This window comes from Eptatretus burgeri, chromosome 14 (assembly GCF_056783735.1).
Source record: "Eptatretus burgeri isolate ZD-2024b chromosome 14, Ebu_testis_v1, whole genome shotgun sequence".
Classification (NCBI taxonomy): Eukaryota; Metazoa; Chordata; class Myxini; order Myxiniformes; family Myxinidae; genus Eptatretus; species Eptatretus burgeri.
Window position 1 is genome coordinate 13,075,187 of NC_140974.1, and position 72,089 is coordinate 13,147,275.

Below are 72,089 nucleotides of genomic sequence, written 5' to 3' on the forward strand. Positions count from 1 at the left end.
GGGGACGCCCGGCGCAGCGGGGAGCAGCGAGGGGACGCCCGGCGCAGCGGGGAGCAGCGAGGGGACGCCCGGCGCAGCGGGGAGCAGCGAGGGGACGCCCGACGCAGCGGGGAGCAGCGAGGGGACGCCCGGCACCGCGGGGAGCGAGGGGACGCCCGGCATCGCGGGGAGCGAGGGGACGCCCGGCACCGCAGGGAGCGAGGGGACGCCCGGCACCGCGGGGAGCGAGGGGACGCCCGGCACCGCGGGGAGCGAGGGGATGCCCGGCACAGCGGGGAGCAAAGGTTAAGCTGGAACCATCCAGGGAACTGGGAAGCAAAAGCACAGTCTGCCTTGCAACTTTATTACATGAAATAGAAAACTATCTCAGCGTGGGGAAGGCATTGTAATGGGGGGGGAGGGGTGGTAAGGGAAGGCATCGTGTAGGGGGCAAGGGAAGGCAGCGTGGGGGACAAGCGAAGGCAGCGTGAGGGGGCAAGCAAAGGCAGCGTGAGGGGGCAAGCAAAGGCAGCGTGAGGGGGGCAAGCAAAGGCAGCGTGAGGGGGGCAAGGGAAGGCAGCGTGAGGGGGGCAAGGGAAGGCAGCGTGAGGGGGGCAAGGGAAGGCAGCGTGAGGGGGCAAGGGAAGGCAGCGTGAGGGGGCAAGGGAAGGCAGCGTGAGGGGGCAAGGGAAGGCAGCGTGAGGGGGGCAAGGGAAGGCAGCGTGAGGGGGGCAAGGGAAGGCAGCGTGAGGGGGCAGGGGAAGGCAGCGTGAGGGGGGCAGGGGAAGGCAGCGTGAGGGGGCAGGGGAAGGCAGCGTGAGGGGGGCAGGGGAAGGCAGCGTGAGGGGGGCAGGGGAAGGCAGCGTGAGGCAGGCAGGGGAAGGCAGCGTGAGAGGCGCAGGGGAAGGCAGCGTGAGGGGGGCAGGGGAAGGCACCGTGAGGGGGGCAGCGGAAGGCAGCGTGAGGGGGGCAGGGGAAGGCAGCATGAGGGGGGCAAGGGAAGGCAGCGTGAGGGGAGGGTCCGTCCGAACATAACCATCTGGAAACATCCAGAGATAACAACTGTCCGGACACGAGAGAGAGGAGAGAGATATGGGAAGTGGGGGAGGATTCCAGGAGATGTGACGTCAAGTTTAACGGCACGCACACTGATGAATCACCCTGCCCGTGAAACACTGGGACAACAGTTTATCGCTGGGTCAGGTTTAGAATCCAGGCTACACAGCTTAGAGCGAGCATGCATGCCTCTCGGCTTCCCTGCCTTGATGTGAACGAAATGTTTCCTTTTTTTTTTTGCATTTATCTATGCCGAAGTGACAAGTCGAAGTAATGAAAGAATACATCACAATCAGGGGAAATTGCACATTTTCAACGAGCCAGCCATCGCCCGACAAGCCGCAGAACAACGCATGCGAGTGGCTCCTGAATATTTTAAAAATCATTCAATATGCAGTATTCAGTGACAGTGTGAAAATTGTCGAGCGCTCGTGAAGGGACTTAAGCACTCCAACAAAATGGTTGAGGAACGGCCGGCTTGGCAAGTGATTTGCAATCGTTGACCCGTCATTTTAAACACACACCTCTTGGAGACAACCAAAATATCAAACTATATCCGAATTAGACAAATGAACACTTTTTTTTTTAGCAGACGGAACTGCTGCCAAGTTCGATTCCAGAGCTTACATTTTGTAATTTGGCTTAGTTTCAGAGATTCTCGAGGTTATGGCATGTGCGGAAATGAAATAAAGCCACGAACGCTGGCATCTACGAGTGTTTATAAACATTGCAATATACCTAGCAATTCGTAGCTATGATGAACAGGCATTTGATAATATGTGAGGAAAGTGAAAAAAAAAAAAATGATCGTTAAGAAATCGTTGCCACCTGTCCCAAGTAATGGCATGGCTGAGCAGCCCCCCCCCCCCAAAAAAATATATATTGCGAATGAAGACCACAGCGAGGTAACAGTTAATGCGCTTCCAGGGAGAGCGAGGTGGCCGAGGATGCGCTTGACAAAGGAAATAATTAAATAAAGCCGTTATTCATCTTCAAAAGGGGTTTTTAATTAACCCAAACACCCAATTTTCACTCACACACTCCCTTGGAGTTACCTTAGTGTGTGCATGCAAAGTTTCAGTCCGCTTGGTTTCATGGTTTTGGAGTTATGGACATGCGCACGCACGCACGCACACACACACACACACACACACACACACACACACACACACACACACACGAACAAGATACAAGAAGATGGGTGGTTTAAATTCACCAGAGCACAGAGGGGGCAACGGCTCTTTGTTTCTCCATAATTTGCATGGTGTCGCATGTAGGCCACAATCTAACGGTCATCCTGTTTAATGCCCAAAGGATTCCAATCGCAAGAACAAGCAAATTGGTGTTGATTAGATGGGTCTCAGGTATGAAGGTGTCCTGTTACCTTTGCACGGAAATAGAACGTTTTTTTATTTTAATCTTGCAAATGTGATCACGTGCAGAAATGATGCAACCAAGGAACTTCAACAAAGGAGGCCATCCAACCCATCCAGTCAGTCAGTCCAATGGTTGCCAACCTTTGATAGTTTGTCCGTCCTCGATAGTTTTTAAATCCTGAGTCAAGCAAGGAGGCAGCATGCTCCATTTTAAGTCTTTAGATGACGTGGACAGGGTTCGAACCACTGACCTCACAGAATGGGAGTGGACAGGAGATGCTCTACATCACAGTCTGGCAAGCCTGGTGTTGGTTTAACCGTTTAACGGTGGAGGTGGCTGGCTTAATATCTTAGAGTCTTGAGTTTGAGTCCCTGTCGTTGCGTTGAATTAGCACCAGGTGGGCTGACACAGCCTGTCATCCTTCTGAGGTCGGCAATATTTGTACCAGCCTACTGGTAATAGGAGCACTGTATCAGCAGCACATCCACGCTTCCAGAAAATGATGCAACCAGCAGCCACAGGCTACATACATATCAACGGTGTCTGGTCTAGTTGAGTCTTGTTGATTAAATGAGATGACAAAGCCAAGGGGATATAAAGGTGCTGCCCAACACCTCATGGTATCTCCCATTTCACTACGGATTGTCACGACACCTGCTGAGAACCCTGTTCTGACATTTCTCATGCAAGTCCTTTCCTGGGTATCCATTTGTTATCCCACGAGTGTCTTCTCTCTGCCCACTGCTCTTCTCTTCCATGAACATCAATGATCCTAACAGAGCAGCAGTGCTGCCAAAGCAGTTTCTTCGCACGAGTAATGCCGGTTGGTTGGCCAGTAACTTCACAGCAGTCTTTCAGAGTAAGAATTTTCAATGTGTTCAGGATGCCGGCGAGAATTCACTGACTCTCCATGAAGGACACCGGTGGATCTTTAAAGTCCACCAACTAATGCCAGCAGATGGGACACCGAAAATCACATCCGTCCAAGGGACAAGGGCATTGATGTCTCATCTTGTCTGAAAAACACCAGGCTCGCTGTGTTGGGATTCAAACTCATGCAAGACAGCACGTAAGTTTGTGTGAATACCATTAGGGTCAAAACTATCCCACCAGCACACCACATAACTTAAGAGGTTTAAATCAAACAAACCCTCAACTCCACCAACCATACATTTTGAGGAACAGAAAAGACTGGAATCAGAATCAGCTTGAGGGAGAAACATCCAGCACATTCATCTGATTTTGTTTACAGGATTATGGATTCAAACTACTTCCAGGCAACATTTAGTTCTTAACCCAAGTTACCCGATGATGTCAAGTCGTTGGATGTAGAAAAGATTTTGCATTGAACAACATTACGTTTGAGCTGAGATGTTAATCACAGTTACAAATGGAGGATTCCTCAGTACCATGTTCACAGTTGTTTACATTTTAATCAATGGTTCCAACACCATAAATCTGCACGAAATGAGAATTCTGTTCATTAAGGTTTGAGAGTCTGTAATGATGACACAACAGTGGGTTCGGTGAGAGGTAAACCTCACCATTTGGATCCAGACTATGCTGACCAGTCCGTTACCCCGAAGATGGTTTTCTAGCCTGGACGGCCGAGCTTTAACAGTCATCTGGGAGGTAAACGATGTTTTCCATTGCCTCTCCTCTTCCATCAATTCGTATTAAGTACGTGTGGACAGATCTCGCCTTCAGAGTGCATTCCATATTCGAGCAATATCTTAGGGGAGCCTGGCGTGGCAGGTTTCTGGAAAACCCATCACCATTTGCAATGAAAGTTTGTTTTTTATATTAACCTCCACCACCCAGAGTGGGGGAGGTTATGTTTTCACCCGTCTGTTAACAGTGCATCTCAAAGTTGTGGACTGATTCGGACGAAACTTGGTGGACAGGTTGGGGTTTTGACGAGGACAAATTCATTCGATTTTGGTGAAGATCCCAATCCGGATCTGAGAATTTTCAGTGATTCTTCACCATTGAGAGATGGGGCCAAAAACAATATTGTTACGGCTGTGGAAATTAGCAGAGCACCATATGGGTACTTAGATCGGTTATGCCGATAAGTCCGTGTTCAGATAGATTTCCCCACCATTTTCTCATGGGTTTTATTCGTGTCACCCGGGCTGTGATCTTTGAGTTAGCCGTTTTTCTTTTGCTATCGTTATTTGGACCAACCACCATGGCAACCACCGACCACCTTCTCCACCATGCCAACCACCAACCACCTTCACCACAACGCCACCCACCAACCACCTTCTCCACCACGCCAACCACCTTCACCACCACGCCAACCACCAACCACCTTCTCCACCACCCCAACCACCTTCTCCACAACGACATCTCACCATCTCCCAAACCGCATCTCCCCCGATACCCAACAACACGAACAACATCGCCTCACCTTCATCTCCGAAACGACGCCATCTTGGCGCCAGCCACGGCGAGTCCGCATCGAACGGCATCGCTGCAAACAAACGCGGTGGTTTCAGCGTTGGTGATTTCTACCACGTCTGCTCGCTCCAAGCTTCGCCTTAGAATTCGGATCGAAAGGTCGAAAGGGGTGAAGCCAGTGGAGGTCGAAAGTCGGAGAGCGGAGGTCAGAATCTCGCCTCACGGACCTGATATAAGGGCGAGCGGAACGCCAAGCGCAGTCTGGAGTCGGTGGAGTCAATCGGTGGAGTGTCAGTCTGGAGAGGTCGAGGAGCCGCGTGGAAGTCTGAAGCCTGCAGTAGCTGGAGAAACTGAGAATGGAGGAGGCGCGAACGGGGAGCGCGGCTAAGCCTGCTGCGCCGCGTGGAGCTGCATGTTCGTGTGCGAGCCGGAGAGAACTCGCCAACCAGCTCCGAACAGTCTGAGGTGATCGGGCTTCGGAACGGTCCGAGCATCGCTGAGGGATGAACGGGTTCGTGAGAGAGCATCAACTCAAAAACAGCGAAGACCCGTTCGTTCCTCTCAGGCGTTGCCGGCCAGGGCCCGAATCACCAGGCCGTGGCCGAGGTCACGCTAGCTGCCGTGGGGAAGGAGCGTCGTGGGTCGCCCCAGCGAGGAAGGTAACCTGTGCGGCCTCACGGAGCCTCTGCGGTCTGCACGGCTCCGTGCAATAAAGACCCAAAGAGGTCCATTCTGCCCCTCGTCTGTCCTGGGCCTTTTCTTTGCTTTCGAATGAATGTTGTGGCGCCATGTCCGCAAGTCGAACTGTATAAGTGACTGTACATAAGAGACAGTATTAGCTCTTTCCTTTGCATTGTGTTTGGCTGTATAATTGCATGTGTGTGTTTTGTATTGATTCCATACCTGCATGACTGTATACGTGTGGGAAATAATAAATGTGCTTGTTTGAATGTGAACCTGTTCGTCGTGTCATTTTCCCCATTGAAACGCCGTATTGCATTTCGGAATGGTAGCGGGCTTTTTGATAGCCGATAAAAGAATCGGGTCTCGCGATAATACCCTGCTCGGTTATCCCAGAACGGAACGAACCGCTTAAGCGGTTCGTGTCCAAGCAGACCTCACTAAGGTACGGTCTCTCGGTAGGCTGCCCACGCGAATAATTAGGTAATTCGGCGATTGACCCTGTCGCGCGCAGGTAGAATATTGACTCGGCCGTGATGTGCGCTTGGAGCACACCCTTGACTGGTTTTCGGCGTTGTTCCGGAAAGTCGCGACTGAATTGTCTGTCCGGTGGGCGTACGGGCGCGATTCGGCTTGATTTCTTGATTGTGGAAAAGATTAGCAATCCCGGTCTGCACTGCTTTATGATGCACTTGTTTGGATGCAATGAGTTGTAATGTGTGTTGCAAAGCATGTGTGGATGTGCTGCAAAGGTGCGAAGACAGGGTGAGAGGAGAGAGGGAGAGAAAGGGCGAGGGCGAGATATATATATATATATATATATATATATATATATATATATATATATATATACATATATATATATATACATATACATATATATATATATACATATATATATATATATATATATATATATATATATATATATATATATATATATATATATATATATATATATACATATATATATATATATATATATATATATATATATATATATATATATATATATATATATATATATATACATATATATATATACATATATATATACACATATATATACACATATACAAATATATATACATATATATATATACATATACAAATATATATACATATATATATATACATATACAAATATATATATACATATATATATACATAGAGAGAGTGAAAAGCAAAGAGCGAGATGAAAAGAGGGGGATTAAGAAAGAAGAATTACAAAAGGTAGTTTGAATCTGCTACACATGCCTGGTGTTGATGCAGTGGTTAGGGCAGCGGCTTGGGATCCAAAAGGTCCTGAGTTCAAGCCCCATTGGGCCACTGAATTAATACACCAGGGGGTTGACTCAGCCTGTCATCCTTCCGAGGTCGGCGAAATGAGTACCAGTGTACTGAGCCGGTGTATACCCCGGTTAAAATAGGTGTACCATATCCCTGTGTCGTAAGAAGCGACCAGGGTTGCGTCAGGAAGGGCATCCTGCATAAAACATGTGCCAAATCACTATGCGGATCATACGGATGATCCGCTGTGGCGACTCCGAACGGGAGCAGCCGAAAGAAGAAGAAGAAGAAGAAGCAGAAGAAGAGGAAGAAGAAGTTTGAATCTGCGACACAAACACGAGTTTCCTTTTCCACTGATACGAGGGGAGGTTAATTTAACGAAAGAAAATTACGACAGATGCAACTGCACGATGGAACCGTTATGTGGTGGATGTGGCTCCCCGGGATCTCCGAATACTAACAATACAAATAAACTCAAGAGTGACCCATTTAACAACATGCCATTGGAGTTGAGGGAAGGCCATTTTTGGATAAAGCACGACTTGAGGATCATGGAGGGAGGGAGATAAATGACAGGATAAAATACTGTATTTTGGAGAAACAAAACAACTACCTTCAGGATTTATAAACAGATTAATGAGAACAGAAATGATCACAGGTTGAGGTTTTACCATTTGTTGTTCTCGTCATAAATGGAAAAGAGAAGAAACTAAATTACATAAGCAGTGGAAGTGAGGAGGGCAAATGAAAACATGTATGTACAGGTACATAACCAACTAAAAATTAAAACTAGAAAGAATCTGAAAACACAAAGCCCATAAACATCCGCTTTATATTCAGACTTCTTCCGTGTGCTAAACATGATGAAAACAGCGGAAAAAAGAACTTTTTTTGACGATTTTAGATGACCTTGACCTTTGGAACTCAAAAGCAAAATGTTCCAGTGACCCAATATGCAAACCCTGCTCAAATTTCAAGTCAATCAGATGGAAATTGACGATTTTATGAGAAGTTGACCTTTTGACCAAATTATCAATTTTACTTGCCCATATTCTCACAATAAAGCTTTGTTGAAAATTTGATGACAAAAGCTCAAATGGTAAAAAGTTATGGCAGACAGACAGACAGAAGTGATTGCAAAGCCCCGTCTCCCCGTTGCGCGGGGGACAGGCTGGAGCAAGTCAATCCGATGAAATTGAGGATTACTTTCCCTTGACCTTTTCACCTCAAAAAACAATAGTTTCAATGACCCGACGTACGTACAAACCCTCTTTAAATTTCAAGTCAATTAGATAAAAATTGAGAATTTTACAACCTTGACCTTTGACACCGAGCACAATATTTAATGAGAAAGAGCAGAGATTGTAGACCCTCACAATAACTTGTTTAGTGTGGTTACATCATATGTACTTTATGGACCTCAAATTCCAATTGTACATGTTTTGTCGAGTTACTCAGGAAAATATATATATATATATATATATATATATATATATATATATATATATATATATATATATATATATATATATATATATCTTCTTCTTCTTTCGGCTGCTCCCGTTAAGGGTCGCCACAGCGGATCATCCGTATGATCCGCATAGTGATTTGGCACATGTTTTACGCCGGATGCCCTTCCTGACGCAACCCTGGTCGCCTCTTACGACACAGGGATATGGTACACCTATTTTTAACCGGGGTATACACCGGCCCAGTATACTGGTACTCATTTTGCCGACCTCGGAAGGATGACAGGCTGAGTCAACCCCCTGGTGTATTAATTCAATGGCCCAATGGGGCTTGAACTCAGGACCTTTTGGATCCCAAGCCGCTGCCCTAACCACGGCGCCAACACCAGGCTACATATATATATATATATATATATATATATATATATATATATATATATATATATATATATATATATATATATATATTTTTTTTTTTTCGTGCAAGACTGGCTACCACCGGGTGCCGATTGTGGCCAACATGAGCAAATTATGTGGACAGACAGAAAAACAAACTAGAAATCACTCAGAGCAACATTTGGCGAAACAGAATGAACTACAGTAGAACAGCACTCAGTAGAGCGCATACCTCTGCCAGGCTGAAGTTTACGTGTAGTATCCCACTGATGGGCTGGATCTGGATCCCGACCTGAACCAAAATCTAATCGGCTTGTTTTAGTCACCGAACCAACTCATCCATCTGGTTGTCATAACTCGTCCACATCTTTTTGAGATATCATGGTCGACATATCGTTTTTGGCCCCATCTCGCAATGGTGAAAAATCACTTAAATCCCTGCTAGTATAATATAAATGTAATACAATTATAACATATGCAAATTCAAAACACACCTGGATCACAAGCGTGCCTCGCTGACTGGATGTCCAGTCAAAAGTCCTCAGTATCATCCTGTTTCAGCCCTTCAGCTCGATACGGTCAATCGAGGTGGGCTAGCAGAGGCACGATGTAGCTACCTACACACAGAAACTACAACTGTATACCAATACCACCACCCGCAACCAGCGAGAACAAAAAACAGAAAACACGACCTATACAACTTCATGCATCCTTCCCCAGAAATAGATGTACAACTTCATTCACCTGATCAAGATGGGGTTACTTAGACTGTAGTAAACCATTAAGATGATTGACGGTTAAAGCTGAAGCAAAAATTAACGCAGGAGTGCACCACAGCAACGTTGGCCCAAATGGCCTCTTTCCCGAGTTTGAGGTCAGTTTCCACTCGGTCTCGTCGGGTTTATTTTACTACGAACACACACACACACACACACACACACACACACACACACACACACACACACACACACACACACACACACACACACACACACACACACACACACACACACCCCTTGCGGGGAGAGGGGATTATTCCCTCTGCCATCGAAAATGAAGGTTAAGTTTTCACCCCTCTCTATTTGTTTGTGTGCAAGATTTCTCAAAAAGTTGTGGAGGGATCCAGATTAAATTTTGTGGACAGGTTGGGTGTGCGACAAGGATGAACTGATTAGATATTGGAGAAGATCCGGATCCGGTTACGAGAATTTTTAAAGTGATTCTTCACCATTGAGAGATCGGGCCAATAACTATGTTGTGCTGTATAGCATATTTCAAAAATGTATTGGGCCTGATATGTTCTCGTGGATCAGGCATTGTGTGGCAGAGGTATACGCTCCACCGAGTGCCCTTCTAGTTTATACATTTTATGCATCCATGACCTGATCCTGGGTATCTCCAGCACGTATGCAAAATGCGATGGCGAATGGCCCAGCCGTACAGGTGAGAAATCACAAATCAGAAGAATAAATATACATTTATGAATGATGTATACCAAAGTACGTGGGGCAGATGTGCAGGTCATAATGGAGAAAGAACTTGGAGTGGGGGAAAAAATTACACTATCTTGCATACATACCATGCAATTCACCATAAAGCAATAATTGTCTCAATACCTGAACAGAGCAAACCACATTTATCACTTCATAAGTCTATTGATATTAAAACAATGGCCCAGCTTTGCTCAAAAGCATTGGAAACTTGTCATCTGTTTAGGATAAGGTAAGAAGTGGGGGTGGGGAAAATAATGGATGGAGTGTAGCACAAAGATTAATTAGAAAACAGAGGAAAGGATAGACGAGCATCATTAGAACCCTGCTCATGCCTCTCTGTGGCATTTGCACCTTTCTTGTGGGCAGTGTCAGATGGATGGTGAGGGAGAACAGAGGCCCTCATCGCAGGAGGAAAAACAATGCTTCAACATTGTTGTAATAGATCTTTTTGCAGTACTGTGGAATGGTGATCAAGATTTGGATCTGGTGGAATAATCATTCAATATCGATGTGTGTCATCATCATCATCATCATCATAATCATCATTGTGGGTAAGGAAGTGTTTGCAGGAAGTAAAGGAGGATGATCAAGTGGGTGAGTCAGAAGACGATGGAGATGGGAAGGAGTGGGTGGGGTAGAGAGTGCAGAAAAAGCAGTGAAAGTAGAAGTAATGGTCATGAAGACAAAGCACAAAGCATGACGTTTCATCAAGAGTTGCTTTTATCAGTGGATGACCACAGGCCAGCATGCAAAGGTTGTTGCGGTTCAAATGTTGCGTGGATGCACATGTGCAGGTGGGGACGGAGGTGGGGGGGGCAGCTCTTATAAAAATACATAATAATGATATAGACAAGGGTTTAAACATTACCAAGAGCTGCCCCCTCCCTTTACAGTAAGATATTTAAATGCCCTTGCAGGATGCTTTATGCAACAACCTGATGAAAGCAACAATTTTGCCAAAAAACATCAGAACTTTCATCATATTAACAAATTTCAGTTGGTTGTATATTTGCATGTGTGACTGATCCCAACAGCAGTAAATTAATCTTGGACAGCAAACTTGAAGCCTCATCAGCAAGACAAATCATCGATGCAAATTTAATGCAAGCCCGGTGAGCTCCAACAGCTGAGGTCCAAAAATAGCAACACAGAAAATATCAACCTGGCAAAGAGGCAAAACAACAACAACACAGCGATAGCCAAGAGCAACGAATGGAAGAGTTGGATAGAAGTAAAAGCAGAAGAAACTAGAAGGGCACTCGGTAGAGTGCATACCTCTGCCACGCAATGCCTGATTCAGTAGAACATATCGGGGACAATCATTTTTTGAAATACCGTGCTATACTGGTATATCGGTTTTGCCCCGTCTCTCGATGGTGAAATCACTTTAAAAATATCGATATATTCTCAAATCAAGATCTGGATTTGGATCTTCACTAAAATCGAACCAATTAGTCCTTCAAACACACCCAACCTGTCCACCAAGTTTCGTCCGAATCCTTCTACACCTTTTTGAGATATCATGCACACAGACAAGGGTGAAAATATAACCTCCTTCCACCTCCGGTGGCAGAGATAACAAGAACTTTTATTTAATGGTTGGTTGGTGGTGGTGGTGGTGGAGAGCATGTGTTTACAGAGGGGGAGGAGGAGATTGGGACCATACTCTGTGCAGAGCGTTGGTGCTGCTTAAGCAGTCTCCTTGGCTATTGGGCACAATCCTGGACGGGTCGCCACTCCGACACAGTGTACCAGCATGCTGGCACTCATTTTGCCAACCTCAGAAGAATGACAGGCTGAGTTAACCCCACCTGGTATTAATTCAACAGCCGAATGAGATTTGAACTCAGGATCCTCAGACACCAAGCTGGCCACCCTAACCATTAAGCCAACACCAGGCATGTGTTTATGATGGAGAGGGAAAGACGGATGAGCGAAAGCGATGGAGGTGTGGAGGGAGTGAATGCTAAGGCCATGCAGATGGAAACAGAAGGTCAACTATTCACTGAGAATTGGAGAGATTAGGTTTCTCAGGAACATTACCCTGAAACACAACCCAAAAGAAAGGACACTTATGCAATGGTAAGTTTGTATCAATACCAAATGGTTCTTCTGCCTCACCAGCTTCCTCAACAAGAAAAATTGCCAAAGATGCAACAGAATACCAATCACTGAAGGCTGGTGTTAATCCGTGTCTGCAAACAAGATAAACAACGGTTTTGTCAACCAAAGTCGATAAGAACACGTTTACCCTGCCATGAAAAATGAGGTGTGACCAAAGGCATGAATGTTCATCACTGTCGCAGCAAAGAAGAATAAAAAACAAACAAACAAACAAAAAGGGCAAATATTGCAATGACGAAAAGCTAATTGCTCCAAACTTCAGCCGCATCTTATTTCCCGGGATGGGAAGCAGATATGCTTGGATATGTTGAAAAAAATTCCATGGCAAAAGGATACCCTGACGCATCCTGTCCAGAGAAGCAGGTCGTGTAAAACACAGCACAGGCACACAGGCATGGCGGGGAAGGAGAGGGAGCTGGATGTAGGGGTGGCTTAATGAAACCCCTAATTACGTATTGAGCGGTCACATCGATAATGGAACAAAAACAAACACCGGTCGTGCTGCACGTCATGATGGAACCAGCACAAACCATCAATATCAATCTGGGCTCGACAGCACATACATAATTTAAACCCGCTCTTCCCCCTCCTCGCTTTCCTCAATTCCCATTACGCCAGACCCTCACCCTTTAGCACATTCCAGCTCTGCAGAAAACTCGTCATGTGGACATTTAAGCAAGTACCACCACGGCAGCAGAAATCCGACAAAAGCACGTGCAAGGTGGGCTGAATGTTCCTTACCTGTGCTTCAACTGCACTGTTTACAAACGAAGAATATATATATATATATATATATATATATATATATATATATATATATATATATATATTATATATCACAGGAAATCAACACTCACAAGCACTGTGGTTCCACTTAGCCAAAAGGCTTTTCCCGCAGTGAGATTACACAATTGAAAATGTGAGGTTAAAACGCAGACCATGCTTCTACGACAGAACACGGTTAACAATACACCTACAGCAATAAGAACGGCGTGCCAAGAGCAGTGGGCCTTCACAGCTCATTCGGCAAAATACTGCGTGCTAAAAGTCTAAAAATAAAAAATAAAAAATAAAAAATAGTCTACTAAAAAAAGTCAACCCACAGATTTACAAGGACATCATTGGGAGATGGTTGTAATGATGATTAATAAAAACCCGCTCACACCGAAAGCCAATCACAAAGCATTTATTATTTTCCTTAGATGCAACAATTAGACAATCAGCTGAATTGGCAGACATGATTCTCATTTCCAAGTGGTGATAAAGAGGGGGAGGGAGACACAAAAATAAAAAGAAAGAAAACAATAAAAGCAAACTTCTTAAAGCTGAAAAAGAAAAATTGAAATGCAAGTCAGCCATTAATGTGACAATTCCATAATTAAACAAAATCTGTGCTCATATGGGAACGAAAGCAATTGGTGAAGAAACATTAACATGTACAAATAGACATGAACAACTGGAAGATATTAATGAAATAAATGTTTGGCAAAGCATTAATAATAATAACAATAAAAATAATAATAATAATAATAATCTGTACCTGACAAGAAGAACTAAAATTCCACAATCGGCAATGCAAAGATACTTTTATAATTGAGGCTACGAGGGCAATTGATGAGAATGAGCACAAGTGGACGAAAGTGAAGAACAAAGAAAATCGCATCAACGAGAGAATGGGCAGTAGTCTCCTTGGCAGATTCCGATCAGGTGCTCTGCAAAGTCCAATTACAGTTTGGGATTCATCATAGGTCTGGTGGTGTTGGTGGCAGAGAACGAGACCAAAAACGGTCTCAACTTAAGGGCTTCGTTTTACTTGTTCCCTGAAGCCTCTTGTGGAAAGGAGCAAAACGTTTGACCAGGAATGCGAGTGAAAAGTTATAAAATAAAAAGGGGGAGGGGGGGGGGAGTGGAATGGCTTGAAGGAATACAAATGGAAATTAAATTATATATTTTTTAAAGGCAGTTGACATCTTCACCCCTCCCCGCTCACTTTCCCCCAGGTAAAGCTTAGGACTTCTGACTGAAGATAAACGTGGCAGCCGTCCGTCAGACTTTTAAGCACAGTCCCAACTTGCAATTTGCATAGCCTGGATTCATCAAAATGATATCCAACATCGTAGTGGCAAGCAAGCTTGAAGAATCAGAGAACCCCCATTCGAAGAAGACCACAAGCGTAATTTTATAATTCCACACAAGCTCAGTCATTTTCAAAAAAAAATTATAAAATAAACAAAACAAATAAGACAATGTGTGCGAGTAATGGGAACAAGAGAAGGAAGGGGGAGGGAGAGGGGGAATTAGAGGGAGACTTAAAGATGAACATTAATTAGGGCAAGAAAATAAAAAGGTAATGTTGGTCCTCCACTTTGATTTGTCACCTGCACAAAGAACAATCTTTACACGTCTGGGCAGTGGATTGCGAGAGGTCAGGGAGTGTGCGACTGGCTCGATAGAGAAAGGACCAGCACGCTGGGCCGAGCTAACCGGCAATCTCTGTGGGCTCAGTGACAAACTTGGACCCCATCCACACAGTCTTGAACTGCTCCGGCACCGGGTATTCTTTCTGCAAGGCAGGGGGTGGTTCTCGTTAGGAAGTACAAAGACAGAGGCCTTTGGGAAGTGTTTGGAGACTCCCAAAGAGCTTCAATTTCGAGGATTCAAAATGAGAATCATATTTGAAGCGGGGAGTGGGGGTGGAGAAGACCCAAAACATGGTGCAGTATTCCACAAGCTCTGTTCAAAATGAAACCCTCAAAATCTGGAACAATGCTGCCATCTAATGGATACTTTCAGATTAGCAAGAAAAGAAGAGTTATGAGGGGACTGAGGCCACGCATTCATCTGTTATTAAAAGAAGAAGCGTCCGTCCACGTGTCACGCTTCATTCTAAAGGGATTCCTGCTGTCACAACATAATAAAACTTGTATCATTGGAAAGCTAATGATCAATTTATTGGACCAAAAATGTGTCCGTTGAATCACAAAGATGCCCGTTTTAAAAGCCCTCTCATCTTTCCAGGATTGAAGAAGAAGAAGCAGGAATGAAAGCTTTGCGCAGCTGTTCCAACGGTAACATTTATTCTGCTACGAAAGCAGGAAGGCTTCAGAAGAACACGGAAGAAGCTCAAAATTACATGATATAATCCTTCTTGAAGCAATAGAAAAATGTTAAGGTACATGGAAGAAACACCAAACAACAAAAAAAAAAAAACACAATAACAGCAACAACGACCACAACTACGTGTTATCAAAGTATACTTTTTTTGTGTTTCACGTCATTTTACATCCTCATTGACACTCACAGATAGACATTCAATATGTTTGCGAAGTGCAACATGCTGTCTTTTGATTCAACCCATCAGCAGAGCGACGTGCAGGCACGTCTTATACCAATAAAAATAGTAATAGCACAAAAAATGGATTGACTAAACTAGAGAGTTCATAGAACACGATACCCCCACGCAGTATTCAAGTTTATACTTCAATTTCATTAAAAGAATGAATTTAAAGATAATCCAATGAAATTAATTCATAATTGCAAAAGTTTAGCGCTACTGAAGCAGTCTTATAAACCCCCCTTATACACTGCAATAGGAAGGACAAAGTTGTGTCGCAGCTTGGGAGATGGAGGCTTTATTGATCACCATAGAATGCAGTGTTAATCAGCTTCGTACATAGCCATATTGGCGGCCTCTTCACCTTGAGATATATATATATATATATATATATATATATATATATATATATATATATATATATATATATATATATATATATATATATATATATATATATATATATATATATATATATATATATATATATATATATGTATATATATATATATATATTGTTACGGCTGTGGAAATTCGCAATACACAATAAAGGGTCCTTAGATCAGTTATGACGATAAGTATGTGTGTAGTGAGATTTCCCCACCGTTGTTTAGAGGGTATTTCCGTGTTCACCGGGCTGCGATCCTTTGAGTTAGCCATTTTTCTTTTCTCTATTATTATTTTGGTCCAATCATACCCCAACAACCAAATCGCCACCACCAACATCATTCCCAAACAACTACAACTTGAACCACCACCACCTTCGCCTCTTTACCTCCACAACTCCATCCCGCAAATATCACTTCACCGCCATTCTCAAACAATGCCCGTCAACAACCAAACTCCCACCACCTCCGCCTTTCTACCACACGTCGTGCCATGGGCTGTGAATGCGTTCCTTTCGCCTCAAAAATCGGATCAGGAATGCTTCACACCCCCTTTTCATCCATCCAATGACTGAGCATCGGGTTGTATAGCCCCGCCTCCAAACCCGCTGTGATCCAGAAATTTACATATATGCCCCTCACCCGGGCTATATTAGCGCGAGCTCGCGGAAGAAGAAAGGTGCGCAGTACGTCGGCAGAGAACCAAGTGGGAGCAGTGGAGTGGCAGCGGCGGAGTGTCGGCAGAAGAAGTCAAGTCTGCAGTGTCGGCGGGGCAGTCGAGTCGGGAGACGGAGCTCGAAGCTGACAGGGAGTGCCGGAGAGAGCTCACCGACCACGCCAGGGGCACGAAGCCAGGCGCAGCTACGCTGACATCGTGGTTTGCCCGCCATCGCACCAGGAGGGCGCGGGTAGGACCCTTCGGTCTCGTGGACCTGACCGCTCGTCCAGGTTCCACGCGCATTAAGCCCACGGGCCCAGTCTGACTCCCTTGTCTATGAGGGGGTCTTTTTCCTTTGCTTTTTATGTAAATGCATGTGTTGTGGCACCGTCTATGAAGTAGAAACTGTTTAAGTGCATGTAAATAAACATTGCTTTATTCGGTTGCAATTCTTACTTTCATTGCTTTGCTTGTAAATTGCATTCTTACTGTATGGCTGTGAATACGTGCTTGCCTTGTCTGAGTGTGGAATAAATGTGCTTGTCGAACTGTTTCCCATTTCGTAGCGTCCTTTCCTTTGTTTGAAAGTTCCATCTTGCATCACGGAAGGAATTGGTAGAGGGGTGTAAGCACCCGGTAAATAATCTAGTCCGTCGGGGCCGGCGATAACACTGCTCGGTTATCACTGAAGCACGGGACGGACCGCTTTAGCGGTTCGTGTCCTCGGCCGGCCAGCGGCGAGGTACAATCGCCCAGTTAACTACCCGCGCAGGTACTTAGGTAGGTCGAGTTTGACTAACAACCCGATCCTGCGCGGGTGGCCGATTGGCACGATTGTGGTGGGGTCGAAAGACCCACCCGTGACTAGCTCCTGGCGATAGTTCCAAGGAGGCTGAATTGTCTATTCCGGTGGGCGACGCGGTCGCGATTTGAGTTACGTGGCCGATCGCACGCCGGGCGGACCGAAATTCGTAATATATATATATATATATATATATATATATATATATATATATATATATATATATATATATATATATATATATATATATATATATATATATATTTGTAGCATGGTTCTTGGAAGTATAATGGAGGCGATGTGTTCTCGTGTTCAAGTATATAATTAAATATAAATAGAGATTTGGAGGTTTAAAGGCATATAAATAAATACAAGTCTGGAGACGACAATGGTTCATGAGCAATGTACACTGGGGTGGTCCAAAAAAGTCGAAAAAAATAGAATGTTGCTCCACAAGCTTAAAATTATTCCACTATGATTCAATAAGGCGCATAAAAAAAATTTAAGTTGATCGGAGGTGATTTCGAGGTCGCTCCTTATGGTGACTTTTCGTTTCATGAGTTGGTTAAATTAGTTTCATGATAAATCTTGTTTTTGGTCATATTTTCGAAATGGTAGTGAATTCAATGTCGGTGCAGTCATTTCTTAGAGTAAATCAACCCCATAGAGTTCGAAAATGCACTCCATTTCCACCTCGGACATCCAGAAGTACCCGTAATTGTACTTGACCGTACCCTAATTTATTCAAGTCATGAGACTAAAAGTCATCATATGGAGCGACCTCTAAATCACCTCCGATCAAGCAAAAAAAAAAAAATTGCGCGCGTTATTGGATCATATTAGAATAATTGTAAGCTTGTGGAGCAACATTCTATTTTTCTCGACGTTTTTAGACCACCCTAATGTACACGGTTCGCCTTTTTTATTTTTTGACCTTCGAGGGGACGCCACGGGCAAACTGGCGGGAATTTGGAAAAACGTAAATGATGAAAGTTGTAGTAATCGAAGAGCACTACAAATCGACCACGAATTGCGAAATCCTAAACGTAGTTCGCCTTTTTTATGGCGGGAATCGGGAAAAACGTAAAAGATGAAAGTTGTAGTACTCGAAGAGCACTACTTGCATACCAACTTTCATTCGAAACAGGCCACGGGCAAACTGGTGGGAATCGGGAAAAATGTAAATGATGAAAGTTGGAGTAATCGAAGAGCACTACAAATCGACCACGAATTGCGAAATCCGAAACGTAGTTCGCCTTTTTTTATGGCGGGAATCGGGAAAAACGTAAATGATGAAAGTTGTAGTACTCGAAGAGCACGACTTGCATACCAACTTTCATTCAAAACAGTTGAAAACCCGAGGAGCTCGATATGCCCAATTTATTGATTTTTTGGACATTTTCTAAGTTCGTGACCTTGTGATGAAAATGAAATATCGAGCTCCGTGGCGCTATGCAGGTGCCATTGGACTAACCAAATACCGAAACCCCTGCCAGATTTGACAAACCCCCTCGGAGAAGATGCAAGTTGAAACCGGCTACCCCCTAAAAACACGTTTTTTGGGCATGGCTCCGCCCATAATGGGCGCAGCACGCCCATTCTCAGGAAAACACAACGAGATCATGATATAAACCTCCCACCCAAATTTTATCAGGATCGGATCAAAACCCACGGAGCTATGCTCGGGTCAGACAGACAGACACACACCCATAACGAATATAGTGGTCACTTACTGACTCGTGAACCAAAATTCTGGGTTTTACCACCGTTTTACCCAGTGTATATTATGTCACCCTGTCTAATACGTTACATTTGTTATTTGTGCCTGTGTTTGTATCCTTTATAATGTCCTTAAAAACAGCAAGTTTCCTGTTTGGAATGATTTTCAATTTCTACAGACTGCCAGACTGCTGACAGACAGTAACAAAAAAAAAAAAATCTCACTGCTCTCTGCACATGCGCGATCAGGACAAATTCAGAACCAAAGTACAGTTAAACAGCAGACTCGTCTTCCTATTCAAGTTCCGATTAGTATTCAAAATATAACATTCAATTTAAATAAGTTGTTCCTCGATCACAAAATGATCAGACAGACAAATTGCAAAACCCCACTTTTCACTTGTGCAGGGTAACAATGAGAGTGATGAGTCGGGGGGGGGGGGGGGGAAGAAGTGCATTCTTACAAGATCACTGCCGTGTGGAATGGAAATGTTCATCTCCGAAGACTTTGCACTGATAATCTCACAGCCGAGTGATTCCTTGTTCAGGTAAACCTGGCAGCCATCTGTTTTGTTTATCGAGATGGTTGGCACCATACCGGTCACCTGTGTACAGACAGACATACAAGGCAAAGGACAGCAGAGGAAATGTTAGTTGCCATGGAACGAGGATTAAAACATCACAGGGAGACACTCACATCTATGACATCCAATAGAATGGATTTTTCTGACTATCCATTGCCATTTCACCACCCCCACATCTTTGGAAATGACTTTCTCACAAAAACGAAGTTAAACAAAATTAAAAAATAAATTAAAAATACCACAAGCTCAATTCAACAAGTTACAAAATGTGGCACAAACAATTATACGGCAAAATGTACCTATGGCCATGACAATGTTGTGCATTTATAAATGGTCAAACACCTGCAGTTGTAGGCTTTTGCTGTTTATCACCTCGACGATTCCCACGACATTCTCAAATATGAGAGCAACCTTTTTGCAAGAATCTACTCAGAAGGGGGTGGGGGAAGAAATTATAAAATTGCAGGAAAGATGAACGTTACAAGAAAGTGTAGCAATGTCAAGAGAAAATTAAAAAAGAAAAATGTGAAACTCATGTTGTCCATTTTTAACCCAGAACGACTCAAAGCAAGAATAAGGGAAGCTCAAAGTTTCCTCACCACAACCAATTTCCCATTCTCCCTCATCCAAAAATGTCACACCGTCACTTCGTCATTCCAAAATCAAATTCCCTCATACCGCTGCAGTCACCTCAATCTCATCCTCAAGAGTAAAACCTCAACGTCATCCGTCCCTACTCCTTCCACTGCCCCCCCCCCCCCACAACCCCAAACCCGATTTAATCTCAGAACAACTTCCATTCTACCCACTCTCAAACTCACCCACAGTGATGGAATTTATCTTCCCCTTAACCTGCACCGTGCAGTCATTGCAATTGAAGATGTAAACCACCTGCTTCAGCTCGGTCTGATCAATCAACAGGTTGTTGTTGTTCTCATAGTGCTCCTGAGTGCACAAATAGAGAGCAAAACGAGGGGAAGAGATGAAAAATCAAGGTTAATAAAAAGCTTTTATTCTTCGTGTGGTATGCTTCTTTCTCCCCCCAACCCCCCCCCCCCCACAAATAAACCCAACCAAATGCAACATGATTAATCCCAAATTCTAAAATGGCGGATTTATGTTTTTCCGATACGCTTGGAATTCCAATACTTGTGTGTTATCAACATGGAGAAAATGCAACCAAGAGACCAGACAGAAAGAATAGCAAATGCTTTGGGCAGAAAATAAATAAATAAATAAAACCAAGGAGAAGAAAGAAGTCGTGCATAGCACGATACTTGTGAAGTCCATAAAACAAATTTGACCTTAAAAATAATTGGTGGTTGAATTCAATGACTAAATATTCAAATCCTCTTCAAATTTCAAATGAATCGGATAAAAATTGAGGATTTCAGAAATCTTACAAAATTGATGACCTTTAGCCGATGTTGAGCATGGTGTTAGCATGGTGGTGGCTTAGTGGTTAGGGTGGCGGCTTAGGATGCTAGGATCCTGAGTTCAAGCCCCGTTGGCTGCTGAATTAAAATACACCAGGAGGTTGACAGCCTCTCATCCTTCCCAGGTCAGCAAAATGAGTACCAGTGTACTGGTAAGAGGGACACTGCATCAGCGGCACAGCCGCGTCCCAACCAATGATGCAACCAGCAGCCACAGGCTGCACTCGATAGAGAGAGAGCCGATGTTGACCTTATGACCTCAAAAACAATACGCTTGTTGCTTATGACAGACTCAACCAGGTGGTGAAGGTTCATGAAGATCGGTTTAAAATTGTGACCTGAAGGCAATTGACATACAAACAAACAACCAAACACACACCATAACGCACAAGACCAACCAATACAATATACTTGAGAAATCTTCGATTTTCATAAGTTAAAAAAATAAAATAAAATAAAACTAGAACTGCCACTTTATAACTGCTGGCAGTGATGACCGAGTACCCAGACGTCCGCCTTTGTTACAACGTGAGACTTACTGCAGATGATAGTTGCAAAATTTCGCTTCAATAGGATAAGTGGTTCCAGAGAAAACATTATTTAATAGTGATACAAATACAGCCCTGCTTCGAGACAGCGCGGGACATACGAGTTAGGAACCGGGTAGCACAAAGTGTTCAATCTGGTTATTACATACGCAGTTAGCCCTTTTTCCTGGGGACATTGTCGGTATCAATTGAATTGCTATTCCTGCACCCTCAAATGCATTCAGGTGCAGCAAAGTGAGCCTTCTGGAAAAAAAAAAATCTAAAAGTTCTCAGATTCGAATAATTAAATAATTCTGCCTGCCAAACCGCGTGGCTGATGGGGTTGAAATTTTAAACCCATGTTTCAAATGTCAGCTCGATTACAAATCTGAAGTTTGGCATATATAGAAGCAGAGGTTCCAGAGTAAACATTAATATTTATCCTTTAATCCAAGATGGCTGCCAAACCATGTGACCTATCAATTAGAAATTAACAAACATATTCACTGCTCATGTGCAATATGTTTGTGAAGTTTCCCCTTGATCTGTCAAGCCGTTCTGGAGATGTTTGATGGTTTTAGGGTAAATTCAATATGGCCACCAAACCATGTGACCTATCAATTAGAAATTAACAAACTTGTGAAAGGATGTCTTGGGGAAAGTGTGTGTGAATTTTTGCCTCAATCTGTCCAGCCATTCTGGAGAAGATTTTTTAAATTTATTAATTTTCAATCCAAGATGGCTGACGAACCATGTGACCTATAACATCACAAATTTATATTCTGCTTCCAATCGTGTAGTGGAACACGTGTGAAGTTTCGTGTTAATCGGAAAAGATGCGTTTTTCTATCCAAGATGGCCATGAAACCATGTGACTTGTGACATCATAATTTTTACCGTGTATGCTGGCATGGCGGTAGATTACAGTTGCCAAGTTTTGCTTTGATAGCTTATGTGGTTCCAGAGAAAATATTATTTAATATTTTTCTTTAATCCAAAATGGCTGCTAAACCATGTGACATGTCAATTAGAAATTAACAAAGTTACATTCCCGAAGCGTGTGCAATATGTATGTGAAGTTTCCCCTTGATCTGACCAGGGTAGATACACACTCTCACTATGTCTCTTCGAAAGGACCGTTTAGAAAACCCCCCCATCTACTTTCTCAACAATCCTCTGGAAGAAGTCTTTTCTTTCAAGCTTCTGGGTCTCACTATCTGCCATGACCTTTCCTGGGAAAGTCACATTTCCAACCTCGCCTCAAAAGCCAGTCGCTGACTGGGAATCCTCTGTCGTGCAAAGTCCTTCCTCGGCCCTCTTGAGCTTTTGACCACTTACAAAGCTTTTGTCCGTAGCCTGATGGAGTACTGCTCTCCCCTCTGGGCTGGTGCTCCTGCCTCCCACCTTTCTCGGCTTCACGCTGTCGAAACCAGGGCATTTAAGATCATCGGCATCTCCCGCAATGAAGCTGAGTCTTTGGGCCTCTCACTCAATCACCGCAAGTTGGTCGGTGGTCTTTCTGTCTTCTACCGACTCCTCTCCAGCCTTGCCCCCCCTGCTCTCTCTGCGATTTGTCCCCACCACATTTCCACAGGGAGCTCAAGGTCCGCCAACAACCCCCTTCTGGTAAAACTACCAAAATCACGAATCACTGCTCATCTTCACTCTTTCATTCCTCTTTTTTCCCGCCTTTGGAATAAACTTCCTCACTCTATTCTTTCCCATTCTTCCCTCCAGGCTTTCAAAACAGCTGTTCACCACCACCTCTTATCTTCCCCCATCCAAATCCTCGATCTTTTCTACCCCCGATAATCCACCCAAGCCCACTTCCTTCATTTCTCCTGCTTTCCTTCCTGAAAGTCCCTGAAATGACCATCTTCTCTTCGCCATGTTCCCCGTCCCATCCCCATCCCTCTCCCTTCCACAGTTCACCTAATGTGTCTGTTCCCCACTGTTTTGTCCCTTCCACTCCCGCCCCTCTTGTCTCATGCCTCCTTGCTGTGAGTTGTGTGTTAGCTCTCATACGAGCCTCGACCAAGGTATAAAAAAAAAAGGCCGTTCTGGAGAAGATGTTTGAAGTTTTTAGGGTAAATTCAATATGGCCGCCAAACCATGTGATCTATCAATTAGAAATTAACAAACTTGTGAAAAGGATGTCTTGGGGAAAGTGTGTGTGAATTCTTGCCTCAATCTGTCCAGCCGTTCTGGAGAAGATTTTTAATTTTCAATCCAAGATGGCTGACAAACCATGTGACCTATGACATCATAAATTTATATTCTGCTTCCAATCGTGCAGTGGAACACGCGTCTGAAGTTTCGTGTTAATCGGATAAGGTGAGTTTTTCTATCCAAGATGGCCACCAAACCATGTGACTTGTGACATCATAATTTTTACCATGTATGCATACATGACTGAAGATGGCAGTTGCAAATTTTCCCTTCGATGGATTTAGCAGTTCCAGAGAAAACATTAAATATTTTTCTTAAATCCAACATGGCTGCCAAACCATGTGACCTATCAATAATTATTCATTAACAAACTTATATCCCCGACGCGTGCAGAATAGACTTGTGAAGTTTCCCCTTGATCTGACCAGCGGTTTTGGAGAAGATGTTTGAAGGTTTTAGGGTAAATTAAATATGGCCACCAAACCATGCGACCTATCAATAAGAAATTAACAAACTTGTAAAAGGATGTCATGGGGAATGTGTGTATAAAGTTTCGCCTCGATCTGTCCAGCTGTTCTGGAGAAGAAGATTAAAAAAAAAAATTTCAAAACAAGATGGCTGCCGAACCACGTCACAATAAATTTTTACAACAGTAAATTGATGTGCAGATGACGCTCAATAAATTTCAGATTTTTCCCATGCAGCGTTCTACTTGACGAATTTTCACCGGCATACCGCTTTACCGATGAAGTCACGAAAAATCACTCGTGTTCCCCATAGGGAGCTTAGTAAAATGTATGAAGCGAAAAAAATTTCCATTGCACGGTTTCAGAGTTACAGAGGTCCAAAGTTTATCGTTTTTTTTCAAGATGGCGCCCGTACCACGGGACCTATGACGTCATAATTATCAATTAAGTATGCTATCAAAAAAGATACATACTACGGTGAAAATTTCGTGTCGATCGGACTTACCGTTCCTGAGAATGATTTTTAAAGCGAAAAAGCCCGCTAATTGCCCGCGGAAGAAATAATAATAGATAATAAAAATAAACAGAAGAAAAACAATAGGTTACCCAGTCCATTTGACTGGGTACCCTAATAAAACGCAGCCATGAGCAGCCAATGAGGTAATTACGTCGGTTAAGGTGGTTTGCATGTTTGATACTTAAACTGGGAGTTACAACGATACAGTTCGATCAATGGAGAGAAAGACAAACAACAAGTAAAATACCATTTCATCTTGAAAGTGAGGCCCACAAACTCCAAATTACAAAATTGAAACCACCAAACCTTGAACTGCTCTCATAGATTAGAAACAGCAATATTTGCCAAGTCATACTATGTCAAGCAGAGAATGCACCACAAGCAGAGAAAACCCACTTATGTAAGAGACCTTGTGTTTACTTGGCAAACCAATTGAAAACATTGGAACTGAAGCTACATGTTGTACAGGCCTATCCAATGCAAGCGAGATTGTTTAGAAACGTACCACCCTCCACTTCTTTCCACTAAGCTCCAACAAAGGGGCAGGTTTCTTCGCAGATGCCGATTTGTTGGATGCTGCAGGTGGAGACACGACTTTGCTCCCGTAAGGCTTGGGTCCCGCCAGGTTGGGTGCAGCGGGAGATTGACGCAACGCCGGGTTCTTATGAGTCTTCATGTCATTGCTCACGTGTTTCAAGCCTAAGCGGGATGAAAGCGACGTCATTTCGGGAACGTTTCAAATCGAAGAGAAAAAACATAACTCGAGTGAAGCCGATGGTGAGCCATCACAAATCCCCAGGCTTCCCACTTAAAGCAAAGTTGGAAGACGGCAAAAGGTTCCATTAGGAATTACCCAATATCAAATTTTGAATTAAATTTTATTTTCCTGTTTTCACCCTTGTGACCTGAAGTCTCCACTCCCTGGGGCATGAACCCAGCATAAAAAAAAAAACAAAGTAGTTACATATTTCATGCCTCTCCCAATGATTATTGCACAAAGTTTCATTTCTAATTTTTTTTAGTGTTTGAAAATGTGCCCATGATTGCATTTTTTTGGTATTGGACCTTTTGGATTCATACCAGCGGGTAGGGCCAAAACGATACTGCTCTTCCATCTTCATGCCATGTGGTGATCACACCTACCAAGTTTGGTGAATTTCTGCACAACCGTTTAGGAGGATATAGTGTAACAGACAGGCAGGCAGAGCAGATTACAAAGTCCTCCCTCCCCCCAGTTTTTTTCCAAAAAGTGTGGGGATAACTCGTGATCAGCATTATGTCACAATCCAATATACCGCTTGTAATCCTTTGTCCTTGGTTTATCTCTGCAAGTAGTGCGGAATGCGAAGATGTCGACTCGACCTGAGGCTGCTGCGAAAAAGTACAAGGTGGTGGAGGTGGTGGTGGTGGTGGTCCAGGTGGAATACAAGCAGCCCTGTGGGGCCTACCCTGCAAGGAAAGTTTCCACAACACACGCCAATGGAAATATCAAGCCCATTTTATGAAAAAATAAAATAAAATAAAATGTACTTACTCAACATTGAGAAGCAAAATAATATATATTTATAAACTGACAAACTCAAACATCTGCTCTTACAGTCTTGCTCCAGACAAGCCCAGTGGTATGGTGCTCTTTGATGTAGTCCTGCAGTTTTGTCCACATGGCCAACAGCGATTTAACCCACTCAATGTGTTTCTTGTCTCTGATTAAATGGGTAGAAAGACATAATGCAAAGTAAAGAAAAGCGAGACAGTGAAGCCTGCCCTCCTGCCCCCATTACCCTCAAACTCCCCTGTTTTATTTATTACTGAAGCCCACAACACAGTATTCAGTGTGACTGTAAAATAGCACTGACGGAAAAACAAAATCCTCCATAGGCAAAGACCTCCACGACACGCAAATACGAGCCAAACTCTCAAGAAAGAGTCCACAGAAAGACCTGTAAGAAATCAGCCACAGCCCAATCGCAGGACACACACCCTTTGCTCAAGACCTACTTGTCCTTGTAGTCTTTCAGCACACGGTTTGTGTAGAACATCGCTGCATCAGTCATTTCCTTGACGTAAGGGCCAGGCTTTGGGGCCTGCAATAAGAATGCATGCAACTGGGAATCGAACAAACATCCAGTGCAAAGAATACTCGAGAAAACAAAACAAGAAAAAGAAAGAGCAATCAGAGATTGCAGACCCTCACCAGGACTTGTTTACTGTGGTGTTTGTGTAGTGTATTATGTCATTAATAATAGACATAACTCAAACTGCCACTTTGTAACTTCTGGCAGTGATGACCAGGTACCAAGCCGTCCCATTTTGATGCAACCAAGACATCCCATTTATTATTATTCAATTTAATTTAGAATGCGTTTCAAATAAATTCAATTAATATCAAATCGAAGACCAAATAGGTAAAGTCCTGCACTAGTCATCAGAAGGAACCCAAACAAATAAAAAGCAAAGATGATGTCATTAAGAGGAACAAGGATAGGATTCAGATTTCAGCTGCTACTCCTCCAACTTCAAACCCATCCAGGTGCAGCCAAGTGAGCCTTATTAAAATAAATAAATAATTAACAGTTTGAAAAAAAGATTCTTAAATAATTCTGGGTGCAAGACCATCTGTCTGATCAGGTTGAAATTTAAGACCTGTATGACCCGTCGCTACGAGATCATAATTTTGAAGTTTCACATCGATCGATGAAGTGGTTCAAGAAAAATACTTTTTAAAATATTTTTTTGTTCAATCCAACATGGCTGGCAGAACATGTGACCTACTAATTATTTGTGAACACCGCTGGTGTCCACAAAGCTTGGGGATCATATGTGTGATGTTTCCCCTCGATCTGTCCAGCCGTTCTGGAAAAGATTTTTGAAGGTTTTAGGGTAAATCCAATATGGCTATCAAACCATGTGACCGATGACATAATAGGGTGGGAAGTTTTGTTCCTCATGGATGAGCGGTCATCCCTCTAAAGTTTTGCCTCGATCTGTTGAGCCATTTCGGGGAAGAAGATTTTTGAAGTTTAAAAAGAAAAAAAGAAGAAAAAAAAAAAGAATGGGTGCCGAACCACATGACCGATTTTGATCTGTTCACCAATTTATCCCTCGATTACCCACAAATTTTCATACTGATTGGATGTAGTGTTCTATGTATGCAACTAAAGGGGGAGCACTCGGTGGAGTGCAAAACCTCTGCCGCCAATACTGCTGGGTCACTTAAGTGAACCTGATATCCTATTCATTGTAGGTCAAAACGGATCAGACTCTACTGAACCACGATTGAATAAACTAAACTAGATTGACGCGCATGTAGAAATGCCAAAAAAATAAAATCGGATTTTTTTTTGAAAAAAAAGTTACAAAATTTCTGGGGTTTTTTTCTCTAATAAATTTTTTTCGGGGGGGGGGGTTGGAAATCACTTAAAACATGTAGAAATGCAAAAAAAAAAAAAATTCAAATATTTTTCAAATAAAATCGAAATTTTTTTGAAAAAAAGTTGCAAAATTTTCAAAGTTTTTTTTTTTTGTACCAAGTCCAAAATCTAATGGCATGATCCTTGGACCATACCTAATCCCCCATCATGTTTCGTTGAAATCCGTCCAGGAGTTTTTCCATAATACTGCACAAACAAACAAACAGACAGGGGTGAAAACAGAAACCTCCATCCATCTTCGATGGCAGAAGTTAATTATGACATCACAACAAAGGCACCTATGACATCATTAAAAAAAATATATACATATATAATTTATTCCCCATGCGGAGTCCTTGACATGTGCCATGGTTCAATTTTTTTTCCATGGTGTGGTTTTGGAGAGAGAGGTCCAAAGTTTTCCTTTTTTCAACATGGCTGCCACACCACATGACCTATGACATCAAAACATTCTACATAAGTCGTCGCTCCTTTGGTGAAAATTTCCTATCAATCCAACAAGTGGTTGCAGAGAAAAACCACACTCAGGTTCTGTGCAAACAAACAAACAAAAACAAACAGATAGAGACCCAAATGCCACACCCTCTCCTCGAGAGAGAGTACTAACCAGCGCAAAAAAGAAAAAACAAACAAACATGCAACACACTCAAGAAGTCTCACCATGGTGACCCAGGCCAAGGCAGAAATGCTCTCGCTCACTGCACTCAAGTGATTAAAAAACTTGCTCGAGCGCTGCTTCTCCCGGAAGGCCTGGACTTGCTCCATGCCATTGGATAGTGGCTTCAGAATCAAGGGAAGTTCAACCTGGACAAAGCATCATAAGACCCATTCTTCATGCCTTATTGCCTTAATGCATCATCTTGCCTTATGCTTACGAAAGTACTAACATGTGGTTTTAAGGAAGTGAAAACCACACATGCAAGGTTACAAAAAAAGAACTTTTTTTTAAAATCACAATTCTACAAAAATGCCATTTAAATCACAAACAAGTTTAAAACTCCAAGAGAACAACTCTGAGCGAATGCACGTCACACTGGGAATTGAGAATTCAACCAACAAGTTGAATCATTATCAACACGTGGCTGTGCGACCATTAGAGTGCTCTTGCACATTAGGGTAGGAGCTTGCAACTTCACCAGGATACCACATGCAAAGATCTACCCTTGGCAGAAGCTACTGTGTGATATTTGAAGTATGGCAGTGAATGTTAGCAGATAGTGCAGCCAGCTCAACATCCCTCTGACAAAATACTCTGCCTACAAAGCACTAGGGTGACCAGTAATAGTCCAATCATGAACCGAACCCAGACAAAACAGTTTAAAGACGAGTGCGCCGCCTCCAAGCACTGAGGAGGGCAGGGTAATCAATTATAGTTGTAAATATATTTCACAAAACATATGCCCCAATAACAATTAATCCACAAAGAACACTTGGAGAGAGGGAGGGGCCGGGGGATTCAAGGGGGTATTAATGGCAGGATAAACACGGGAAAGGAGGGGGGTTTACGTGCTTCATATCTTCCTTACAAGAAGCATGCATAACTCCAACAATTATTAGTTTGAGACAAATGATGTCCAAATCAAGAATATTAAAAAGAAACGTCCTCATACAAATGCAAGGGGTCACGGAGTGTCAAATATTTCACTTTGTAAATAATTGTATACAATATGCAAATTGACCCTTAAGTTTTCTGCAAATAAACGATGAAAATACCAGGAGAGGTTAAGAAGCGTTAGTACGAAAGATGGAAAAAAAAAAGTTACTCAATTAACGAGACTCCAGTGAAAAAAATTATATATATATATATATATATATATATATATATATATATATATATATATATATATATATATATATATATATATATATATAATCTTCTTCTTCTTCTTTCGGCTGCTCCCGTTAGGGGTCGCCACAGCGGATCATACGGATGATCCGCATAGTGATTTGGCACATATTTTACACCGGATGCCCTTCCTGACGCAACCCTGGTCGCCTCTTACGACACAGGGATAAGGAACACCTATTTTAACTGGGGTATACACCGGCCCAGTACACCGGTACTCATTTCGCCGACCTCGGAAGGATGACAGGCTGAGTCAACCCCCTGGTGTATTAATTCAGTGGCCCAACGGGGCTTGAACTCAGGACCTCTTGGATCCCAAGCCGCTGCCCTAACCACTGCACCAACACCAGACTCATATGTGTGTGTGTGCGTGCGCGCGCGCGTGCGTGCGCGTGTGCGTGCGCGCGCGCGTGCGTGCGCGCGTGCGTGCGTGTGTGTGTGTGTGTGTGTATAAATATATAAACAAACAACAAATCGTGAGATTCTGCTTTTCGGATATCTCTTCAAGCCTTTTATCAGAACTGCATGTATGTGGTGTAAATGCATCTACACTGCCAAAATATTTAAAGAAACCAAGATTACATTTAACAGCTGCAAATCAACAACTTGCAAGTCAAACCAGAAGGTATATCCACTACCTCAACACTTTATGGCAGTCGGGTGGTCTCTTCTCGCTTGAACTCCAACCTCTCAATGACCAACCTCTTTTGCGATAAAAAGTGCAAACACAATACGTAGATTTTCAAGGGAAGAGAGTGTTAATGGCAGGACAAACACTCGGCAGGCTGATTTGGAAATTGAAACGAAAGGTCAGATGGAGCTAACGAGTCAACAAACAGCAGCACTGGTACTCATGGGAGCAGCACTGTGGCCAATTATGTTGCTGTGTACGGAGCTGCAATAAAATGGACATTTCATCAATATGCTGTACACGCAGTCTTTTGGTACTGTGCAGAAAGATTGTTCACTGGCACATGCACATGGTGGTTTGGGGGTGGCTGGGCTGACAAGCGTATTATGGGACCACAATTTCAACAATTCCTGGCTAGCATGGCTCTTGAAAGCACAACAAACTGTTCTCAGCAAAACCAGAGCACAGCACCAATCAACAATGGGAAGCGAACACTTACATCTGATGGCTTCTGGGAATTAGACGCCATTTCAAGCAAAGCACGCTCAGTATCAAATAGCGCTTTCACCATATCTGCCTGGAAACAAGAAGGAACAAAAAACAGAAAAAAAATATAATAATCATAATAATAATAATATTATGGGTCACATTGCAATGGATCAAAACATATATAAGTGGAACAATTTGAAGAAACTGTTTATATTAAATGAAAATTTTTTTTTTGGACAATTGTGTGAAAAACAAGAAGTGGGCAATTGGACCCAGGAGAGGAAGAGCTGGAGAAACGGCTCAGGTAGTTGTGCGCACCATTTATTAAATGCACCACAATTCTCGTTTCATTCCAAATGGCTGATTTGTACATTGACTTGACAAATTAAACAAAGCTCAAAAATTAATGCAATGTCCGTTTGCTATTTGTTTTGGTGTCTCCATTCATATGCGGTATGTTAAAACCACTCTTAAAGGGGAACCCAAGTGCAAATTTTTTTTTTTCTGAAAACCAGTGAAAATCATGAATCAAAGTGAAATTTGAAGGGGAAGACATTTAAAAAAAAATTTTTTTTTTGCCAATCACAAATTGCCAATTTTGCCAGTGACTTCACACTCAGAACCCACTTCGATCCAAATGGCGACTTGCATAGAGAAAGTGCATTTTGAGCTCCGATTCCGAAACAAATTCCACTGTCATTCAAGTCAGGTCAGGTCAGGTCAGGTCAGGTATGAGAGCAGCGCATCGCTGCATCCACTTTCTGCCGATACTCCATGGGCGTCTGTCTGGCCCACCCCAATCTCCTTGAGATGCTGATCAATCACTGCAACCACGAGGCACATGGTTGTTGGCCTCCTCCACTCACGAAGCTCCCTCACCGAGATAATCTGGTGAGCAGAATCAGCGTCAGGAAAACGAGCCAGATGTCCATACAGCCGCAGCTGATGGTCATGGACTATGCAGTAATAAATCTCATTTGAGTCTCTCTCAGCAGACGCTCGTTGGACACAAAGTCCGACCAACAATAGCCAAGGATTCTCCGAAGAGACCTGGTACCAAAGGAATAAAGTCTCCATCTCAAATCCCTGGTCAGAGTCCAAGTCTCACATCCATAGAGAGCAAGACTGGAAGCACCAAGGACCTGAAGACTCGGACTTTCATCCTCCTGCACAGGTACCGACAGCGCCACACTCCGTGATCCAGTAAATCCGTGACTCCGCAGGCCCGACCCAGACGTCCATTGACCTCTGGCTCACAGCCAGGAGAGACGTGAATATCACTACCAAGGTAAGTGAATCTCTCCGTGACATCAACAACCTCACCAAAAACAGGTACAGACAAGACAGCAGCAGCCAAGATGTCATTGAAAACCTGGGTCTTCAATTTGACCCAGGAAACCCGTAATCCCAGCGGCTGCAACTCCTCTTTCAGCACCTTGAGGGCCTCTGAAAGGATATCCAGTCTCCGCAAAGATGACTGCATCATCTGCAAAACCAAGGACAGAGATCTTGACATTCCCAAACGATGCAACGTAGCTTGATCTCTCTGACATCCTCCACAGAATCCAGTCCATATAAGCGAAGAAAAGTGTGGGGGCCAGTACACACCGCTGACCAATTCCAGTAACACCTGGAAATAAGTCGGATATGGTATCACCACATCTCACAGCACTTTCAATACCAAAGTGTAGTTCAGACATCACAATGATCAGTTTTGGTGGCACCCTACGAAAACCGAGAATCCTCCAGAGGGCATCTTGATTCACTGAATTGAACGCTTTACAGAGATCAACATAGGCTGCATCGGGTGGGTGTGCCTCAGGTTAACCCAATGAGACGCCGCCTGGTGCAAGACACCTCAGCACCACCACGACACACACTACCGCAATCTGACCCATGAAGGTTATCCCATAGTTTTCCTCCTATCAGAGTGGGGGTCCTGAAGGCTTTGCCCCAATCCCATCATCCGGTGAGCTGCCCTGCGGAGGGGAGCTGCACAGGAGGTACTCCTATGGAGTGGTTTTCAATTTTCTTTGCGGTTTTCTTGTGTTTGGCAGAGTGAAAGGTTCTACGGTGGCCAGAGTACAAATCGTGCCCCCAACTCCCTAAAAAAATAAAAAAAATAAGTAACCCCACTGCAGGACAACGTCTGCAGACACAGTTGGGCACTAAATATGGATGACCGTTGGCTCACAAGGAGCTCCTCCATCATTAGCAACTCTGAAGGTTCTCAATATTGTTACGAATTTGGAATTCAATTGCACACAACATACAGGTTCCCTTAATCAGCTATGTGGATAAGTGCAGGTTCCCGAGATAGCTCACCTTCCAATGCTTAAATGTTTTGAAATCGATTAGATGCGCTGCGGATCGATTTAATAGTTTGGGAGCAAACAATGGAGACGTCCCTCCCCCTCTTCTGCGAAGAGGAAGAAGAACCCTGCCATCCCGTGACGTCAACAACTCCCTCCCACCCGTGGTTGAGCGGGGGGTGGATCACAAGCACACGAGTCACGCCGGGTGCGGGGGAGGGGGTGGGAAGGATAAAGGGGAGATCCTTTCTTTGTTCGTGTGGGAGTCCCGGGGTAGGGCTGAGTTCGTGGGCAGAGTTCATGGGAGTCTCGTGTGCTGAGTTCCGTGGGAGTCCCGTGGTAGGGCTGAGTTTGTGGGCTGAGTTCGTGGGAGTCCCGTGGTCGCGCTCAGTTTGTGGGAGTCCCGTGACAGAGTTCGTGCGAGTCCCGTGGCAGAGTTCGTGTGCTGAGTCCCGTGGGAGGAGTAAACTTTTTTTGCTTCGGAGAGAGCAGTCGTTCAGCAGGCCATCGGGTCCTGCTTGGCTTGAGGCCTTCGGAAGCTTTTTGCTTCGGCTGGCTCAGTGAGCTTCGGCTGCTGCTTTGTTTTGGAAGGAAGTTGAGCCAGTTGTTCGGCTCGAGCTGCGAGTGGAGGCTTCTTCCTGGTTCGTGGAGCTTTTCGTTCTCCATTTTGTTTCCTGGCTTGGTGCGACGCATCGGCCTCTTCTTGGAGTTGGATCCTCGGGGAAGCGACGATCGACAGAGAGGATCGGCGCCTCGTCTCACCGGCACGTGTTGACTAGCGCGGGAGGATTCGCGGGAGATCGGGAAGGATCACGGCGATTGGATCCAGCTCGCTCTCGCTGGAGCCCAGGTCCGGACAAGTTGAAGACCACATGAGGTGGAAAGGTTCGAGTCAAGCTCTGAGTTTCAGCTCACCTGTCCTCCGAGCTGGAGCTTGTGATTAAAGGCCTCAGACACCATTGTGCGTGTGTGTGTGTGTGTGTGTGTGTCCGTGGGCCCGTCTCATAAGTAGGAACTGCTGTTAAGTGTAAATGACTGTACATAATAAGTAGACGGTTGTAGTTCTTTTGTCGTGCTTTTGTTGCTTGTATAATTGCACACGTGTTTTGCCTTATTTAATTGCATACGTGTTTCATTATAATAAATGTCCTTGTGTGAATGCAAACCCGCTCGTTGCGTCCATTCCCTCATTGACTGAACATTTTGTGTGTTGGGAGTTAAAAAGCCGTTGGTTTGCCGTAATAGGGGGACATTTGGACCGACGGTTCTCGGCGATTACGCCGCTCAGAATCGTGCACGGACAAGCTCGCCTCGGCGGTTTGTTCCGTACGAGTTCCGTCGAGGGTGGAATACCCCAGTAGTTGGATCATGTGGGTATTTAGGTAAATTGAAGATTGGCAATCGACCCTACCCCACGTGATCTGCCGATTGGCGTATTTCGGTTCTTGTACAAGGACCCGTCGGTCGGAGTTATCCGGGTGGCGATCTATATTCCGGGCGATAGGTCGGGCCGACTCGACTTGCGGCTCCGTTCAGAGCGGTCGGTTGGCGGCTGATGCCCGGCCAGTAACAATATGTTTAAATTGATCAGTGGGATTTTGAAGAAATATTTTGAAGGAAATACTTTCGGGGGGATCATGGATCCGTATAGTTTTAAGCCTTATGTGAGATGGCAAAGACGAAGACGTCGACAATGGAAGTGTTAATGAATATGAAAATGCCAAACGCATGTTCACTACAGATCGATACATTTTATTTTTCCGTTCAATTGTCAAGTTTACAAGAGATTTTGTATAAATTGGTAAATCAGTTATTATATATTACTCCAGCAAAAACACTGCATGGCATGGACACGGACAACACCCAGGCACATTCAGACACCACCGACAAAATGGGTAACGAATGCTTTGTCCCACTGTCTCAGAATGACCAGGTGTCCTGTATGTTACAGGATCGTCCAGTTTCATACTTTCCGGGATGCCATTTATGTCTGTGGTCGTGCCATCTCGTGTTGATGTTCCGCCCCAGTGGAGAGGGAGTGGTGCTGGAGGTTTGGGGGGGGGTCGGTATTGTGGGGATGAGGGTTGATGGGGAATTGTGGGTGGATGGTGGAGGGGGGAGTGGGTAGTGATCACCAGTCTACATGTGCTGGTAGCTGGGTAGAGATGGTGTTACAGTTTTGAGTGACGGCTGTTTCTTCCACTTAATCGTGGGGATGACATCCTCTTTCAATCATGGTGGATATAACCACGATATCTAGCAATCTGTTGTTTCATAACAGTGCTCAGAAAAATGTTCCAAGCACAAAAACGAACATTTTCTCAGTCTGTTGCCCACTCGTGTATTTTGGACAAACATCATCCAATTTTTGGCAAACTTAGGATCTTTCAGCCATTAGTGGAGCATCTAACCACCTTCGTTTGTTTTATTATACAAGCATCAATGACGCCGACTGCATATTTGTGGATGAAAAAATATATATATTTTTAATCCAAAATTATTCACGGTTTTAGTTAAATCGTACCACGATGTAACCCGCAGACAGTCGGGATATGGCGGTCGACTCCCAGGTGACGCCATGGCTCGGCGTGAAGAAGAAGATGATTTTGAGTTTTAATTGCAAAATTGCTTACTTTGCAAATCACAAAATGGAAAAAGAAATCATATCTATTTTGAAGGGAATCCAGAGCAAGATCAGCATCAAGGTGGTCTGAGTGTTTGGGTTCCCTTCTAAGAATGCTTTGGTAAAGCAAGAATCAATTCAATCAGAATTGTTTAACCTCCTCACGATTCAGTATCTCAAAATCATTCTGGCAGAAATTATCAATCTTCTGAAACTTTCTCAATCATTCTGTTTAGTGCTACTAACAGCCTCCTCCCATCACATCATCCCTTCAACAATTTGAGGTGGCAGGACACCGTACCCTCTGGTCATCAGTCATCTGCCCTCCCGAGAATGAACTTTTCCATCGTCATTAACACTCCCTTTCTTTCCCATATACATTTCCTTCCCTCTCCTCCTCCTCCGGTTTGCTCATCCACTTTTTGTGCCAGCCTGTCCATCCCACCAGCTTCTTATCCCATTACCCTCCTGTCCGTGTTGTCTCCTCCTCTCTGTCAACTCACTATTCAACGAGCCGAACTTTATCTGGATGAAATAAAAATCATAACAGGATTGGGATCTACATTTAGTACATCCATATAGAATAAAATAATGCAAGGAGTTAAAAAACAAAACTATATTTACGTTTTGATGGCACATGTTAAATTATCCTATTTTAGTCCACTGAAGGATGAAGGTCTCCCTCAACTCAAATCAATGGGTGTTTGTCCCACTAGCCATGCAAGGCAAGTGCAGATCAGTGAGAATGAAGTCATGGGAATAAAACCCACAACAGCCATGAGGAAAAGAAACAAGCTTTTTAACCACTCAACCAAACAGCCAGCTCGATCATGCATCAAATACCCACGAAATTGGGGTTGGAAGGGAACCTTTGATTAAAATAAATAAATTAACCAAACAATCAGGATCAAAACTTTCTCCAGAGACTTAAAACAAGAACGTATTACAACAAATCTGCAACAATAATAATATTTTGAAAAAAAAAAAATTTTTTTTTTTAAAAACACAGCAACAGCTTCAAATACATTTTCCTCATGCTACTCAAACTTTCCACCCCTCCTGAGTACAATTACTAGAGCCTGCTGTGCTCAAATTAGGTCACAATTGCAATAAAAGTGTCAAGGCCGGAGTGTGGGCAATCAAACACGCTTCTGGCACAGGGAGAAAGATCGGCATGAGTTCAGGCATGCCGAGGGCGCTTACATGGTGGGCAACATCAGAGCCGATTTCGTGGCTCAGCTTCACGTACAGCGACACGGGTCCCTCCAGCAAGAAATCAAAGCATTGCACATATTTGTCTGCAGGTGAAAAAGTGAAAACTCAAATAAGCAACCCGTACTGCAAATGTCTTAGTGAGCTCGCACTTACATATTAACCATTACGAACCTGAAGAAAACTGAGGTAAGGCGACACCAGGGAGCAAGAACGATAAATCCACCAAACAAATTGCACCAATTAAACTCGGCAATCTTTTCCAACCAATTTAGTGCCGCAAGGAATTCCTTCCGTAATGACGATTATTCTTTCTCCCATTTTCTGTAACCTTGCACGACACCCCACACCTTCCTTCCTCACTTGCTTTCAGCAATGCATAAGAGTGAAGGGCGATCATTATGGCGCAGAGTCATTAGAACCAAAATAAAATAAAATAAAACGAAACGGAAGATCAAGAAGGAACCCAAAGAAGTAAAGAGGAAAGATGGAGTCATCAGGAGAAACCTGGATAGGATTCGGGTTTCAGCCGCAACTCCGCAACCCTCAAACATACCCAGGTGCAGCCAAGTGGGCCTTCCAGAAGGTTCATCTGAAGTAGAAAGCAGCACACCTGCCGTTTACCTCGGTGACATTTTCTCAATTTGCCACCTCGGAAGTTGGAAAAGACGCAAAGCAAGAGGAAATACTTTGAACAGAAAAAGTGTCATTTAAAGCCAAGATCCCAAATATAGAGCAAAAAAAAAAAAATTGAACAATAAGCACAAAAAACAAGATTGCAGTTATGAGACAATCGAAACAACTCCATCACAAGTGTGCGACATCGAGACAAAAACAACATTTATGAAACAGTGCATTGCTGGCATTGTTGTTGCATACCTGTCTGAAGCCACAAGGAAGCCCACGACTTGGTTGTGAATGTGTGAAAACTTATCATGCACCGGTTGCTACCCGCTACTACACATCGGAACGGTGCAGAACCAGGCCTCAACAGGAGCTGGAGTTTGGAGTTTTGGCAAGGTGACACCCACAATGAGGTGCCCTCTTTTAAGTACCGAGGTATCTTCAATATCCTTGAATGCTTGTTGATGGGACAGCTAGTTTAATCTTTGGACGACGGGTGAGATAAAAAGTATTCAAGTCGAAACACGACTTGAGGTATACCTGTACTCTATTTGTCAGAAAGTTTAACATTCCTTCAAAAGGACTTGGTTCTGCAACACACTACCTGTGAAGCACCAGGACGAGTTAAGTCAGGCGGGGAATCAAATTCAGACAAAACAGCCCAAAGGCAGGTATGACATCTCTGAGCTATCCTGTTCGTCCACAGCAGGTATTCAAAATAAAAACAAAACAAATATACACACAAACTTCAGTGAGAGCTCTCGTATCTATGTCCCATTTTCAACACAACTTGCAGGTAGACTCATACGTTTATTGGCTAGGCCTCCATTGGAAATGCAAGCTACATTTTAGTTTTGGCTTGTGCTGATTTCTCAAAGATTAAAAATAAATAAAATCAACAAACGCACGCATTCAAAACAACCAATGAAACAATCACAGACCAATCCTGACCCCCATCATCCCAATCATGCCGACACGTCAGAGAAAAGCAACGTGCTTTCTGCTCAGACCTTGCCCAGCTTCATGAGAAGTCCCGCCACCACCCTTGGCAGTGATATCCTCCAGCTGGATGGTCACCTTCTCTAGGCGCTGGACCAGGTTCTGAAAATCTGCCATGACAAGAAACCTTCCAGCTTCCCTGCATGACACAGCATTACAAGAGAGTTACAATTTTTTATTTATTTTTAAACAACACAGGTGGCATGTAAGGGAACTCATTACCAAGTAGTTAGACCCCTTATGACCCTTTCAGCCCCCCTTACATCTATCGACCCTTTTGACCTTTCAACCTTTTAGACCCGATATATCCTTTCGACCCCAACAACTATGAGAATACTCACATTATGTTCCTCTCTTGGTGAGTTCACCAATTAAATTCACACAAAACACAGAGTGCCTTCAAACGGCTCGATCACATGAAGAACTAGAGGGGGAGCACTCGGGAGAGTGCAAAACCTCCGCCGCCAATACTGCTGGGTCACTCAAGTGAACCTTATAGCTTATTCATTAAATATGTCAACAGTGCTGACAGTTATAGTTCTTTTCTCCAACATTTTTTTTTTTGGGGGGGGGGGGAGGTTGGAAATCACTGAAAACATGTAAAAATGCAAAAAAAATAAAAATAAAAAAATAAAAAAAAAATCGAAATTTTGTTGAAAAAAAAGTTGTAAAAAATTTTTTTTCTCTAACAATTTTTTTTGGAGGGGGGGGTTGGAAATCACTTAAAACATGTAAAAATGCAAAAAAATAAAAAAAAAATCGAAATTTTGTTGAAAAAAAAGTTGTAAAAAATTTTTTTTCTCTAACAATTTTTTTTGGAGGGGGGGTTGGAAATCACTTAAAACATGTAGAATGCAAAAAAAAAAAAAATTGGGGGTAACAATTTTTTTTGGGGGGGGGGGTTGGAAATCACTTAAAACATGTCGAAATGCAAAAAAAAAACAAATTTTCTCTAACAATTTTTTTGGGAAGGGGGTGACATTTTTTTGGGGGGGGTGGTTGGAAATCACTTAAAACATGTAGAATGCAAAAAAAAAAATTCTCTATTTTTTGGGAGGGGGGGGGGGTAAAAAAAATTTGGGGGGAGGGGTTGGAAATCACTGAAAACATGTTGAAATGCAAAAAAAAAAAATTTCTCTAACAATTTTTTTTTGGGGGGGGGACCAAGTCCAAAATTTAATGGCATGATCCTTGGACCATACCTAACCCCCCCCCCCACTAGGTTTCGTCGAAATCCGTCGAGGAGTTTTTCCGTAATACTGTTCACAAACAAACAAACAGAAAGGGGTGAAAACAGTAACCTCCATCCATCTTCGAAGATGGCGGAGGTAAATAAAATAAAAGCAAAAATAACAGGCTTGCTCAGGCATTAATTATTTAAAATTTAGTGGCTAAATATAAACCTACTTTATACCATCTCCTTATGACAATGCAATGACAACTAGAGGGGGAGCACTCGGTGGAGTGCAAAACCTCCACCACAAATACTGCTGGGTCACTTCAGTGAACCTGATATCCTATTCATTGTAGGTCAAAACAGATCAGACTCTACTGAACCACGATTGAATAAACTAAACTCGATTGACACGCCAAAAATAAAATAAAAAAAAATCGAAATTTTTTTGAAAAAAAAAGTTGCAAAATGTTTTTTCTCTAACAAATTTTTTTTTGGGGGGGGGGGGTTGGAAATCACTTAAAACATGTAGAAATGCAAAAAAAAAAAAAATCAAATTTTTTCAAATAAAATCGAATTTTTTTTGAAAAAAAGTTGCAAAATGTTTTTTTTTTTCTCGAACAAAATTTTTTTGGGGTTGGAAATCACTTAAAACATGCAGAAATGCAAAAACAAAAATTCAAATATTTTTTCAAAATGGCCGCCATAGCCAAACTGTTAATGCCAAAATGACCAAGTCCAAAATCTAATGGCATGACCCTTGGACCATACCTAATCCCCCCACCAAGTTTCGTCGAAATCCGTCAAGGAGTTTTTCCGTAATACTGTTCACAAACAAACAAACAAACAGAAAGGGGTGAAAACAGTAACCTCCATCCATCTTTGAAGATGGCGGAGGTAAATAAAATAAAAGCAAAAATAACAGGCTTGCTCAGGCATTAATTATTTAAAATTTAGTGGCTAAATATAAACCTAGTTTATACCATCTCCTTATGACAATGCAATGACAACTAGAGGGGGAGCACTCGGTGGAGTGCAAAACCTCCACCGCCAATACTGCTGGGTCACTTCAGTGAACCTGATATCCTATTCATTGTAGGTCAAAACAGATCAGACTCTACTGAACCACGATTGAATAAACTAAACTCGATTGACACGCATGTAGAAATGCCAAAAATAAAAATAAAAAATCGAAATTTTTTTGAAAAAAAAAGTTGCAAAATGTTTTTTTTATCTAACAAATTTTTTTGGGGGGGGGTTGGAAATCACTTAAAACATGTAGAAATGCAAAAAAAAAAAATCAAATTTTTTCAAATAAAATCGAAATTTTTTTGAAAAAAAGTTGCAAAATAATTTTTTTTCTCGAACAAAATTTTTTTGGGGTTGGAAATCACTTAAAACATGCAGAAATGCAAAAACAAAAATTCAAATATTTTTTCAAAATGGCCGCCATAGCCAAACTGTTAATGCCAAAATGACCAAGTCCAAAATCTAATGAAATGACCCTTGGACCATACCTAATCCCCCCACCAAGTTTCGTCGAAATCCGTCCAGGAGTTTTTCCGTAATACTGTTCACAAACAAACAGACAGACAGGGGTGAAAACAGTAACCTCCGTCCATCTTCGACGGCGGAGGTTAATCATGCCACGAACCCTTGCACAGACAGCAGTGCAGTGCTTCCGACATATTGTGAAAATTGAAGCTGGAAGGTCACCAACCAACCGCAAGAGGACGTGCCAAAAACCTATTAATACCGAACACCCAAAAGGAATCAAACTAAACCAGTCTTTACCTGGCCAAATATCCTTTTTATACAGGATATGCAGGAAATACAGGCAGCAGCTCCATGAGCCTCAGACACATGAGAGAGACAGAGTGTGACCTAAAGGAAGGACGCAGGTTCAAGTACTCTGTTTGTTGGTGATGCCATCCCAAAAGTTGCATCAATGCTCAGGAATTGTCACCTTTAATAATGGTTAGGTAATGATATACGAAGCGTCAGGAAGAAGTCTTGTACAATTGCAGGCCATGGGCACACTCAACATTTTGGAGGGAGCAGACACCGAGATGCATCTAAACTCCAAGCTCTTTCGTACTACTCACTCATATACTGTCCATGTTTAATAATTTGTGTGTGGCTCCAAAGTTGAAATCTGCCATGCTGATGCAAATCGAAGGGATGATTCCAAGGAAAAAAAAAGTTCGTAAATGAAAATATCCCTAAAAAAAAAAAAGGTCAGCCGGTACAGCCTCACTCCCTCGAGGGGCGGAGCCTGGACTGCGCATAAATAAAGAGCTCGAACTGCTCACTCATTCTTCATTTAATCAAGGTATCCACCCGTTTTGCAGAATGCAAACAAATGCACGAGTACAAAAGAATGCAAGAAGGAATTGCATCATGATGGCTTGTAATAGGAGGCAGTAGGGGGATGTGGTCATACAAATCTTTGAAAGTGTGTCGTGGGCAGAAGGGCAGACCAAAATTGAGGTGGAGTGAAGAGGTGGAGCATGACACGAGCGAAGTGATTGCCTGGGATAGATGGGTGTGCAGAGGAAATACACGTGTGGCCAAACCCAAAGAAATAGGACAATGGGTTTAACCAGAGGGGTTAAAGTCATGGTGGTGGTTCGTAATAGAAAATGTCCTTGGAATTCATTTGTAAAGGAACACGAACATTTCCCAATGTGGATGACATAATACCTGAACACACTCTTCCACGAGCTGTCGAGCACATGTAAAAACAAAACAATTCCAAACAATAATTGTACAAGTTTGCCTGGCAGGATGGACTGGAGGTACACACACTCATCTCAGCTGCCTAGCCTAGATTCAAATTCCGACCCAGCTATAAACGGTCGTCCGGGTGTTCACAGGCAGGGTGACTCATCAATGTGTGTGCCGTCTCTCCAATGGACTTCAGACCGGGCATCACATCTGCCGACATTAGTTGTTGCATGTTAAAGATCTCAAGTTGCCCTTCGTGAAGTCGGCAAGCATCACCAAAAAATTACAAATGTATGCCCTGACCGACTGCTGGGAAAGCAAGAGCAAAACACCCAATGGAAAACAAGCATAACCCGTGCCAAGAAACTGCTTTGTCAGCACCAACGCTCTGTATGGTGTATCTTGTCGATTTATCTAATTCCATCAAGTTGTGGCTGACTTCTGCTCACATTCATGATCAGACTTCTCCAAAAATCACTCTCCTACACCGCTTATACAATGTGGTACATATCATACAAACACTGTTTGCCGATAAACTAACACCACACTCTATTGTGGTCAACGATACCAACCAACAAACTGAGTCCATTCATCAGGCAATTGATAAGGTGTCAAGTGTACTGTTAGCTCCTGTTCCAAACTTGAATGTCACTATAGCAACAATGCAACAAACCGCCACCTTTAACATTATGCAATCCAGTTATTCTCTCATTCTACTCCTCCTTCAGCCACAAGGTACGTGACACCACAATGCTCATACAAGATCCGCGGTACATGCGAGACACTCTCTATCTTATAGTCATTGCATTTTAAAGATACTGTATTTCAGACAATCACCATAGAAGGGATGACAATAGTTCACACAGTTTGCCTAAAAGGAGAGTTGTTAGTAAACCATTGAATGGACATTTCCTTATCCGATAAACAAGTCATTATGAGGTTTCCTGGAGAAACATTTTCTGGCAGCTTCTCCTCTCCTCTCCTCTCCTCCGGGAGTGCTCAGTTTGAGCAGCAATTTTTGTAACTGGTTCAGGGAGCCGGTTGTTGTCTTGTATTCAGCCTGTGGCTGCTGGTTCCATCATTTCTGGGGACACAGCTGTGCCGCTGATGTTGTGCCAGTTCCCAGTAAGCTGGTACTCATTTTGCCGACCTCAGAAAGATGGCAAACTGAATCAACTCACCTGATGTTATTCCAACGGTGGAACAGGGGCTCAAACTCAAGACCCTAAGATCTTCAGCCAGCCACCTCACCATTAAACCAACACCAGGCGTGGGGTGCTGGTGATCACTCACCTATTATTCATCAAGATACAATGGGACTTTTAATGTCCATCATGTCAGAGACTCACAGAGTCAACACTGAATCTGGGAGGTCGCTGGCTCGAACCAAGACAGAGTCTTGAACCAACCAAGACAGAGTCGAACCAAGACCCTATGACTTGGAGAGTCATACTAAAGACTTTAAAAATGGTACGTGCTTGCTTGACGTCCAGCATTTAAAAAGTATAGCATACGGACAAACAACTACACGTTATATGTTGGCAACCATTGTGCAAGCTCGATGGGTCGAATGTCCTCCTGGGTTGAAGTTCTTTGCAAGGGAAATGACATTACCAAGTTGTGCCAGCAGACGGGACAGCCAGCTTAACAGAACTCTAAATGACGGCATACGTATTGATGCAATACCGTGCCTGTGAAGTCCCCCTTGGGGAATCGAACACAGATGATAGACGGCTCAACGTCGAGTGTACAGTATAAACAGTACTTCATCGAGAACATGTCGATCAGGAAGTTCCTCTTGCAAACCACCGACCGAATCATTTGAGAAGCTGCGAGATATATAATATTACGTCACCATTACCTACCTGTTCCAGAAACACGGGAACCCACCTGAAGTATCATATTCTCAGAACCTGATTCCTTCGTTCGACTTGGAACTAGCGAAGGAATTGCTTGAAAGAAAAACGATTTGTCGTATTTTTTAAAATAAAAGGTCATCTATCTATAATTCCAGCAGTGTGTGTGTGTGTGTGTGTGTGTGTGTGTGTGTGTGTGTGTGTGTGTGTGTGTGTGTGTGTGTGTGTGTGTGTGTGTGTGTGTGTGTGTGTGTGTGTGTGTGTGTGTGTGTGTCGACAACCACTGGTCCGATCTAACTGAAACTTGCCAGGTATATTGCTGGGGACCTGAGGATGTGCCTTTTCAAGGTTTGATATTAATCGGACAAGTGCTTCCCAAGTTATGGCCATTTATTTAACAAACCAATGACAGGACACAGTGCTATGACGTCACAATTTCTTTTTTTTGCACGTACGGCCTCGCACGTTCGGGCACGTGAGAGTGAAGGAACGGCCTGTGTGGTTGTTGTTTCTGGCACACGGTTTGAAAGCTTTTTTTTTTTTGTACGTACGGGCACGCGCTAGTGATTCTTAAATATCATACCACGATGTTAATGAACGAACATACAGTATCATCAAGTCACCATGATGCGTGTGGTGCCCCCTCTAGTGGGGCAGATAACAGCAATTTTTGAGAGGAATTGTGCAAATGATACAAGCATCAAATTTGGCACATTTGTTCGCCAGGGCATTCTAATCAAATCTGCCTGATTCGCCATTTGAAAAAAAAAAACTTCAAAAAAGTCAAGATCACAAATCAATGTTGGATGCTGGCTGAGATTGGTGAATGTTTCAGAAACATCAAAGACGTTCCAAGTCTGCCATGCAGTTTTCTTCCCTTTACCGCGGAAGGCAGACACGACGTCACATCCCGTGAACGCATGGAAGTATGGGATCCCTCTAGCTTTTTCAGGCCCTATTGCAGAAACGACCTCATGGACTGGAATCCATCACACCTTGGCTCCTTGGCCAAAGGCAATCCACATTTTCTCAAGACCCAGTTCCTATAAGGATGGCAGTACAGATATTGCTATGACTAGTACATCCGTGTCATAAGCCTTAATGATAATGGACTTTCTACCATCCATCGTTGCATCCCTGGCGTGTACAAATATTCGAGTGTCAGCTTCTTCATGACAACATGGAGACACAGCATCCAGTGACTTCCTTGTGTTGCTAATGGCATCTTCTCCTTTTGTGACAATGTCTGTGCTTGTCGTCTGTGCTTCACACATCTTCTCCACAAGGAAGTGAAACAGCTCAGCCTTGTTGCTGTCATCTCGAAGAAAGCTTCTTCAGTTCCTTGGGGTCTTACTGGTTCCTGTCACTTCTTCGGATTCCTTGCCCCCTTTTCGACCTTGCCTCGGACTTCAGACTTGACTTCTTGCACACATCAAACACTACGTCCACCCTCTCGTACCTGGCACCATAGGATTCCACCTTTGGGATGATGTCTTCTTTAGCATAGTCATCAAATATCTTTGAAGTGAGTGGAGGTCGGGCATTGATAAGTGCTGAGCCATCAATGATGACTGAATCTCCCCTTCGTTCTCTGTCTGGGATGTTCACTTGCACTTCAAGAATTTCAGCCGGCTGTGACTTCAAATCTTTTTGAAGTTTTTAATTTTTTTTTCAAATTCTTCAAAATTTTGTATTTTCAAATGGCCAATGGGGCAGATTTGATCAGAAATGCCAAATTTGATGCTTGTATCATAATTTGCACGATTTTTCTGCAATCTACGACACTGCTCACCACACCCTTCCGGGATCTGCCGCCCGTCACACGCCCATGCACACTGACCTCCCGTCCTGCTCCGACTGGGCAGGATCTCCAACAATGACCCAAATACAAATCTGAACAACAACCGTCACGGGGGAGGGCACGGCACAGGTCCGAGGTCGGTAGACGTGCGGCCAAAAATCGCGCGCCAAACTAGTCGAGGCGACGGCGCTCGCGTTGGACCAGGCCTCACCGTTCCAAACAAGAAATAAATAAAACAATTAAAAACGAAAAGACAAGTTAAAGCTCATTAACGACATTATTTTAAATGTATGCACCGTCAGAATACTGCTCGATTGGAAATATACATTTGCAAACATTGTGTAAGTTACGCACCAAACGATATTACAGATTCACGGAGTTACGCAAAGCTGCGCTGACAACACCTTCGAACCCGAAAGACGAAGAAAAAGATCTTTCCGATACCTTTCGAGAGTCGCGCAGCTTCCTCACTGCACGTCCTTTCCAAACAAGGTTGGAAATGAAGGGCCGACCAATAGGAAATGAAGGTAACACAAGCCCGAACCATATTAGGAATTAGAAACGCCCATTTTGGGCGGTCCGGTAAACAAGCCACTCCTCTTCTTACGTCACATGCCCACTGAGTAACTGCGAGCAACAACTCCGGCAAGGATGCATAAAATGCTCAAAGCGCTTATCGTTACAAAGAGTGACGCGCTTCCTTGTGCAAACGTGTTTATTTTTTCTGTCTTCTTGGAAAATGTCTGACATGAAGGAGCAATGTGCGTGCATTAAATTACGTGCGAAATTCGATACGACAACAATAGAAACCTGTGAAATGTTCAACTATTGCGAAGTTGACATGGCGCACCATTGCAAATCTCCAAACTTCCCGCCTGAAAGGCAAATTTGAAAGATGGCGAAACGTTCCACGACGAATCTCCCAATATCAACATTGGAGTTCAAACAAATCTTCTCGATGAGCCATGTGGGTCTCATGGTGACCTCAATGAAGTCCCCGCACCCCTTGGACATGAACCCGGGGTCAAATCCCAAAAATCGTCACATATTTCAAGCGCCCCCCCCCCCAATGTTGAGTGCATATTCAAAGTTTCATTTAAAAATGTTTTAAAATGATCCCGTCATTGGATTTTTGGGGTATTTGACCTTTTGACCCCGTCCCAGGCCACCATGGGCCACACCGAAAAACGACCAAGTTTGGTGAATTTCTGCACAACTGTTCAGGAGGAGATAGCGTGATGGACGGATGGACGGACAGACAGACAGACAGTCAGACAGACAGAGAGACAGACAGAGATGGAGCCCCTTTGTTTTTTTAAGCGTGGGGATAAACGCAAAACGCAAAAACGCAAAAAAATCTGAAAACCCACTCCGTGGGAGTACCTCCTGTGCAGCTTCCCTTCGCAGGGCAGCTCACCGGATGATGGGATTGGGGCAAAGCCTTCGGGACCCCCAATCTTTGATAGGAGGGAAACCACGGGGTAACATCCCTGGGTCAGATTGCGGGAGAGTGTGTCGGAGTGGTGCTGAGGTGTCGTCCACCAGACGGCGGTCTCCTTGGGTTAACCTGAGGCGGTCCCTTCGGGTGGGTGCCTGGAATGTCCTATCCCTAAGAGAGGATGATCACCTGTCTCTGTTATCATCTGAGCTCAAGCGTTTGGACATCGGGATTGCAGCTCTCTCTGAGGTTCGGAGACCGGATTGCGGCGAGATAATGGTGGGTGGTTACACCTACTATTGGTCTGGTCGCTCTGATGGTTACCATACCCAAGGAGTTGCTGTAGCTGTGTCCAATAAGCTGACCCCAATGATAATTGAGGTAACACCGGTCAACGAGCGTATTATGAGATTAAGGATTCGTCACTCCTTAGGTGTCATTTCCCTGGTCTCTATTTATGCTCCGACTGAGGCGAGTGATCTTACCGTGAAGGACGCATTCTACGCCACACTCGAGTCTGTGGTTGATCAGTGCCCCAGACGAGATACACTTCTAGTCTTGGGGGATTTCAATGCATCGACTGGAACTGATAGGGATGGTTATGAGGTGTGTGTTGGTCCCCATGGGTCAGGAACTATGAACCAGAATAGCACTAAGTTCCTTGACTTTGCAAGAAGTCATGGACTTAGGGTGGCTGGTTCATGGTTTCAGCGCCCGCAAGCTCATCGCTGGACTTGGTATTCCAACGCTGGCGGTGTGGCAAAGGAGATTGACCATGTCCTCATTGACGGTCGTTGGAGGATGATCCAGAACTGCAGGGTCTACCGGAGTGCTCAGTTCCTCAATACTGACCACAGGCTTGTTGTAGCAACTCTAAAGCTGCACCTCAAATCCTGGAGAATGGTACCATCCCAGCCTAGGCTGGATGTTGCCAAGCTCAGGGATGAGAGAGTAGCTGAGGAGTTTGCGAACAGGCTGAGTGGACACTTGGGGGTTCTGGGTGCTTTGGGGGTCCTGAAGAGTTGTGGAGCACCTTCAAGACCACCGTCCTTGATGTTGCCGGTGGATGCCTTGGAGTTCACCGCAGGGCAAAGAAGAATTTTGTCTCTCAAGGGACACTGGATACCATTGACCAGAGTCGCAGGGCCAGGCTGAATGGCAGAGCTGAGCTGTTCAGGGAGCTGAGGCGTAAAACTGTACGTGCACTGAGGGTGGACAAGGAGGCCTATGTGCGAGGAATCTGTGAGGGGGTAGAGCATCACCTGTGGACAGGTGATTCTCGTCCCGCTTACAGGGGAATTCGCGCATTACGTTCATCCAAGCCCATCCCTCGGAGCACTGCAGTTCGAGCAGAGAGTGGTAGGCTCTTGACAGATGAGTCTGAAGTGAAGGCCCGCTGGGCTGGTTACTTTGAGCGGTTGTACCAGGCTGATCCCCCAGCTGTCGAGTTGGACGTCAAGGGTGTTACAATCCCTGTTGCTGACCCTCGAATCAACTGTGGTCCACCATCGCTTGTGGAAACACGGGCTGCGGTGAACCAGTTGAAACGGGGCAAAGCTCCAGGGATCTGTGGCATCCATGCCGAACTTCTCAAGGCTGGTGGAAATGCTGCACTCGCGTCGTTGCATGCAGTTTTGTGCTCTGCCTGGAACACAGGCATCATCCCAACTGACTGGAAGAGGGGCCTTGTTGTCCCTCTCTGGAAAGGGAAGGGTGATCGCCAAGACTGCAACAACTACCGAGGGGTGACGCTGCTCTCAGTGCCGGGCAAGGTCTTTGCTCGGATAATTCTTGATAGGGTTCGCCACCATCTGCTTGAGCACCAGCGTCCAGAGCAGTCAGGCTTTACACCAAAGAGGTCAACGATTGACCGTATCCTTGCACTTCGTGTCCTCACCGAACGCAGACGAGAGTTTCGGCAGGGGCTGCTTGCAGCCTATGTTGATCTCTGTAAAGCGTTCGATTCAGTGAATCGGGATGTCCTCTGGAGGATTCTTGGTCTTCGTGGGGTGCCACCAAAACTGATCGATCTGATGTCTGAACTCTACTCTGGTACTGAGAGTGCTGTGAAGTGTGGTGGTACCATCTCTGACTTATTTCCAGTTGTTACTGGAGTTCGTCAGGGGTGTGTACTTGCCCCCACACTTTTCAGCACTTGTATGGACTGGATTTTTGGGAGGATGTCGGAGAGATCAAGTTGCGGTGCATCGTTTGGCAATGTCAAGATCTCGGACCTTGATTTTGCAGATGATGCAGTCATCTTTGCGGAGACTTTAGACATCCTCTTGGGGGCCCTCGAGGTGCTGAATGAGGAGTCGGAGCCGTTGGGATTACGGATTTCTTGGGTCAAAACAAAGATCCAGGCTTTCGGTGACATCTTGGATGCTGCTGTCCTGTCTGTGTCTGTTTGTGGTGAGGATGTTGAGGTCGTGGATAGATTCACTTACCTTGGCAGTGATATTCATGTCTCCGCAGGTTGTGAGCCGGAGGTCAATAGACGTCTGGGTCGGGCCTGGGGAGTCATGGATTCACTGGATCATGGGGTGTGGCGCTGCCGGTACCTGTGCGGGAGGACGAAAGTCCGAGTCTTCAGGTCCTTGGTACTTCCAGTCTTGCTCTATGGGTGCGAGACTTGGACTTTGACCAAGGATCTGAGACGGAGACTTAATTCCTTTGGTACCAGGTCTCTTCGGAGAATCCTTGGCTATCGCTGGTCGGATTTTGTGTCCAACGAGCGGTTGCTGAGAGAGACTCGGATGAGATTTGTTACCTGCATAGTCCGTGAGCGTCAGCTGCGGCTGTATGGACATGTGGCTCGTTTTCCTGACGCTGATCCTGCTCACCAGATTCTCTCAGCGAGGGAGTCTCATGAGTGGAGGAGGCCAGTGGGCCGACCACATGCCTCATGGTTGCAGCAGGTTGACCATCATCTCAAGGAGATGGGGATGGGCCTGGCATCTGCCTGGGGGATGGCCAGACGGAGGCCCCTGGAGTACCGGCGGAAAGTGGACGCAGCGACGCGCTGTTCTGGCACATGCTCCCATACCTGACCTGACCTGATAAAAACTCCATTTGGGGGGTGAAGCTCTAAGCCGTTTGAAGACCTTTGAGTGGTTTGTTCGATTCAAAAAATGGTCGAACTTGTGTTGATGGTGATCTACGCCTCGGCTGTCCATCAACTTGGCGCAGTGAGGAATTAGTGGCTCGTGTCGTGACACGGTCGTTCATGGTAAGAGATGATCGAATGACAGTTGCGGAAGAAGTTGGCATCTCCTACACATCACGCAATTTGGAGGTGACGAAAAATGGGTTGGTGGACATGATTGGAAGTGATACTGTGCGTGGAATCCTGGAGGGTGGTGAGAGAAATCTCATGACGTAACACAGCCAATTAACAAGACCCACGAGAGGAATACATGTGTATCAGCTACAGGTCGCTCCAGGGGTGTCTATGTGCTCCAGGAGATCAGGATGTTTTGGGTGGACAAGATGGCTCCAGAAAGAAACTCCGAGGGAAAACTGGAACTTTGGAAGGAGGGAGTTAGGCTGGGGATAACGAGGGTGGAAAAGATAATGGGTTTGGATTGGGGACGATCTGAGAAGCTGGTGATCAGCTGTCTTGAAGACCTGGAGGGAAGAATGAGATTGAAGACAATGTGGAAGTTGGTCTATAGGCAAGAGAAAAGAGGAACGAATGAGTGGAGGTGAGCAGTGATCCTGGATTTAGGTAGTTTCACCAGAAGGTGGTTGATGGTGCACCGTGTGTGCCCTTCAGAAACTTGGGTGGGGGGAGAAAGCATGGAAAGAGCAGAGGGTGCAACACCAGAGAGGAGGTGGAAGAAAACAGAGACCACCGACCTGTCTGCGATGGAGAGGTGAGAGACCCAGAGACTCAGCTTTATCGCAATATATTCCAATAATCTTGAAGGACTTGGTTTCCATGGTGTCAAGCTGAGTAAGAGGTGAGGCAGTGGAGCCAGCCTAGAAGGGTGAGCAGCACTCCATCAAGCTCAGGGGTGTCAAAGAAGGACTTTGTACGATGGAGAATGCCCAGTCAGCGGCTGCTTTGGAGGCCAATTTTGAAATGAGGTTTTCCCAAGAAAGAACATGTCTGAGAGTGAGACCCAGGAGTTTGAATGACTGAACTTCCTCAAGAGAATTGTTAAGAAAGTAGATAGAAGGGGTTCCCAGACGGTCCCTTCGGAGAGAGATCGTGACAGTGTGAGATTTGTCAGGATTGAAAGACCTATTCCAAGTGTTTAACCAGTTTGTGATTTTGTCAAGGTCAGAAGAGAGGGAAGAAGCTGCAGCCTGCCAGCCTCATCCTGAAGGATGAGGGACGTCATTGCAGAGGGTGGAGTAATCAGCAAATAGAAAAGAGTATTTTCCAGAGATTCAGAGAGATCATTGATGAAGATCAGGACGAGGACTGGGACCACAACACTGCCTTGGGGGAATTCCAGCCTTGACAGGGAGAGGAGATGAAAGGATTCCTTTGAGAGCCACTTGTTGGCTACGAGAGTAGAGGAAGTGAGTAAGCCATGTATGGAGTTGGCCTTGGATGCCATAGGCAAAGAGTTTTAAGGGCAAGGCAGGATGCCAGACTGTATCAAAAGCTTGAGATATGTCCAGAGAGACGGCCATAATCTTATGTCTGACATTAGGGGCCTCAATTCATTGTTTGATGAGTAGAAGCAGCATGTCCAAGGTGGAGTGACTTGGTCTGAAACGAAGTTGGTGATCAGAGCTGAGGTTGTTGGAGAAAAGGAAGGATTCCATATCAACTATGACGATGGATTCCATGACTTTGCTGATGATTGGAAGTAGTCAGGTAATTGGGCTGTTCAGCACTCCTCCCTCCTTCATTAATCTGTGGAAGATCATTCGAAGTGGTCAAATGAGTTCAACATGGATTTCTCATAGCACATGTCAGTGCATCCCTGCAGGTCTTAAAGACTTATTAATATCAAGATGGGTAAGCAAAGCGTCTATATCCTGAACAGTGAACTCAACATTAGCTTTCGTTGCTTCAGTCCCCTTTTCCGCACTTGGCAATGTTGACACATCCTCTTCTGGGTAAATATTCCCAAAATATGCATTGAGAGCTTCTGCCTTCACTCAGTACCTCTCCTTGCCCATTCTTCAACTGACGTTTGTAGATCTGGAATGCCAACTTTAATCTTAGTCTGGCTTTTCACATATTTCCTAAAGCTTTTATCATTATCTTTAATCTCCTCTGCCAGTTTGTTCTCAAAATCTAACGTGGCTTTTTGTAACCACAGAATTTGCAATGTTTCCGACCTCAATGGACTCGGCCCACTTCTCCAATTTGTCTTCACTTCTGCAGTCAAAAGTATCTGTCCCAGCATCTACGTTTGTCCTTCACAGCTTCGAGAACTTTTTTTTTGTTCATCCACTGGGGGCCTACATCCCTCGTCTGTTTCCTTCTCATGGGAATGCAATCGTCCATACATTTCTGCAGAATGGTTTCAGAAATCTCCCAAGCTTCTGTGCCAATGATATGCATTCAATTCTCTTCCAAATAAACCTCTTTCAGTTTGTTTCTCAGAGTCAGCATGATAGGAGCTTCTGGTCAATAGGTCCTCCTCAATCTCATTTGACTCATTTGACATATCACAAGAATGACTGCACCATGGTCCCAACCTGCGACATAAATACAATGCAGTATATCCACATGTTACAATTCCCTCCCCCCCCCCCAATTAATTTTAGGTAAAACAAATAAATTACACACAAAAGTTGATGAGGAGGGGGGAAAACTTTTAAAAAGAACAAGTAAATTGAGTGGATGACTTTCACCGAGTGATGCTACATTTTTTAATCACGAGTAAAACACATCTTACTCAGTTGTGGAAAAGGAAACAAGACGCATGCGGACTCTGCATATAGTGAGTAACAAAGCCGATGGAAATCGGATGATGTTGAACAAAATCACAACAGAAACGGTTTTATCCTGAGGGAGGGGCGTCCCTTGCGTGCCGACTGGCTTCATTAAACCTTACTAATCATTTTTAGTCAACATATGATTCCATTTTTTGGGGTCCGTCGTCGTGAGTAACACGACCCAAACAAAGCCAATGGAAATCTGACGCAACAAACCCAGTGTTACATTCATGGGGGGGGGGGGAGTGGGGGTACTGCATTGGATTTGCCGAGGTTGCTGTGGCTCTCAAGATTGGTTTCTTTATTACACGGGTTCCCAACCGGGGGGGAAATTTGGGTGTTTCAGGGGGAAATTCTAGTCTGGAATTAAAATTCTGGAAATTATCAGAAAATAATTAGAAAATAATTTCCAGTGATAGCCTTCTGTTCTTCTCTTCTCAGGAGTACCCGTTTCCTGAACTTTACCCGCTTTCATTCTTATGTTTTATTTTCTTTCTTCTTTTTTAGTTTGTTCTTTTCTATTACATGTCTTAATATGATCTCTCTTGTTCTTTTCAAGTCCGCAAGTGATCATGTCGAAAAAACGGATATATTCAGAAGTATATCTAGACCGGTTTTACGTTCGTTGTGAATAACGGGGAACATCTGCCACAATGTGTCATCTGCACAAAGACCTTGGGGAATGGTAGCATGAAGCCATTCCAGATGTAGCAACACCTTCAAGGATGCCATCCCGAACTACAGAACAAGGATCGTGAATACTTCAAGCTGAAACAAAATTATCTGAAGAAGATGAGACTGGACTCAACTGGAACGTTTCGTCAGCAAACGGACGCTATTGTGAAAGCGTCATACGAAGTCTCGTACAAGATTGCGAGGGAGAAGAAACCACACACAATTGGTGAAACATTGGTGAAGCCCTGTATGCTGCAGTGCGTGAAGTTGGTCCTTGGTGAGGCTGCCCACAACAAGATGACCCAGATTTCCCTTTCAAACAACACCATTCGGTCACGGATCAATGATATGGCTGAGAGCATCAAGAACCAAGTTGTTCAGAAGGTTCGAAGGTCACAGTTTTTTTCGATTCAACTCGACGAATCGACAGATTTTGCGAATCTGTCCCAGCTGTTGGTCTTTGTTCGTTATACCACCGAAAAAGGAATTGCAGAAGAATTCTTCTTCTGCAAACCTCTCCAGACCACGACCAAAGCTCAGGATGTGATGGACCTTATCAATGACTTTTTCGAAGATAGCAACATCAGCTGGGAGTCTCTAGTTGGGGTGTGCACGGATGGTGCCCCAGCCATGCTCGGCTCTCGATCGGGGTTCGTCACGCTCGTCAAGCAAAAGAATCCGGCAGTGGAATCGACACACTGTCTGATCCACAAAGAGGCGCTTGCTTCGAGAACTCTCCCCAAGAACTTCAAGCAGCATCTCGAGACTGTCATCAAAGTCGTCAACTTTATCAAGGGTTCCGCTCTGAACACTCGGCTGTTCCGTCGGCTCTGTGAAGGCATGGAAGCCGACCACGAATCGTTGCTGTTTCATACTCAGGTGAGGTGGCTCTCAAAGGGAAACATGTTGCAGCGAGTCCTGGAATTGTTTGATGAGGTGGTAGCCTTCCTTTGGGCCCAAGAGAATGTTGTGCTTCTGGAGGCGTTGAAGGGTGAGTTTTTCCGTGTGCGGCTGTCCTACTTGTCCGATATTTTCAGTGCATTGAACGAGCTCAACAGGAAACTGCAGGGCAAAGGGACCAACATTCTTTTCAGTCGGACAAGATCAGAGCTTTCGTGGCTAAACTGGAACTGTGGAAGAAAAGAGCGGGGAGTGGAAGTTTTTCCTCATTCCTCGCTCTGAACGAATGTGTGGAGGATATGGAGGATGGTCTGCCTGATCCAGTAGCCGAGGATATCAAACAACACCTCGAAGGCTTGGAGGAAGAATTCAAGTATTACTTCCCGGGGATCACAAACGAGAGCAACGAGAACAAGCTTATCAGAGACCCATTTCAGAGGAACGTTGATGATGTGACAGAAGCGTGGCAGGAAGAGTTCCTGGACTTGAAAAACGACTCTACAGCGAAGGATGCCTTCCAGAATATGGAACTGGAAGAGTTTTGGACCCAAGTCCGAGGAACCTACCCCCTTCTTGCGACCAATGCTCTGCGGATATTGGTCCAGTTTTCTTCCACCTACCTGTGTGAGACAGGATTTTCGGCACTGGTACACCTCAAAACAAAGGCACGCAACAAGTTGGAGGTGGAGGCGGATCTTCGCTGTGCGCTCTCCATAACTCCCCCAGACATTGAAGGACTCGTGAACGGCAAACAATGCCAGAAGTCACACTAAAATGCTGTGTTCTTATTCAATACAATTTAATGTTAGCTGTGTTAGTGCATTTGAAAAATAAATTAGTAAATAGTCTCAGTGTGTTTTAACTGTTCTTTCTCTCATACACATGAAGGGGGAAATCTGGATGGTTGAATTGGGTGCAGGGGGAAATGACAGAAAAAAGGTTGGGAACCACTGCTTTATTACATCCTCGTGGAGGATCTCTAAGTCTAACTCACGTTGTTGTTCTTCATCTTCTTCTTGTGGACTTTTTTGTTTCACAGCCTACAGTTTTCATCGAAACTTCCTGAAACTTGGCATATATATGTAAAAATACCCTACGAACACAGTAACCATCTCCAATTTTGAAAATTCCTCCGAGAAAAAAAGTTATGACGTCAAAATATCTCCGCTAATGGAAATCGCCGAAAAAAATTATCTCCGAAACTAGGCAAGCTTTTTTGAATTCTGTTTGAGGGAATCGAACGGGGCATTAGAAGAGATTAATTACCACACATATGATGCATCACTATGACGTCATATCAATTTTTATGACGTCATTCCTATTTTTTGACATTTTTTGTTTCACAACTCAGAGTTTTCATCGGATCTTCGTGAAACTTGCCATGCATATGCAGAAATCACATGCGCAGGCAGTAACCATCTCCGATTTTGGAAATTCTTCCGAGAAAAAAAGTTGACGTCATAATATTGCCACTAATGGAAATCGCCGAAACCATTATCTCCGAAACTCGGCAAGCTGTTTGAATTTTGTTTGCGGGAATCAAGCCGGGCATTAGCACAGATAATTTATCACAAACCTGATACATCACAATGACGTCATATTCGTTTTTATGACGTCATCATTAAGAGGACGACGATCTTCGCTCATTTGAGCTTGTTCTGTTTTCGATCTTTCTGCTGCAGGACCTTCCTTCCCCTTCTCTTTTCGAGGCCACCACATTATCTCATGCGGCGGAACTGTGTGGATTTTGAAGAAAGAAAAGTAGAAAAAAGAAGAAGAAGCGAGAGTCGTGGCAGACTGGCGGTGGGTGGAAAGGAGAGTGCGAGGAATGAGGAAGAGAAAAAGGCGGGAAATTAACAGAGGACGTACGTCTGGCTTGTGATGAGAGACCTGGCCTGGAAGACCTCGTTGAGGATTGGAATGATCCCTCCGAGGGCCGCCTGTTGGGAGCACCATCTGTGTTGAGGACGCTGAGGCAGAGGAGACCCTCATTGGGACACGGACGGAGGTGAGAGCGGAAGCGTTTCCTCCACCTGAGTGTCATCTGAGCCGACCTGAAGCAACGTGTGTCCTCAGGGTGTTGCAGGAATTGCTCCGGTTCGTTCGTTGGCGAAGTTTGAGAACCCTTCCGGAGAGGGAGGGTGGTGGTGAAGTGTCAGCCTTGTGGCCTGTGGCTGGGGCGAGGCCGTTGGAACGTCAACTCAAGCAGGCCTGAATTATTATTATTATTATTATCATTATTATTATTATTATTATTATTACTAGTGCGTGACCGTACGTGTAAAAATTTTTTTAAATTAATTCATTATTTAATAAATGAATGAAGAACAATTGTGACGTCAATTGTGGTGTCCGAGGTGCAGACAGATACGAGCTGAGAGTGTAGTTGTAACTGGTTTCTTGCGTGCTCGGATGCGCACCACACAGAGCCTCGAGCGGGCGCGTACAGATACATGCATGCCTAATCACGTGACTATTATCACAAATACTCCATGCCCCCTCAGCACTCTATGCCCATACACCACATACCCAAGGGCGAGGTCATCACATCGCGCAGTACATGTAATCAGCAGAGGCCTTCAGGCCTGATGTCTTAGGCCCAACAGAAAATCAAGATGGCGGCGATTCACAACAAGAAGTCATTTTTAAACGCCCACAGAACGCGAGCTTCTTCACTATGCCACGCCCCTAAAATGACGCAATCGCCTGCAAGATGACGCGAGGAGGCTCGTGCGGCGAACCGTTTATTTTCAAAATAACGGATTTCAACTGGAGGAGACCAAATCCAGAGTGCCGACGTCCTGCGGTCCTGAGGTAATTAATTCACATTCTTCCAATTCCAGCGTCGATTCCTCAGTCTGAGAATTCGAGCAGAAAAATTATCCACATTGCAGGTTGAAATTGTTTTATAAATTATGTTTGTAACGCGTAAATCAAGGTGGACTTGAGACTCGGGACGAGTCCCGAAAATTCGATGGACGCCTTTAGCAATTGGGTGGATAAACGTGTGAAGTGAGGGGGACACATGTAGGTAGACCTGTGTTGTTGGCTTTGAGGATCGAACGGATGAAGTCTGAACTGCAGTGCATCGGATGAGAGCTTTTGTCTGGAGACCTGTCTCCAACAACCCCGATAAATGTATCCCCCCCCAACCACCCCCATCAAAAAATAAATATATCCCCCAACAACCCCATCAAAAAATAAATGTATCCCCCAACCACCCACATCAAAAAATAAATGTATCCCCCAACCACCCACATCAAAAAATAAATGTATCCCCCAACCACCCCCATCAAAAAATAAATGTATCCCCCAACCACCCCCATCAAAAAATAAATGTATCCCCCAACCACCACCATCAAAAAATAAAAGTATCCCCCAACCACCCACATCAAAAAATAAATGTATCCCCCAACCACCACCATCAAAAAATAAATGTATCCCCCAACCACCCCCATCAAAAAATAAATATATCCCCCAACCACCCACATCAAAAAATAAATGTATCCCCCAACCACCCACATCAAAAAATAAATGTATCCCCCAACCACCCACATCAAAAAATAAATGTATCCCCCAACCACCACCATCAAAAAAAAAAAGAATCACCCAACCACCCACAACAAAAAATAAAAGTATCCCCCAACCACCCACATCAAAAAATAAATGTATCCCCCAACCACCCACATCAAAAAATAAATGTATCCCCCAACCACCCACATCAAAAAATAAATGTATCCCCCAACCACCCACATCAAAAAATAAATGTATCCCCCAACCACCACCATCAAAAAATAAAAGTATCCCCCAACCACCCACATCAAAAAATAAAAGTATCCCCCAACCACCCACATCAAAAATTTTTGGATTAGTGCTGATTGAATTCGTGAAGTTTTGACATGTGACATTTAAAAATGATAAATGTCCGCTGCATCCTTTTTGAGCATGAACCAATTAAAAAAAACAACCTTGTTCGAACCACACAATCAGTATAAAAACAACAGGACATTGTGGTCTCTCTCTATCGAGTGCAGCCTGTGGCTGCTGGTTGCATCATTGGTTTGTACGTGGCTGTGCCGCTGATGCAGTGTCCCCCTTACCAGTACACTGGCACTCATTTTGCCGACCTCAGAAGGATGATAGGCTGAGTCAACCTCCTGGTGTATATTAATTTAGCAGCCAACGGGGCTCGATCTCAGGACCCTCGGATCCCAAGCCACCATCCTAACCACTAAGCCAACACCAGGCTTAACATCGGCTAATGGTCAACAACTTTGTCAGATTTCTGAAATCCTGATATTTCTGAAATAACATTTTCACTAAAACATCTTCTCCACAACTACCTGAACGCTACGGACAAAATTTGGTACAATGCATCAGGACGGTGAGGTCTCATGGGGTTGCGCTCCCCATCCGGATCCACCCATTTGAGCTAGGGGTGTTAAAGAGGGGGTTTCACCCCAAATATTGGTATTTCATTCAAAAATATTCTTCTCAGAAACCCACAACCGCATTCAGACAAAACTGGCCATGCAGCATCGGGACTATGTCCTAACCTTAAGTTGTGTTCCCCCATAGCCGTATCTCCCCTGGAAAGGGGGGCCATGGCCTCTCTCGCTGAATCCCTCGTATACAATAAAACATTTTCCTCACAATGTACATGACCAAATTTGGTACGATACATCAGAACAATAAGGTCTCATGGGGTTGTGCTCCCCATCTGGATCCGCCCCCTATAAGAGGCTGAAAAAGGGGATTTCACCTCAAATTCAGGTAAATTATTTTAAAATCCCAGAAACTAACGGCCAGATACAGACAAAATTCTTCATGAAACATAAGACCCATGCTGTTAACATGTGCTCCCCATGACCGTACCATCAACCCTCATTTTCACCGCACCTGTTGGCGAAATAACCGTCAGTCCCCCACGGGGCTATTTTTTTTTTATCGTAATGTGACTTTTCAGCTTTCTGTCGCCATTACTATGTCAGAAAAAATAATCCATGATGTCTGTCAATTTTATCATCCCACTGGAAAATTTACAAATCGCACCCTGCATAGAATACTTACCCCATGCAGTCTTGAGAAGGACTTGGTGCGAGCAGGGGTGCCAAGAGAGGGGTGGGGGGGATGGGGGTCAGGCAGGGTAACGACCCCGGGGCCCAGACATAATAGGGGCCTTTAATTGTTCCTTCAATTTTTTGTTTCATATAATTATTGTTTGTGATGATAAAACACTGAGGGGGGTGGGGGGAATTTATTTTGTGTTTCTCTCCAAGTCACTCAGGGTGATTTGCCAGCATGCCAATGCCATGGACAGACACCCTCAGTGATAAAACAAACTACCGTGGGAACAATTTACATCATCGCAATCGCGGTAATGATGTAATGAATATAGGAGAGTTGGCCACACCCCATCTGGATGAAGTGTGCTAAACAAATCTGCATATTCTGAGATAAAATGTGTACAAATTATACTTTGAAAATTTTCGATGTATGTTCACGATGCTCAATATGCAACAGCTCGAGTGTGTAGTTTCGGAGAAGAGCAAATACCTATTTTGTGGGGGGTCAAATCCCCCCCCCCATAGACCACCTTAATGAGCGCAGATTTTGATGTGGTCAATACACCTTTGTTAGGCATCAGATATAAAGCTCGTGGCCAAATTTCATAAAAATCCTGTTTGGTTCAAGCGATAATGACTGAAGTGTTTAAAGACTGACAAACTGAACACTGCTCCATCGCATAAACTCACTGGATGAAAATCAAGGTGAGCAAATAATAGTTGTACATGTTTATACATAATTTACTTTATTTCACAGACAGGTGTTTGTGCGTTTGTCACGCTACTCTTCCTACAGTTTTGGACCAATTACATCCAGACTTTCTACGTCAGATCAGCATGACCCCAATTAGTGTATAGGGGTGTTTTGATCTTTGCTGATCATATTAGTGTTTAGGGGTGTCATGGGGGTTGCAGGGGTGAAAGGGGGGGCACAAATTTTCAATGTAAATGTGCATTGTGTAGCTCTGTTCCAGGTGGGAGAGGGTATTACAAGTCCCCACCCTTTACAGTATGAACAGTATTCCTATCCCGACGTTTTCTGGTGCAGTGAGATGTTTTAAATTATAAGCAGTCGTATGTTGTTGCTTCTAACACGTAATCCGGGTTTTTATCTTTTTTTTTCGGGGAGGAGTGATTGAAGTAGCCGTCGCTTGCCTATATACCACCCAAATAAAGGTACACGTCAGGACGTGTTGCCTGCTTGGAACAAGATTGTCTGTAGAGCGAGTTTTCTGCTAATGTGAATAATTCTTCATCTCTCTCTAAATTCTAGTTCCCCTCCCACACCACATTGTCAGAAAAAACAAATGGGGAAATTACATTTCCCGTCATGGTTTCAGAAAATATTCCACATGAAGCACAAAAGATCTGCCAATACGACCCCTTCAAATGACGATGATCCAAATATTTTGCTTCTGATGAACAACCTCCATCATATTCAAGAGAAACTTGACCATGCACTGCAGCTAAATTTGATGTACGAAAAGAAGGTAGGAACCTTTACCTGTTATTTCATGACTTCATTGTGTCCAAGTTGAAAGTATTCATTATAGAGAAAGAAAATAAACACCCATTTCTCACTTTTGCCTCAACCATGGTGTGATGTCACAGGTCCAACAATTAATGGAACACAACGACCGCTTAAACCAGAGGTTAAGAGATCTAAAGGAACGGCACAAAATAGAAAAGCAGCACATGGAGAGGAGAATGGAAGATAAAGAACAGGAGGTTCGTGCAGACATAACATTTTCATTCTGTATACAAAAAATTGTTTACCAATGCCCGTGATGGAATGACATTATGCTAACACTGCACATCCTGAATGTTTCAGGCCAAGCTGCTGAGGAACGATTTGCAGAAGAGTCATCAGGAAAACAAATATTTTAAAGACGGCTTGGTATCTCTTTCCAAACATGTGGGAAATCTATCCTTTAAGTTAAATGAAGAAGTAAACCGCAGAACCCTGACGATGGATAAACGTGGCAGCAAATAGGAATAACTACTGCAAGGGAAGTGCTGTCAAACCAAGCTGGTGCCACATAAGGCACAGAACTGTAATCTCCTAAAAGGAACAATAAAGAAATTCTTGGTTGCTTGACTTCTGTGGTAATTGTCCAAAAACAAACAAACCAAAAAAAACTGCAAAGTTTGAGTGGTTGCCAGAAACTCGAATAAGCTGCACTTGGCAGTAGTGTTAAAATGAGCAACCTGGAAAACCTCAGCTCAGTCCCCTATCACTCCAAAGTTGACACAAGCACACACCATTGGTCTTATCACCAAAGAAAGCTCCCGAAAGTAATCAAGAAAAGCTACACAAGGTAAGCCCTTCGCTGTTTCAAACCATACCCAGGTTCATCTTCAGCTGCAGACATTCAAAAGTAATACATACATGAGAATCCCAATTCTACACACCCACTCAGTGGCCAGACTCGTTTTATCACTTGTTGGCAAATCATCAATGACAGTGTAAACAGAAATGCACACCATTGAGGCTCCGAAGCATGTACCATGTGCAATGCCAAAAGCAGTCATTATGTATAATCACTGGCATCCTGAACAAATTATAAATTCTTACTGAGACTGACAACTTGGAAACTAACGACAAACCACCCAGCAGAACAATTGCCAAGAGACTTCTTCGGCAGCAATGACACTTTGTGAAGAGTAAGGGACATTGATGATGACACCGATGTTTAGGTCTACTCTCGTGCTTTAGATTTCCCTCTTCATAAGTTTGTTTCTGGTCAACACAATTCTCCAAGAATTCCAGTTTTAAACGAGAACGGCACTCGGTAGAGCCAGGTTGAACAGTTTACGTTTTGTATCCCAATGATAGGCCGTATCTGGATCCGGACCTGAACCAAAATCTAATCATCTGGTTCTTGTCACCTTTCCAACTCATCCACAACTTTTTGAGATATCATGCTATATAGTGTTTTTGGCCCTATCTCTCAATGGTAAAGAATCACTTCAAAAATTCTCGCTTTCTCAATGATGAAGATCTGGACCTTCATCAAAATTGAATAAATTATTCCTCGTCACAAACCCAAACTGTCCTCACCTTGAGATATCCTTATCACAGACAGTCAAGGGTGAAAACATAACCTCCATCCATCTTCGGTGGTGGAGGTAATGAGCTTGCAAAGAATTTTGCTACATCACTACGGGTTTGGGCAGAATAATCCAGCAATATGAGGACTCGCTTGGGTTTGCATCCGGACCCAGCTATAAATGGTCATATTGGTGTTTCACATGCAGGGCAAAGTAATGTATGTGCCATTCATCAGGAGGATGTTAAACGAGTTATGTCTGTTTGCATTATTTGATGAACTTTGAAGATCACAAGGTGTCTTTTGAGAAGAATAGGCAAGTTATTTGTCAGTATCCTGAACAAATTACAAATCCTCAACACCTTCAATTGAACAGTGGGCCTGGCCAACCCCATAAAAAAGTGGGAATAATTGGGGCTCTCATACGAAGAGACCACCAGTTTAAATCTTTAAGAATTAACACTTTTTAAAATCTACACCAAACATCATCCTCCCATTCTCATGAGTTTTTAACATCTCAGGATGCTGCTAAATGTATCTGCCACAATATTGCTTCACAAAATATATATCTATGCCTCCACAGCCGGAGGCATTATGTTTTTGAGCTGTACATCTATCAGTGCATGCATACGAGATAATCGTTACTGCGATAACTTGCGATCCGTTTCAGGTATTTTGACCAAACTTGGTACAAGCGTGTATGGCGACTCAAAGATGAAGAGATTCAATTTTGGGTTCAACAGGCCAAAGGTCACGTGCCCTTTGAAAATAATTTTCCAGTTAGAATCGCTTGAGTTGGAAGCTTCTGATGTTTTCTCTCTTCCACTTATCTCTCTTGCACCTCACCTTTGAGATCAAGCATGACAGTGGATAGTCAACGCAAGCAGAGGTATTTTCATAAAATTATATACATACATATATGTTAATATATACAAACATATATCACGCATCATATGTCATATTTACGTTTTGTATCCCAATGATACAAAACTGTATTTCTAAAATTCCTAAATTTCGAATTTATTTTGTATTAATTTATCCGTCATCTATATTTCTAAAACCTCAATATTTTCTTAACTATTTACAGTAGACTACTCGTAAGTCGTCACCATCGGGACAGAGAAAAAAGTGACGACTTAGACGTGTGATGACTTATGCGTATGCGAACATTCATGATGACTGTGGGGTGAAGGATGAAGTCACGCGTGGCCTGGACACGTATGTGTGAGAGGGCACAACAATCGCTAAGCCGGCTATTGTACCAAAAGGGAAACACAATCCTCGGGGCATAGGTGGGGGTTCATTGGTTATTTGGAAAGTGATCAAGCAAAGATGGAATTCATTAATCACTTTATCAAAAGTAAAGATAATGAACAACTGTAAGACAACTCATATACCATCGGTGATGGTATGTCAACAAATTACATGTCATCGTGTCATCGTGATGATGACTACCACTCAATGCCTATTTGTAAGTGAGTGCGGTGATGTACAAAACAAGCCAATATAAAACCATGATCGGACTTCAACACTAAGCTCGATCAATCCTTTACTCCTTCGCCAGAGACTGCATTGCGCAGCTTGGCTACCTCTTCAGATGGCCTGTGGAACGGCGCACCGTGGTTGCTGACTGAGCTGAACACAGCGCAGTTATAGATAGCCTATCACTGGTGGTGTACACCAATGAGCGCGCATCACCATTCCATGAAATCGGGCTTCTCACGAGGCAGCAGTTCCGTGTGACAAGTTAGGCGTGGTTTACTCGAGTTTCCATTACGCGGGAACGGACATCTGACGACTTAGACTTGATTCAAAGGGATTTAACATGAGATAAATTCGGGACTTTTTAACGCTGCCGACTTAGGCGAAGTGACGAGTTACATGTAGTCTGTATTTCTAAAACCTCAATATTTTCTTAACTATTCATGGAGCCAACTATACGATATCTTTATTGCAAATAAAAGGATGACATTACAAGAACTTTCTGAACATGCAAATCATCCTAAAGAAAAGTCGACACATTTGGAAGACATTTATGTCCAACATGTTCAAGAAAATTGAGGAGATACTGAACTTTGCTCAAGTTCTAATTTAAATGCACTTTTTAAAAATTAACAAATTGCAAATCTAACCTCTAAAAAGTTCATGCGTCATACTTCATGTGTCCATTTATGCGAGTCTGCTATAAACCTCCACTCTGACAACACATTTGTGATAAAAGTCATTATTCTATATGATGAAAATTCCCTTTGCCAAGTCCATTGCATGTCTTCCTTGGGGCAATCTATTTATTGTGTTCAACTGAAGGGCATACACCAATATGCACATGAGTGTGCACAGCATACAGCAAGACAGATGGTGAAAACTTTTTGTATATCCACTGACCAGTCAGGATACACTAAACTGCTCGAGTTGGCGATCCATCGCACTGACAGATGAAAATCGTACTCTCGGCACTGTTCAGGATCTAATAGCAGCCCACTCCGACCCCCTACATAACCCATAATACCATGAAACTACTGTGGATAAAATTAGAGTCCTTGCTTGAAAATAAAAAGAACCTTAATAATCAGTCACATAAACCTCTTTTGGACACTTCAAAGAAGTCAACCATCAGGGTCGGTGTACCGCAGGAGGTGGAAAGGTGCCATAGCCCCCTGCTGGAGGTGTTGGTGTGTGCAACAAGGGCTCCTGAATCGAGCAAGTTGTGCCTGCTAGACCAAAGGCGGCAGAAGATCCGGCATAGGGGTATCCAGGGTCAAGTGGAGGCATGTACAAGGCTCCGGACAGGTCTGCATAAGGGGAGTGACCCAGGGACGAGGCTGGTCCTTGATTTGGGACGACGAGGCTGGATGGCAGAAACGAATGGGGGTAGATGTACTGTGTCTGAAAACTGTGGGTGAAGGAATACGTGGAAATGGATATTTTGGTCATCAATGTGAACAACATAACCGATGAAGTACAAATATCTTAGCCTTACCCGCAAAGGCGTTGTAATGGCAGGAACTGCTGCAGGCCAAAAGCAAAGCCTGTATTTCGGGAGGGGGTGAAAACAGAATCGGCAAAAGATTTATTATATCGGACTTCACAGAATTTATTTATTTATTTGACAAAATAGCACACTCACACCCTTCACTTCATTTTAGGATAAATCTGCACAAGTGAACTTGTAAATTAAGACAATTATTGGACAATGTCAACGTTGCAAGTATCCTCAACTTCAACAACAACAGAAAAAGAATAAAAGCAAAGCCCTCAAAATCATTTGGATCTCCCACGACGTAGCTGAGGATCGAGACCGAGGCCTTTTACTTTCGCATCCAAGACAGGTTGGTGGTCTCCATATTCTAACACATCCTTTTTGGTCTTGCATGTCCTTTGGTCTCTCTTGCCTCATTTCTGCAGGGTGCACATGGTCTGATAGTAACCCTCTCCTTGTTAAACTCCCAAATTCTAGGCTCACTGCTCACCTCCACTCATTTGTTCCTCTTTTCTTTCTGTTTTGTCCAATTCTTCCCTCCAGGGATTCAAGACAGCTGTTTACTACTATGTCAGGTCATCCCTCATCCATACTCATGATCTCTTCTACCTAAAATGTCCCAAGCATTCCTTTTTTTTTCCTTGTTGTGATTCCCTCCCCCCTCCTTCACCCTGTTGTCGGTTGGTTTGGTCCTTTTCTGTTTCACCCCCACCTTCCTCTGCTGCTATGTTTCAGCTTGTTGACCCCCATGTGTCCTCCTCTCATACTCCTCTTCATCTCACTCTCACATCTACTCTGCTATTGGTGTTTTCCCCTTTTCTTTTTGTTCCTTTCCTTGAGCCTTGATCATATATGCAAATACATGAGCTTCAATACCTCAACACTGATAAAAGACTAGAAAGGTCATAAGAGGATGGGGCATAATGTTCAAGGCCCCATCCTATTCCTAATCTTCATCAAGAATCATTCTGACTCTGCCAAATCCTCTTTATCCATTTGCTGAAGACTCCAACCTCTGCCATGGCATCCCTCGTCCTTCAGAGAGGATGCAGCCTCTTCCCTCTCTTCAGACCTTGACAAAAATCACAAGCTGGTCAAACACTTGGAATATGTCTTTCAATCCTAACAAATCTCACCCTCTCACTCTCCAAAAAGGACCACCCATCTCCCTTCTTAACAATCCCCTTGAGAAGTTCAATCATTCAAACTTCTGGGTCTCACCAACATCCATGATCTTTCTTGTGCAAACCACATTTCAAAGTTGGCCTCGAAAGCCAGCTGCTGACTGTGCATCCTTCGTCACACAAAGTCCTTCCTTGGCACACCTAAGAAATTATATCCACCTCAAGGCCTTCATCATCCACAGCTTGATGGAATACTGCTTTCCCCCTCTGGACTGGCACCCCTGCCTCACATCTTGCATCGTTTGACACTGTGGAAATAAAGGCAAGATAAAATGAAGCTGAGCCTATGGGCCAATCACTTTGCCATTGCAGACAGATTGGTTGTCTCTCAGTCTTGTACCCCCTCCTTTCTGGTCTTGCACCCTCTGCTCTTTCTGTGCTTTGTCCCCCCCCCTCCTCTCCCACCTCACAGATGTCTGTAGGGCACACTTGGTCCAGTGTCAACCTCCTTCTGGTCAAACTCACAACCAGAATCCCTGCTCACCCACATTCATTCGTTCTTTTTCCCCACCTGTGGAATCATTCTCTTCAATCTCATTCTTCCCTCCATTTCTTCAATTGTTCACCACCGTCTCAGATCATCCTCAATCCAAAAAAAAAAAAAATGATCCTCGTGAACCCCTAACCCCCAAGCCCACCTCCTTCAAATTTCCAGCTTTTCCTTCCTGAGAATTTGCTTCTGTATACTCATTGTTCTCTCCTTGCATCTTCACCTTCCCCTCATTCTTACCCCATCCCTTGTTTGTCCATCTGTCTATTTTGTCCCATGACCCTGCTGTTGGTGTTTCTCCCTTCTCGTTTTGCTGTTCCTTTTGTTCTGTTGCATGCTGATCCCTTCTCTGTTTCACCTCTTCCACAAGCCTTGACTTGGTACAAAAGAAAAGGTCTTCAGAGGACATTGCAGTCACTCTCCACTCTCAAGCTGTTTTAGGGGCTTTCAGGTTCAAGATTCATACAGAAGAGGCAAAGTAAATGCACTTATCCCAAAAACAAATCATGCACTTATTATAAGATGTGCACATATTTACAACAAACTGCAAAATGAAATGGTAAACAAAAACTTGCCAATCACAAACATCAAGCATGTCAAAACAGCAAAATTAAACAAGAGTGGTTGGGGGCCGAGAGGGGTGAGGGGAATAACCCATCCGAGCGAGAATTGTCAAAAGGAAATACATCAAACAAACAAACTGGCAAAAAGCTCACCCGAATGGCTAAGTCGACGGCAACTAAATTGGGATGGAAAACGAATAAAAATAATTAATTCAATTTGTTGACGACAGCAACGAAGTGTGAACAAATGTGTTTGAGGAAATGGCGGTCTCATGTCACACAAATGCAGGTTCTGAAAACAAGAACAAATAGCTAAAGGAATGGTCCCGTCAGGGGTCGATGTATGACTTTCCTCGAGACGAGATTCGGTACGACTGGAAGAGTCACCATGAGAAGGAAAACACTTGGTGGTTTGCCATTGTTACTTCTTTTATTTTTACAGTGGGGAGGGTGAACAACAGAGTGGAAGAATATGGAAACAGGAGAACAAGATGCCAGATAGAACATCACAAAAAGAAAAGAGCTGCAGGTAAAGGGACAGGGTCTCAGCAGGTATAGTAAAGCTCAGATGTAGAAACTGGAGAGACCATTACATGAGCAGCTGGCATTGGGCAGCAGACGAAGCAGTCAAAAGTAAAAGCTTGATACAGACTCAGGAATATGGGTCCATGCACAAGATAAAGGCATAAATGAATTATCATAGAACGGCACTCAGTGGAGCGCATACTTCGGCCAGCCTGAACAGTTTACGTTTTGAATCCCACCGATAGGCCAGATCTGAATCTGGACCTTAAAGAACAGGTTATAGGATCACCAAAGATGTTCTGAAAATTTATCAGTATGATTATATGTGCATTAAATAGTTCGATGCAAACTATTGTAGTTGCCTAACTATCGGGAAAATTAATGAAATTTAACTCCGAAGTTGTTATTTCTCGAGGCTGTTGAAAGAAACAGCCGTGTGCCCATATATGGATGGTGACGTCACGTTCTCCAAAACAAAGCGGACACTCACTCGCTTATTGAAGAAGTGTCCAGTTGAGCGGGCCGCTCTTTTGCTTTTTTTGAGCTTGCAACTGTCTATATTATCTTTTTTTATTTTGAATTATTGTAGAACAAAGTTATTTGGATGTTTGTACATCATGCCTCGTACGCGTGTCGTCATGTTTTGCGAAAATGGCTGGAAAACGGGTAATCGCTCCCACCGATTCCCAAAGGAATCAAACATTCGCCGACAGTGGATAAGATTTGTCCAAACAAAACGGGCGAATTTCCCCCCAAAGAAAACGGGTAAAGAGGACCTTTTGGATAAACTTGTCATTTGTGGTGACCATTTCACAGCCGAGGATTACGAAGGCAACGCAATGAGTGAGCTCGGTTTCAAAACAACCGCTCAAGTGAGACTGAAGCGTGATGCTGTGCCTACCATTCAGCCTTCTCCTCCTCAGCTGGCTCCTGCTTCATCTTCTCACACTGTGTCACCTCTCAAGGATTGGGACATTGTGTTTATCTATAAATGCGCATAAGAAATCGAGAAATTATTAGAATACACTATCCAGAAATCCGTACGTTGTAACCCGTAATGGGGAACACGGCTGAGAATATCTTCCCCATTGGCCACGCCTACGCAGCAACGTGTCATGTCATTGGTTGGTAAATAAATGGCCATAACTTGGGAAGCACTTGTCCGGTTTATATCAAATCTTGAAAAGGCACATACTCAGGTCCCCAGCAATAAACCTGGCAAGTTTCAATTAGATCGGACCAGTGGTTGTCGAGAAACAGCGGTCACACACACACACACACACACACACACACACACACACACACACACACACACACACACACACACACACACACACACACACACACACACACACACACACACACACACACACACACACACACACACACAGCTGGAATTATAGATAGATATGCCACAACAGTCTCTTGAAAGTTGGGATTTGTTCTAACTGTTCACTTTCGCTGGGGTCAAGCTCAGCTGTCAAAGACTTCAATACCAAGGCTACAGTGATTAATATATTTGGGTCCATTATAGATTCATTCTATTTCTGACTTGAGTGACTAGAGGGTTAAAAATTATTATACCAAGTCACAGACGAATCAAACTTTACATTATTTTATGCATCGAACAAGAAAATGAAAATCTACAAACCAATCTGTCTGGTGGAGTCTGTCAGTGTGAACTGCCGGACAGTCAGTCCTGCCACTTGTACACGAAATAGGCCTTTTTCTGGCACTTGCAAGTGGCTCAAATTTACATGGCTCAGGGCCAGAAACTCCATAGTATAAATTCCCATCATCCTCCGACTCGTCCTCGGCAATATCGGAATGAAAACACTCAATTTCATCGCCGCTGAAATCACTCTCTGATTCGCATCTCACCGTTGTTCACACGCAGTTTCCGAATGTTCACGAAGTTTTCGGAGAACGTGACGTCATAGCATCTTCGGTAAATTCCGGTCTGTTTTTCGATCACTGACAAAGGTTTTGACTTAAAAGTTAATTTTAGCATATTTTGAGTTTCAAATGTAAGAAAATAATTGCCCAACGATTATTGATGTGCTAACAACCTTCGAATCACACGAAGTCATCAGCGACCCAAAACCTGCTCTTTAACAAACATGGAATCGGCTCATTCTTGTCACCTAACCAACTCGTCCACATAGTTTTGTCATCGTCCGTCCACAACTTTTTGAGATATCGTGCCATATATCATTTTTGACCCCATCTCTCAATGGTGAAGAATCATTTAAAAAAAATTTAGTATCTGGAGTCAAATCTTCACTAAAGTTTAATTAATCCATCCTTGTAACACACCCAAACTGTTCACCAAATTTTGTCGAAATCCTTCACACCTAACCCGTTCACGAAACTTTGCGTCACTTCCCTCATTCTCTCCTCCGCAGCTAAGTCATTACGTTTGTGCTGAAGTGCAGTGTTAAAGTACATTGTATTTACTCAAACGTTCTTGTGCATTACAGTAGGGTACTATACTGTATTCATCCATAACTATGGCTCCTAAAACGAAGATAAGTGCTCAAGAAAGTACTAAGAGTGGAAAGAAAGAGAATAAAATGGAATCGGTATATATAAATAATCAATTCTAAGAAGGTTTCGTGCTGGTTCCCACTTTATGGATATTGCACGTGATTTTTGCCTTCACAATAGTTATTACAAAACACAACAACAAAGAACAGATCATGGTGTGTGCTCAATGTGCGAC

The 72,089-nt window shown here is 43.8% G+C and overlaps 3 protein-coding genes across 11 annotated transcripts in view; 1 reads left to right on the top strand and 2 right to left on the bottom strand.

Moving 5' to 3' along the window:
- Nucleotides 1–13,438: 13,438 nt before the first annotated feature.
- On the bottom strand, nucleotides 13,439–47,174 carry LOC147012674 (adenylyl cyclase-associated protein 1-like). 2 transcript variants are annotated; one of them, XM_085853737.1, is made up of 13 exons: nucleotides 47,037–47,174; nucleotides 39,046–39,173; nucleotides 37,403–37,497; nucleotides 31,275–31,352; nucleotides 28,959–29,102; nucleotides 26,866–26,951; nucleotides 26,465–26,570; nucleotides 26,163–26,316; nucleotides 25,373–25,566; nucleotides 20,573–20,696; nucleotides 20,094–20,176; nucleotides 19,632–19,772; nucleotides 13,439–14,831 (listed from the first exon to the last, which is right to left on the bottom strand). In XM_085853737.1, the coding sequence occupies exons 2-13, from the start codon at nucleotides 39,149–39,151 to the stop codon at nucleotides 14,748–14,750; spliced, it is 1,395 nt and encodes a 464-aa protein (XP_085709863.1). In that variant the 5' UTR covers nucleotides 39,152–39,173; nucleotides 47,037–47,174; the 3' UTR covers nucleotides 13,439–14,747. The 2 variants fall into 2 exon arrangements, with proteins under 2 accessions (XP_085709863.1, XP_085709864.1); XM_085853738.1 differs by having other exon boundaries at nucleotides 46,947–47,091.
- Nucleotides 47,175–58,138: 10,964 nt separating this feature from the next.
- Nucleotides 58,139–62,673, top strand: LOC147012675 (uncharacterized). 3 transcript variants are annotated; one of them, XM_085853742.1, is made up of 5 exons: nucleotides 58,218–58,323; nucleotides 60,789–60,886; nucleotides 61,916–62,065; nucleotides 62,187–62,303; nucleotides 62,407–62,673. In XM_085853742.1, the coding sequence occupies exons 3-5, from the start codon at nucleotides 61,928–61,930 to the stop codon at nucleotides 62,566–62,568; spliced, it is 417 nt and encodes a 138-aa protein (XP_085709868.1). In that variant the 5' UTR covers nucleotides 58,218–58,323; nucleotides 60,789–60,886; nucleotides 61,916–61,927; the 3' UTR covers nucleotides 62,569–62,673. The 3 variants fall into 3 exon arrangements, with proteins under 3 accessions (XP_085709866.1, XP_085709867.1, XP_085709868.1); XM_085853740.1 differs by lacking the exon at nucleotides 60,789–60,886 and having other exon boundaries at nucleotides 58,139–58,323; nucleotides 61,849–62,065; XM_085853741.1 differs by lacking the exon at nucleotides 60,789–60,886 and having other exon boundaries at nucleotides 58,178–58,323.
- Nucleotides 62,674–65,553: 2,880 nt separating this feature from the next.
- LOC147012676 (RNA-binding protein 24-like) overlaps nucleotides 65,554–72,089 on the bottom strand; it is a 71,370-nt gene continuing 64,834 nt past the window's right edge. For 5 of the 6 annotated variants that reach the window (XM_085853753.1, XM_085853754.1, XM_085853752.1 and 2 more), the window contains 2 exons: nucleotides 66,606–66,654; nucleotides 65,554–66,518 (listed from right to left, as the gene is read on the bottom strand). In XM_085853753.1, coding sequence (XP_085709879.1) covers nucleotides 66,239–66,518; nucleotides 66,606–66,654 — 329 coding nt within the window. In that variant the 3' untranslated portion in view covers nucleotides 65,554–66,238. The remainder of the gene's footprint in view (nucleotides 66,519–66,605; nucleotides 66,655–72,089) is intronic. The other variant, XM_085853756.1, reaches the window with a different exon arrangement.

Excerpts from the sequence above, each read along its gene's own strand:
- LOC147012674 (XM_085853737.1), bottom strand. The coding sequence starts at position 39,151 with ATGGCAGATTTTCAGAACCTGGTCCAGCGCCTAGAGAAGGTGACCATC. Across the intron at positions 26,571-26,865 it reads CTGAAAGACTACAAGGACAA|AGACAAGAAACACATTGAGT; the intron begins GTAGGTCTTGAG and ends CCATTTAATCAG. Across the intron at positions 20,177-20,572 it reads GATAAATTCCATCACTGTGG|ATTCTTGCAAAAAGGTTGCT; the intron begins GTGAGTTTGAGA and ends CCTTCTGAGTAG.
- LOC147012675 (XM_085853740.1), top strand. The coding sequence starts at position 58,223 with ATGACGCGAGGAGGCTCGTGCGGCGAACCGTTTATTTTCAAAATAACG. Across the intron at positions 58,324-61,848 it reads CGACGTCCTGCGGTCCTGAG|TTCCCCTCCCACACCACATT; the intron begins GTAATTAATTCA and ends TCTAAATTCTAG. Across the intron at positions 62,066-62,186 it reads ATTTGATGTACGAAAAGAAG|GTCCAACAATTAATGGAACA; the intron begins GTAGGAACCTTT and ends GTGATGTCACAG.